General features: G+C 39.6%; 2 protein-coding genes and 1 long non-coding RNA gene across 4 annotated transcripts; 1 reads left to right on the plus strand and 2 right to left on the minus strand.

The window, feature by feature from the left end:
• Window positions 1-9,212: 9,212 nt before the first annotated feature.
• LOC111926913 (sulfotransferase 6B1-like) lies at window positions 9,213-16,487 on the minus strand. The gene is made up of 7 exons (XM_023923675.2): window positions 16,227-16,487; window positions 13,923-14,062; window positions 13,409-13,498; window positions 11,750-11,876; window positions 11,228-11,322; window positions 10,649-10,805; window positions 9,213-9,560 (listed from the first exon to the last, which is right to left on the minus strand). The coding sequence occupies exons 1-7, from the start codon at window positions 16,426-16,428 to the stop codon at window positions 9,430-9,432; spliced, it is 942 nt and encodes a 313-aa protein (XP_023779443.1). The 5' UTR covers window positions 16,429-16,487; the 3' UTR covers window positions 9,213-9,429.
• Window positions 16,488-19,486: 2,999 nt separating this feature from the next.
• LOC111926914 (sulfotransferase 6B1-like) lies at window positions 19,487-37,628 on the minus strand. 2 transcript variants are annotated; one of them, XM_023923676.2, is made up of 8 exons: window positions 37,216-37,628; window positions 27,093-27,485; window positions 25,534-25,673; window positions 24,782-24,871; window positions 23,985-24,111; window positions 23,152-23,246; window positions 22,484-22,640; window positions 19,487-20,895 (listed from the first exon to the last, which is right to left on the minus strand). In XM_023923676.2, exons 2-8 carry the CDS (start codon window positions 27,292-27,294, stop codon window positions 20,765-20,767), a joined length of 942 nt encoding a protein of 313 aa, XP_023779444.2. In that variant the 5' UTR covers window positions 27,295-27,485; window positions 37,216-37,628; the 3' UTR covers window positions 19,487-20,764. The 2 variants fall into 2 exon arrangements, with proteins under 2 accessions (XP_023779444.2, XP_086734006.1); XM_086877880.1 differs by lacking the exon at window positions 37,216-37,628 and adding an exon at window positions 30,588-30,684.
• LOC147654918 (uncharacterized) lies at window positions 37,406-43,862 on the plus strand. The gene is made up of 2 exons (XR_015283426.1): window positions 37,406-38,335; window positions 39,941-43,862. It is a non-coding gene; the product is annotated as an uncharacterized LOC147654918 (long non-coding RNA).
• The last annotated feature ends 27,819 nt before the right edge of the window (window positions 43,863-71,681 follow it).

Consider the following 71,681-nt stretch of genomic DNA (forward strand, 5'->3'; position numbering starts at 1 on the left):
CTTTAATAGAATACTCCTGAATAAGTGGTAAATAAATTGTGGTCTTTTTGGATGAGATTTCCTCAGAGGACAAATCAGTCTCAGGGAAGAGTACCCCCACGAGGTAAGACACAAAGACTGACATCTAGCAATAAATGAACTTTCTGCTGCAAGCACTTACCTCTCTCCATTAGGAAGATACCAGGATAAATAGCTTAGATACCCAACTTTTAGGTAACTGAGCCTAGGTAAGCTCAGTGATTCTTGGTACTATTCTGTTAGTGCATCCACATAATTTTCTATATAGCAGGAGCTATATAATTGTGAGATATTATTAGTACCAAGAACTGGAATAGATTTTTTTTCCTAATGCCTACAAAAAAGTATCAGCTCACCCTTTCTGAAAAAAATATTCCCAAATGTTTTTGTAGTTCTGAGGGTTTCTCTTTCCTAGCTTGGAAACTGGTCTTCTTAGCAGATGCTTCAATTTTTGCTAGTCAAGGAGACACAGGGAATTCAGCTACTTTTCTCATTCTCAGCATCTGATAGTGATTCAGAATTTATACAGAATTACATTTTAGCTGTACCTCTGGCAGTGTTCCAGCATTGTAACTATAGACTTCACAATTTTCTTTTAATGGGCTTGCTATGAAGAGGCTTTAGGTCCTGGCTCCACTGAGAAAATCTAAGTGGCAGAGTAAGAAGGGAAGCAGTGGGCAGAGGTTTCTCCTCGTGCAAGGCCATTTTGTTGGTACAAAATGACGTGAAAAACACTGTACTACCAATAACTTGTCAGGAAACTCTGGTAGAATTCATTGACATGGCTTATGATTCTGTATTTGAAAGAGTAAGTGTTCTGGGAAGATATAGGTTCATGAGCCAAAAGTGTGTTTCCCAGGGAACTGATCCAAAAGGACAGGGAGAGACTGAACTAAGGAAGCAGGATGTCTGATGGTGGGGTAGCATCCCCAGCACATCCATGTATTTCAGACTTTTTGAAGAAGACACTTAGAAGACATTTTTAATCTGTGGTAAGGCCTATAAAAGAGAACACATGCAAACAGTAGCTAAAACCTTTTGCTAAATGCATATTTCATGTTATGGCAATGCAGTTTTCAATTCCATCTGTAGGATCCATATTTTATAGTTAACTCTTCATTTCAGTCTTGTAATTTAAATTCCATGGCAATATATTGGATATTTTTAAAAAATAATGCCATATTGGGCAAAATTTCTTTCCAAAACACCTTTTGTATCTTTACATAAGATACATCACCTGGACCGATTTTAAGAGTTATTTCATGGTATCACCCTCTACTGATACCTATAAAATAGGTAGAAAATAAATGCTCTGTAATTTTGAAAATTATGTCACTGACAATTCATACATGGCCAGCATATTCCAAACAACTTAGGAAAGAAAGTGATCCTCTAAAAATTATCCTGATTCTGTCAGCAGACTGGGGATGTATAGACGCATACATTCTTGGGTGCCAAGAATCATAGAGAGCACTGGACACATGGTTTGTAATAAAAAGTGCTTTAATTTTTTAAACCCATCTTCTTTAGTATGTTCTTTGCTTAAAGTTGGTAAAATTGCTCCTTTGCCAAAGGATTTAATTAGAATTAGGTCATCTGAAACCCCAGTTTTTAGTGTTTCTAAAAGCCTTTCAATGTATATGTCAAGAGCTCCATCCAATATATTTACCAAGAAGAAAGGCTTTTTGACTGATAGAAATTTTATGCAAAATTTTTTTTTTTTTTTTCCCCAAAAATGTGGTTTAAAATTTCTGGTTTCAATAACAGCCTGTAACTGTATTGCATAAATATGCATTATTTTAATGTCACTTGCAGGAACAGCAATTTCCTGACCGTTTCTATTTTGAAGCATCATTGAACTAATCTTAATGGGTCATTATGACATGTAATACAGGGTTTCAGTAATACTCTGACCAAAAGTTGAAATATATTTTACTTTAAGTAGCATTAACCCCACCTCTTTTGATTCTTCATAGCTTCCTGACTATAGATATTCATCACTGAAATGCCTGTTTCACTCAACTGCACGGGCAAGCCAATTCCCAAGCCAGTGTTGGAGAGAAAAAAGTGTTCAGCATGAAAGCATAGATGGCTTAGGTAGAGGAGAAAGCGTTTCTTCTTCACTGCTACCTTCCTTTCATAACTTTAGATTTATGTTCAGCTGTGGGACGTGGACTATGAAGCAAGAGTTAAGAAACAGAAGAGCAATGAAGTATGATATCCAGAACTAGCTGGGATAAATAACTGAATTCTGACTTGTTCCCAGCTCCTGAGCTGTATTTAATTTTCTTCACAGTAAACTGTTTCTGGAGGAATAAGATGAAGGAAAGATTTTCTGTATTAGCAGGAGGATACTCAGAAGTGCTTTATTAGGTTTCAATCCTGGAAGAACCTTCTGAATGAATTCTTCAAATATTTTAACATGCATGTCTATGGTACAATTAAAATCATGTATTACTCTACATATACATCCTCTCGAACCTTTGATGTCTGTATTTTTGAACATGAGTTTTTTCATTCTACCAACATTTTTTACTTTACCAACATGTCAGGTTACATGTTAAACCCTTCTCCCCTCAAAAAAAATTGCCACTCAAAAATTTTACTGCTCCTTTTAATGCAGGTTGTAGTACTCGTGTTTTTCTTTGAAATATTTACGAAGAGCAACAACAAAGCTTCAAAAATAGGTAATTGATATTTTCTGCAAGCAAGGAGAATGAATTAAACTGTCCATACTGATACATACAGTCTTGGTGAAAATTTTTATTTTGATCCCAGGACTTTAATAAACTCTTAGAGAATCATACACAACAAGCATATTTTTATGGTTTTTGGTTTCTATTAATATATGCAAATCTTTGGGTAATAACATGGGTCTGATTGCTCTGATTTTGTGCTTTGCACAGTTTTAAACAATTAACATGTCTTCAAAAAAATAAGGCCTAGGAAATACTGTCCAACAAGTAATCTGAGGACTATATCCAATCTGTCCTGATGTTTCAGCCCATCCTTCCCTCTTTCTTAGGATTCCAGACAGAGAAGTTATCTAATAAATAAGCATTGCTCAGGCAGCCCAGACCTGCTTTTTATCAGCCATCAGAAAGTTGGAAGTAGGTAGGAAAGCATGCAGGAATCACTGAAGAGGGTACAATGGCTTCCCTCCACATTTCCCCTCATCACATTCCAGCTGCAGCAGGCAATGTGCATTAGCTGGGGAGAAGCCAAATGCACAAAACCAACCCCTGACTTTAAACTCTGGTTCAGTCTCTTGCTAAGAAATGTTCAATGCAGAACCACATCTGTGTCTTTGGAACCTCAAAAATAATATATGACAATTATTTCAAGAGTGGGGGAATTCAGGGCTAAGGTTTTTGAGTACTTTTGTGGTAGAAAGATCTACATAACACAGTGCCAGAAAATGCAGTTTCTGCCAAACACAAGTTCAAATTCTGTTTTTCTGTTCATTGACAAAAATCTAGGCACGCTTTGTCTACAACTATTGTTATGTGTATGTGCTGATAATCAGACTATCTTTCTAGAGAATGGGAACCTTTGCCATTCATGAAGATGTGAAGTACTTATCCTAGAGGACAAGTAAAAGTTGAAGTAAATGGGTTTATCTTTGATGTTCTGGATCTAATATGAAAAAATCCATAAGTATGCAACTGAGTGGCTTAGAAAAATATTTTACTCAGAAGATATACGTGTAAAACATTTTTTAAAATTATCAATATTGTTTTAAAAACTAGTGAATGCGTACCTTTCTTACTAAGCTGTTTCTGGACAGAAAGGATATAAATTCTATATTTTTCAAATAAGGAATGACTTTCTTGGTAAAACAACCAGAAGGAATGCAGTGAACCTGAAATGATCACCACAGAATTGAGACCCAAAGTTCTCCTTACAGAAAGAAGTCAAATAATTCCCCCCAGCCCAAAGACTGTGACTCCCAGCATATCTAGAACCACTGCTGGCCCTGTTTGGGTATGAGGGAGAGAGATGCTATATATCAGTGCATGCACAGAGTGCTGTGTCCTGTTCCCTTTCAATGGCCAGCCAGGAGGTTGCCCCTCTGCCTTGTGGTGCCTGCCCTGCCCTGGGTGAAGGAGAGCCCTGAGCTGGCAAAGTCTTCTGGAGCATGAGGGCATGACCCAGTGGGGAAGAAGCCTACAGCAAGGGCAGATATTAGCAGATGCTTGAAAGAAGCAGAAAATGACAAAAGCCAAGTCTTTGAAGCAAGAAATTCTTTCTTAGTGACCCAGAGACACCAAGGGTGAGGTTGTGCAAGACAGCTGGGTCAATCTGACAGCTTGCTGTCACCAAGAATGAGTGTTCTGTGCTGTTTCAGAAAGCTGGGGGTGTCTAACAAACAGAAGAACTCATGAAAAAAAAAGAAGCAGACAACTGCAGTCAGAAGAGGGAAGTAAGCCTAGCCTTTGGGGCAGCCATGAGCTCAGATTTCGCAGGAATATTCAGCCTGTGTGGAGCCTGCTGCAACCCAAAATGCCACAAAATGCTGCTGGACTGAGACAAAGAATGTGAGGAGAAAGGTCTGTTGTATTTTTATGTTCTCATTCGGAAGAAAATTTCTGTATTTGAAACATTGGCTCTCCTAGTTTAGCTATATGTTAATGTAGCCTTTAGAAATTTACAGTACTCTCAGTGATTATAGTTTGTCCACTGTAAAAAAAAAAAATCTAGTTAGGATCACCTCTAAGCTTTGGACAACTGAAGATCCTTTCACAGCTAATTTAAAGATATCCAAGTCTGGATTTCTTGGGATGAAAGAGGCCAGGGAGCAGCTCCATGAGGAAATTTGAATGAACATTTGTCTTCAGCAGGGATGAGTGAAGGCCACAGTAGCCACCACTTGTAAAGAATGTGTGTTCTTAGTCTTTGTAAATGTCACTTTTTTTACTAGGAAAAAGATAGTTCCATGAACTATAGGTGAAACTGAATAAAACAAAGGAAGAAGATTTAAAACTGCATGCCTTAGGAAGGGACTTTCATTATAGATAAGGTTTCCAGCTTTTACACTGTCATGGTTTTAAAGCAGTAACTAAAAAAAATTACTAGAAAACTTACTTATTTCTTGCTGTGAGATATGGATTAGAACAAGAGCAAAACAGGCTTAAAACTTAAAAGGAAAAAAGAAAGTTTACTAACAAAACTACAAGAATAAGAAAACCAGCATAAAACTTCCAGAAAACCCCCTTTCTCCCCCACTACCCACCATTCCCTTGTTCACATGACAACATAGAGACAAAAACACTTTGGAATTTTGGTGTTTAAAACAGTCCCAATTCCTGCTAGAGTCTTTTCATCAGCCTTTGTAGAGAAACAGGAGTCTACTTCTGTTAATCTATGGAGTTTCTCTCAAGAAAACTATTCCTGTTATAGCTTTCTATTTTTCTGATGCCAGCTGCCCGGAAATCTGCCATCAGTCCTCTCCTCTCATTTCACATCACTCTGAGGTGTGTATAGGTCAAATGAGTCTAGGGATGTCATTTTTAAGGATGAGTTATTCAAAGGCAAAAGTTCTCTTCATCTGTCTCTGTGAGCCTCCCTGGAAACAGAAGTTTTTTCTTTGCCTCTCACGGCCCCAAATCTTCAACTATTACTTCTTCCCCTCTGTTCCAGCACCTCACTGTACCACAACTAGTCTGCTTTTTGCTCAAAATCTACGCTTTGAACACTCCATTCCTCCCAATATACTCTGTCATGAATTAAAGGAGTTTTTTTCAGAACACTATTGTCCATTTCCATAGCTATAACAAAAAAATATTTCAGCTTAATTAAGGCATCTCCTTATTTTCTCTTCCCCATCTAAAACTTAACTCTTTTCTTCTCTGATGGTTTTTATGATGTCTTCTTCATGTTGATTGTCTCTGTCTCTCTGGGAAAAAGGAATAATCTTTAAGTCTCATCCAGGTAGTAAAAGAGTTAAAGTCTTGGAAAGCTGCAGATGTTCATGGTGTCAGGTTTCAGTCCAGCAGCAGAAACTACAAACCAAGCCAGGCCGGCCGGCTCCGTTTCTCCCCCTCCGCCCTCTGCGGCCTTGTCCGGCCTGGAGAGGGGGAGAAGCCTGAGACAGAGCCTTGCTACCTTTTCAGATGCCAGAAACCAAAAAGAACAAGAGAGCCCTGACTTTACATCTTAAGGTGGTGTTCACAAGTTGATCTCACTTCTGAATGGTTAAAACTGCCGCCAATTCTCAGAAATGACCGATAATTGGTCAGCAGAAAAGGCTCCCATCAGTCACCAGCAGCTTCAACTTACTTAGCTCCCAAAGCTATGTTAAGGTAAAGTCACCCCATGACATACACCCATAAGCATATGACTGAGGTCAGAAGAAGGAAATCCTTTAGGATACCATCAGATGAGAAACTATAAGATTTTACAAATCAGCAAAGACTGATGACTGTATTTCTAGAGCTAAATCCAAAACAGCCTAGAATGACAATTTTTGTCCAAAGGAAATACAATTGATCAATTTCTGAAAAGAATTTTTTTTCAATGGAGGGATAAGTCAAAAGTAACAGTCTTCACAGATTAAAATGATTTTGGTTCCAAAACTAGTTTTCAGAAGAGTTTCTGTGCAACCATTACCTTGTCTCCTAATAACCAAATCCAGTTTCAGCCTTTTAATCATCAAGAGAGTCTGAGCTCATCTCCCCAAGTCATATTGCAATGATTTCAGTGAAAAATGTTGTTTGAAAGTCTGAAATCCTTTCCCTCCGCAGACCTGAAAGTTTGGCTGCATCCCTCTCAGCTTACCCATAATTCACCACCACATGATCTAATTAACTGCATTGAATCTTGACAATATTATACTTAAAATAAGTCATAAGCATTTCCTAACACAGTTCTTTTAAGATTGGTTGGAAATTTGAGATGCTACAATTCAGACATCAAATTATCACTAAATTACCTATGATATTTACATAAGATAATTTTATAACTTTTCTGTCTGAGAAAAAAAAAGTGGAGAATTAAGGAGATGTAATTCAGATCAAATATCAACTCTTTTTTTTTTTTTTCTTTTTTTCCCTCAAATGTTCTGTTATTTCTCTAAGTGTTTTGGTAAAAATGTGAATGTAACCAGTAAACATATATGCTGGGACTGAAAGGCGTGGGAAGGGAGAGGAAAAGGGTCCAAGAATCTGGGTGGCAAGTGAGCCTGTAGCTCCACCCAGTACCAAGAAATTACCTACATTCTGCAATGAAGAAAGCCTGTGGAAGCACCTTCTGCCTTCCTCCAGGGAGCAACTCTTACTCCTGTGCCTCTACAGAAATCTGAAGTCATCATTAACCAGTCATGGGCATTATTGCTGTGTTATGTGCAGCCACACAATTCTGTACTGCAACAATGAATAATTCATCAAGCAAGAAAGACTCACCCATGTTAGGAAAGCTGGTGAGAATCACATCATCACTTCTGGTTTACAAGAACTTTGGAGTTTCCAAAGTTTCTGGGCTGCTAAGGGCCTTTAGGCTGCAAAAAATCTTTGCAGAAGAAAAAAACAAACCAACACATTGTAAGATGTCACCTCCCTATCTTAATAAAAGCCTTTTGAATATTTCAGTGATTGTTTTTCCATTTCTGGTCAGGCTTATTCCCTTGTTTAATTCCTTGTTCAACTCCTTACAGACACTGAGATTACACAGTGTTTTCTGTTGTCTAGACAGCTTTTGATATCACCATATAGTAAATCATATAGTCTGTGCTAGTAATGGGTAAAAATGTTGCCAATTTCAAAAATTAAAGGACATGGTCTCTTGCCTCTTTTCATCCATGGAAGCCCAGAATAAGTCCTACTCTTCTGAAAATGGAAACCTACAAACTCAGAATCATCAGGCTCAAACAAACATACCTCTCCACGCAGAGCTTTTTTACATATGCAGCTCTCGCACACACATTTAGAAAATTTGCCTGGGAAGCAGGCTTTGAGTGGCCCTTCAGAGCTGAATCTCCATCACTGTGCAGATTCACACAGTGATTATCCCTGTCACACAGACAGTGGACACAGGGCATGCTGGCCAGAGCACATCCTACTCTCCAGCCAGGTGCACAACAGCCAGGGGCACTTGGGCAGCCCCAGCCCAGGCATCGGACACTCTCCTGGCAAGTGATAGGCTGAGGATTGGCCAGGATGTGGGTCTGTGGATGGATCCAGCCTGGCAGGGCTAGTGGCCAGGCAGGGCAGACTGTGAGGAATTGAAGCCTGGCCCTGCTGTGGCATCACTGGAGCAGGGGCTGAGAGCCTGGAGCAGGGCTTGGCATGGAGTCCTGAGCCATGGGCAGGGTAGGGGAAGTCCCAAGGAGCTGTGCTGGGACAGTCAGCACTTTGACAAGGACTTAACAATTTCCCAGTTTTGTTAATTACATTTGTGGTTGCTGGTTGCTCAGTATTTAACCTTAGTTCAGCGTAAGAGTCCTGCTCATAAATCTATCTAGGAATATGGCAGAGGAATCCTTCTTCCAAGGAACCGAATTCTGTTTGCCAGACACCTCCTTGGTTTTTCTTGTTCCCCAGGAGACTGGTTGTGACAAGGAGTCATGCAACACATTCTGCACAGATGTAGCAAGGACATCGACATCAACAAGGAGGGTGTGGAAAACACACCTGTGTAGCATAAGTGTATTTATTTTCAAATAAATGCCACTCTCATAGTTTAGCTAGTTTAGCTTAGGGTCATCAAGGGGCTTCTTTCCTTCAGTCCTCCCATTTGAATGTTGTGGTTGTTCTTCCTACTAGCCACTTACCTTCCCAGGGAGTCCAACAGGAGCAAAAAACTCCAGAAAGCATATAGCAGTTCATTACTTAAGAGTTCATGGCTCCTTGAACTTGAGAAGTTCCACCCTTTGCCACACCAATGTATGAATGAAGTATGCCAAAGTGTCAAAGTCCTTTCTAGCCTGCCAACACCATGGTAGTTAGGATGGATCTAAACCCAGACCTGTATTCTACCTGTACACAGATATTTGGTGTTTCAGACCCATACCATATATCCATGTCAAGTCCACTCTGTGCCAGAGTAGAGGCTCTGTGTTGATCCCTCTGTCTCACCAAAAAGTCCTGCAGGGGCCTCATTCATCATTTCAGGCCAAGAAGCAGAGACAGGGATGCCTCCAGACTGGTGCTATGATGTCTGTGTACCATCTCCCTCCTGAAAGGATGCCAGCCATTCACTTGAGGTATACACACCTTTTATTTGGTTACATCAATCAAAGCACAAGCTCTAGACCCTGGACACAGCTAAGAATTACCTGCCAAATCCTTGGAGGTGCCAGGTAGTTCTCAGAGAGGTTTCTCTCTTGTCTCATGGGAAGGAAAAATGGGGACTATCCATCTTTGGAGAATCACCTTTGGAGCATGACTTGCTGTCATGCTATTCATCTGCTTATTTTCAGTCCTTGCAGTAGACATCATATTTTATCTTTGCTGCCATCTTTGTTCCTCCTAGGGAATCTTGAAATTTCCGGTACATTTCTTCATTCTGAGCTTTAGAGAAGACGTCTCTCCAGTTTCCAACAACCCCTGTGTACAAGTACCAAAAACCGAAATTAGATGGTCCTGAGAGAAAATACTATCTAGGCAGTAGTGGGGCAGAGTCACTGATTATGCAAGGTAGAAAGGTTCATATTTATTGCACTGAGAGGTCTCATTGCCTGGGAGAGGACAGGTATCAAAGATCAGAAGCAAAGGTTGTAGCCAGACAGCAGGGAGCATTGCTAGTTAGCTTCCTGCAAGTGCTCCCTCCCCAGAAGGAAATTTACAAGGTGACTTCATGAAGATTTTACACAGAAAAGAGGGGAATCTGGTTTTATCACAAGGGAAAGATCATTTTTTAATTACTTCCTCTGAAGGGGAAAATTTTGTGGTAGGTGGCAGAGACTGGCTAAATCCCTCTTCCTCCACAGAGTGGTGGAAGAAAAGGATTTTAAAAAGCCCATGCTCACAGTATTCAGAAACAAAAGATTCTTGAGGTTGTGAGGAGCAGGAAAGCTGCCAGAGCTCTGACCCTGGCTCCACATCTGTGAGAGACCATCTCTGGGACCACCACTGACATGTCCATTGAGAGGAGACATATAAAGTTCTTGCTGAGTAGGTAACAGGAAGATTCTTTGAGGCCAGCTGAGCAGTGAGCAGTGCATTCCCTTGAGGTTCAATAGAGTCTTGTCCCACTAGCACACCTCCTCCAAAAGGTGACTTTCATGAAGTGACATGTGCAGCCTCATCACATAATCACCTGAACAACAGGAGACAGCTGCACCACAACACTGAGTGACAGTTACACAGAGCCCAGGAAGGTTTGGTGCACAGCCACAACCTCACCAGCGCTGGCCCACACCTTTGCACCTCACTCACCTAAATAAGCAGGGCTGCTACAGAAAAAGGCAGCAACACAGAGGCAATGACTGAGGACTTTAAGACTGGCACTCTGGTAAGTTTCTCACATACAGCCCCCAAATCCTGTCAACAGCAGAAGCTCTTTGTACAAGTGACACCACAGGAGAGAACTCGCCCAGACAGTCCAATGAGTTCGCAGCTAAGTAAAGTAACATACTCAAAACTCCTTCTGAAGTTCTCCTTCAGAAGGTAGCTCTCCATTTGCAGAGACTTACCTTTCCGGAAGAGAGCATCCCCAAACTTTCCATGGGTTTCATTTGATTTCTCTTTCATAGCTTTGAAACTGGTCTTCTCGGCAATTCTGGAAAAATCTTCCTCACACAGAGAAAATCCAAAGAAAGAAGCAATCTTTTTCATCCCCAGTATTGGGTCCTGCCCAAAGGAACATAGCACAGAGGTGAAACTAAAAGATTTGACACTGTGGCATGGAGCCAGCACCCTGTGGGAAGCCCAGCAGGGGAAGCTGTCTCCTACAATGTCACCAAGGAATTCTAAGAGCTGTAACAGAAAATCCTTCAGGCCAGGAAACCTACACATGCTGGCCTCAGTTTCAAGGCCTTTTCTTCTTTCCCAAAATCTGTGCCTCTGTCAGATAAAACTCCTTTCACAAATAGGCAAAGTTATCCTCCTCCTAACCTCCATGGGCTTCCACCAAACATAAATGAGTAACTCAGGAAGGCACATCCTTCTAAAGGGGCAGACAGACTTGCCCCAAGAGTTTCTACTTCCCACAGCCATACAAAATATGGGGGGATGCACAGAAAATCCCTCAAGAGCTGGGTGAAATGCCACACCTCTTTGAGTTCCTCGTAGCTTATTGTCATGATGTTCTCATTGTCAATGTATTTGTTCCATTCCACTAGGTGGTCAAAGTAGGATCCCCAGGCCACTGCAAACAAAGAAGAGGCATAACAGTCTAGTGTAGTCCCCACTGCATGCCCGTAACCAAATCAGAGGAGTCAGCCCAGACAGCTTTCTAAGTGTGGCTTTAGAATGGTGAAGGGGTGACCAGCTCAACATATCTGTTCTTTCTCCTGAGATCAGTGCAGAGTGGCCCAGGCCTGGCCACTTGATACAGCAAACCACAAGCTCTCTTTCGGTAATAGAAAAGTCAGGCTAAAGCTTTCTCATGATCTCTCCATTCTAAGTGAGAGACAAAACTGATTCTATGGTAGTCCATTTCTGCCGTAACAGGGGCCTGTCTGACTGTTCTGGGAGTGCCTTGCTAAAGTATGTCACAGAAGGACTCCCATGCAAAGGGCCCTGTGTATGCCCCTCATGGTAGGAGAAATGCCAGAGGAGGTAGGACAAAGTACATTTTCCATTCATGAAGTCTGCAAAGTACTCATCCCAGGAGGCGATGGACGGCAGCAGTGGTAGGTTGTTGTAGAAATGGTAGTAGGAGACAGCCGTGTCCTTGGGGTTCCGAACTAGCACAAGGATCTAGAGGAGGAAAACACATAATTTGACTCACCAAAATGCCATCTTCTTGACATATCACATAGAATCATTGAATCACAGAAACGTTTAGGTCATCAAGTCCAACCATTAACAAAGAACTACCAAGTCCATCACTAAACCATCTACCAGATCTCCATATTTTTTAAATATCTCCAGGAACACTGACTCAAACGCTTCCCTGGCAACCAGTTCTAATGCTCAACAGCCTTTTCCATGAAGAAATTTTTTCTCATATCCAGATCTAAACCCCTCTCAGTGCAACTTGAGGCAACCTTTTGTCCTGTCAGCCATCACACAGAGAAGAGACCAAGCCCCACCTGGCTACACTCTCCCTTCAGGTGGTTGTACAGAGTGGCAAGGTTCCCCCTGAGCCTCCTTTTCTCCAGGATAAACACCCCCAGCTACCTCAGCTGCTTCTCCTAAGACTTTGCTCCAAACCCTCTACCAGCTCCATTGCCTTTCTCTGGACTCACTCCAGCACCTCAGTGTCCTAGTTGTAGTGAGAGGCCCAAAACTGGACACAGTACTCAAGGTGTGTCACTTACCAGTGCCAAGTGCAGGAAGACAATCACTGCCCTGGTCCTGATGACCACACTGTTATTGATCCAGGCCAGGATGCCACTGGCTTTCTTGTCCACTCAGGTACATTTCTGCTCATGTTCAGCCACTGTCAACCAGGACCCCCAGGTCCTTTTCCACTGGGCAGATTTCTAGCCACGCCGCCCCCAGCCTTTAGTGCTGCATGGGGTTGTTGTGACCCCCATTTTGTAGCACCCAGTACATACTTTATTTAACCTCATACAATTGGTCTCAGCCCATTATCTGTTCAAATCCCTCTGCAGAGCCTCCTATCCTCCAGCAAATTGACACTCCCACCCAACTTGTTGTCTGCAAGTTTACTTGTCCACTAAAATTCACCAGACCATACAATTCTGGTCTAATCCCTTTCATTGAGTAAGAAATTAGAGCTTTGGCAAATCACTTGTAGCTAATGTAAGCTTCAGGCTGAAAAATAATAAGCTTTTCAGTAATTTCCTCAAGACACTTCTGACCTAGTTCAAATTCAGAGAATTGAGTTCATGATCTACTGAACAAAAGAGCCACAAACAGTCTTTAGATGTACCCTAGCTTGTCTCTGCAGTTATTCCCATCTAAGACTATCTTAGCCCCAATCTGTGGTGGGCTTTCCACAGGTACCCTGGTTTTGAAGGCAAGTTAAACCAGTCAAATTATTCCTTGCCTTGCTCAGTTTTCTGCCACCAACCTGGAAGCATCTTTCTGAAGGAGATCTGAAAGGACAGTGACACTCAGCAACAAGCCCACCAATAATCAGCAAAGCAGCTGCTGGGAGAGGATGTTTGTTCACAGCCTTGGCACATAGACCTGTTATCTTCAAGCTTGAAAATGTGGCTGTGTATTGATCAGCTCAGGTGAAAATGCAGAAAAGACACCTCACACAGAAGAAAGCTAAATTACGGTGGAAAGCTTATGCAGTGTGATGCAAGAAGACTCACCTTAGCCTTGCTTTGGAAAATGGATGGAGGCAGGAGATCAGGTTTCAGATGAGTTACTATAATTCTTCTGGAAGGAAGCTGCTTCATCCTCTTTAAAGAAAGTGAGAAGAAATTTGACAAGACAGAAGTAGCTTATTCAGTGAGTTGTGCCTATTCATTACTTGTGGGTTATAGGAAAAGGTGAGACCAGAGAAGTACTTTATCCCTTGGAAAACCCACAGGGATGCACTGGTGGTGTAGGCTTCTGCCAACCTCTGCCACCAAGCACCATTTCATATGACACAGGCCTAAGAACAGGACACCCAAGAAAAAGGTCTTACGAATCAAACTCACTGGGCCTATGGCAGGAGAACCTTGTGCCTTCTCAGCCCTGTCTCCCATCTGAGGCCCCTGTGTTGGGACACCAGAGGCAGTAGCACATGCTACTTCACAGACCATTACCTCTGAGGCCATTCTCTTTCAGCTATCACTACCTGTAGGGAGAACAGTGACAGTATTTTCGGTTCCTGCTTACCTCATATATCCCGGGATCCCCAAATTCTAGACGCTGAAATGTCTCTAGCTTCTTTTCAGCATTTATTCTCTCTTTCATTTCCTCTTCTGTATATTTGGCATCTGCCAACTCCTTCACCATTTGTTCAAGCCAATTGGTTCCTAAAAGGGTAAAGGACATCCATTCAACTTCACTTTTTCATGTAAACGCAGCTGATGGTATCCTGTCAAATCGGTTTCAAGTGAACCGGTTTGGCTCAATGTTGTACTTTAAACAAGTGTGTGTGCTGGTTTTTACTGCAATGGAATTATTTTTCCCCGTCGTAGCTGGTATGGAGCTATGTGTTGAATTTGTGCTGAAAACAATGTTGATAACACAGTGATGTTTTAGTTATTGCTAGGAAGTAATCACAGTGTCAAGGCCTTCTCTGATTCTCACACTGACCTGCCAGAGAGTGGGTTGCTGGTGCACAAGAAATTAAAAGGGGACATAGATGGGACAGCTGATCCCAGCTGACCCGGACAGTATGCTATTCCATATGTAGCCATGCTCAGCAATAAAATTTGAGGAAAGAAGAAGGAAAGAGAGATGCTGAGAGCTATGGCACTTGTCTTACCATACCACTGTCATAGGTGATGGAGCCCTGAAGACAGCTGAACATTTGACTGCCAGTAGGATAGAATGAATTCCTTACATTGCTTTTTTTGCACACATAGCTCTTGCTTTACTTGTGTTTATTTCAACCCATGACTCCTCTGTTTCCATCCTGCATCTCATTGCAGGTGAAATAGAGTGTGGCCCTGTGGGGCCACTGAGTTGAGCCGTGAGTTTCCAGCTGAGCTTAAATCAGGGCCCTGTTTAATAATCGACAAGGGCATGCCTAAGGTCAATGGTGGAAGAGGTGTTAAGCAGATACTGTGAAGTGCTACCCTGCTTGCTTCAGAATCACATCATATCCCTCAGCAGAAGCAGAAACAGACCTCTACTGCTCTTTTCAACCCTGATACTTTTTGGTTACCTCACACTACTCCCTGTGGAAACTACTCAAAAGCTGTGTGGCTCCCAGCACTGGGCCAGCTGAGTCATCTCTTGGCTGCTTTTGCTTTTCTTCCACAGAGCTGTCTTTGGGAACTCTGTTCCCTCTTCCCAACCAGCTTCACTTTATGGTCTCTTAATTATTGACACAGTTTGGCCTCATTCACCATTCCCAGCTAGGCTTCTGTAACTGTCAGCAGAAGGATCACCAACAAAGCCACCAGACCATCACGCTTCTGACACCTTCTTTGCACCAGACTTAGTTGTCTTGGCCTCGACAGCCTGGGAGAACCGGTGGGTGAAGGATTGGGTTCCGTGAGCCAAATCTCAGTTTTCAACTATCACTTCCTTCAGTGTTTAGGTGGATCTTCACACATATAAACCATTTCTGCTTAGGTACAGCTCTAGAGGCTATACACAAAGGTGATGTGATAAGGATCAGCTTCCTCTTTTTCAGCAAATTACATATTAAAAGATTTCTGTAAAGTCAATAGGAAAAAAATTAAGGTGTCTGAAATGCTCACAATGAGAGAAAAAATGTGTAAAAATCCTTGTGGCATTTGTGTCTTTCCCTCCTTTTAGATACAAGGGAATCACCTGCATTCTGCAATGTAGTAAAAATATGGAAACAGCAGTTCTGCTTTGATTGGAAGCATATATTCCCTGTATTGCTTTTGCAGGGAGTAAGGTAACAACATACTTTATTTTATTAGCAAGTGTGGTCAAAATATCAAGAGATGTGATTATCCTGCTTTAGCTGGCACTCTTGAGTTCACCATTTGAATGCTGTGTGCCATTCCTAGGCTGAAGCACAAATGATTTTGAGAACTGGGAGAAAGTCTTGTTGGACTTCCATGAAACTACTGGGAACTGGAGCAAATGAACTGCATTGATTGGCTTGGTTTGCTAAGGCTGGATAAAGAGAAAAAAAAGGCATGGGAGACTCTCACCACAGTCTTCCACTACTGAAGGTAATAATGAAGACAGAGACTCTCTCACAACAAGGGCTGTCTAACTGCATTGATGTAAAAATAAAAGTTTCAAAACCCTTCTGGACTGCTAAACGTTTTAGCAACCAAACCTTACTTTGGAGGTTAGGTCTTTCCCCTGCTTTGAGCAGGGGGCTGTAGTATTTCAGCTCTAGATATGCCTTACAGCTTAAATTCATGATTCTTTGATGTCATCATAAGCTTTTCTCAGGAATTATTGCTGTATTAATTGATGGCATTGAATAATCAACTTCTGGATTGTAGCACTGTGTACTTATCTATTGATCAAGAAAATACTTACCTGATTTAGGATAGCCTACGAGAATCACATCATCACTTCTGGCTTCAAAGGATTCCAGAGCTTCCAAAGTCTCTGGGCTGCTAACTGTAATTGGGTATAAAATACCTCTGTAGGAAAACAGCATGTTTTCTGGGGCCATCTTGTCACTCTCTGAAAAATATTTGTCCATTACTTCAATGATCCTTTCGCTGTTTCTGGTCATGTCTGTATCCCTGTGTAAGTCTTCCCAAAGAGACACAGGCTGTCTTTCCACAATGCAGAAAAGCTATGAATAAATAAGACAGGGTGTTGACTCAGGGATGAAGGTGCAAGTCACTGATTAACTCTACACTGTTAACCCCTTTTGGCATTGCAAAACTCCATGGAGATCAATAGTAGTGAAAATATGGTCTTTGTTGCAATTGATACTAGGAACAGAAACTATTGGGACAACAACTAATAGGATTAAAAATGTTAAATTAAACCAGAAAAAGACCCGTAAAGGATATTTCCTGAAATATTTATAAGTGGTGACTAATGAAGTGCAATTTGGCAACTGGAAAAGTTGTCCATGTATGTAGTGGACACCTGGACAGTGGATCTCAACTTGGCTTGCTATTGACTCCACTAATCCCACATCCTTGTGTCTTTTTCATAAATGGATTTTAGACTCTCAGCAAACCTATACCTAAGATTAATAAAACATGAGAAAGTATCAAATCAAAATCATATGGTAAGACTTGGAAGATTGCTTAAAATTGCCTACAAAGAATAATTTAAAATTATATTCCTTTCTCCCAAAATGCAGAACCATCAAAATGGACCATTTTATTGGAAATATTTTCTCTGTCAGTGCTATTTTACTCTTATAAGTTGAAGACACTGTTCATATATTATGATTCCTGTAAGCTTTGTTTTAGTTATTATTTTCAGTTTTTTGTCCATGTGTTAACTCTGAATTACAAAGGCAAATTTCCTCCTGTTTTCCAGTACTAAAGTTACAGGCATCAAGAAATTAACACTTGTTTTCTCAGGCCAGCTGCCTGAGAAATATTCTTTGGAACCAGCTGCCTTTAACCTGAGAGACCTATAATGTCTATATAATCCTGTCCTATAATCCTGGATCACTATAATACCTCAGCAGGGTATTTAGCAACCTGTCACCTGAGCCACTGGGGACACAGGTGCCTCCAGGTCCTTTAACCCTTAGTCTCCGCTCTCTGCTCATGAGCAAGGTCTTCAGTACTGTCACATCATATGTCAGTCTGCTCAGGAGCTGCAGATGTGGGGGTCAGAGCAGCCCTGTCTCTCTAGATCAGCTCAGGGCAACCAAGGATCCTGAGTATGCCAGCAATCCATGTCCCAGTCCCAGCACTGTCTGTCCAGCAGCCAAATTGTCTTGGGGTATGCGGGTTAGCGAATGTGGAACAGCTCCTCTGTTCCCCAGGGAAAACTCTTGAGTTGTTCAGTTAGCCACAGGAAAATCTGGCTTGGATGGAAATGCTGCTATCAGGAGCATTTGAAGTAGAACATAAAGAGAAGATGCACCTTAATGGAAGACTAACCCTAAATTTGCTGTGGAAATGGACTGGGGAAAGGACATGAGGTGGAAGATGGGTTAATATAATTTTTCTGGTTTGCTCTCTTTAAAGCAAACAGACAAAAATATGATATAAACATCCTTGTTAGCAGAAATGTATCTTTTTAGGCATCCTGGGCAACAAAATAGACTGGACAAAAAAAGAAAGATACTTTCATTTTTTTGACAATTGGTAAGATCCTGGAAGTAATAAATTTTGAGAACCACTGCTATTGTGTCAGTCAATTATGTTTTACCTTCAAAAAAGATTCCCAAGATTTTCTGAATTGATTCTCACACTTACTGACTCCATCTCTGCTTACTTTTCACTGTCTCAAAATGTTCCTCCTCCATCAAGTTTTCTTGCCTACATTAATTTTTTTGTCATGGCAGCTTGCCTTTTCCACTCTCCCTTCTTCCACCTCCTTACCCACTGAATGCAAGGGCCCACATAGTATCTCTAATGGAGCAAAAGCACATGCGGTGTTACTGCTCTGAATAGCTCTGTCCTTCAGAGGGAGATTGTTACGGACACAAAGGCACTGAAATCAAGCCTTGAGATGACACAGGAGAGGATAAAACTACAAAAACAGGTCACGGTCTGGTTTTCAATCAGATCAGCAAGACCAGAATAAGATCTGAGCCTTTTTTTTCCTAGCACTGTCATTATGTTAGCTCTTGCTGTGTGATTTCTCAGGTGTTTTTATGCCAACTGCTGCCTGACTGATTTACCCCCATCAAGTACCTGTTGCTTTGGCTTCCCTTTTCTAAATATAGAGTTTTACACTTACCTTTACTAAACTTTGTGTTCCCTAATCTTCTCAATTTGTTATGTTTCAAATTGTTTTGCCATATTTCCTAGTAGTTTCAGCCCTCTATTCTGATCCCCAGACTTAAAAGTTAGACATTTATGATACAGTATATTAGTCTGCCCACCAGTGTTGAAAACAATATTGAATATGGCCAGGATTCATCACTAAAGGATATTGCTTTAATTGCCCTCCCAATTTTGCTGTCAACCAGTATATGCAGTGTGACCATAAGCATACTATTGCAACCAAGTTCATAATATCCATGGAAACAAGTGGTTATTCCTGAAAGCATTGCTGCTGCTGACAGTGTTTCTGAATACCTTTTATTGCTGTTGTATGAATTTCTAAGAACATAAGCCTACTTTTAGTACTTTCATTTCTATAACCACATTTGTAGATTGCCATCTTTAAATAAAATTATGTCTCTTTAGTCACATAATTTCAAGCCCTCCCCAATGCTGTCACCCCTTGTATTTTCTGTCAGCGGCTTATTCAATACATAAGTTATCTTAAGGAGGATCACAGACTTCTTTAACATTATTTATATTTGCTATTTCATTATCTTCAAAATGTTCCATGATCAGTTGCATTGTCATTTCTGCTACTACATTTCTATGTCTCAAGGCGACTGTTCTATTCTGATTGTTCCTTCTCAAGTTTTTAAACACTGCTATTATGTATATTCTCTTCCAGGAATCTGGTACCTTTCTGGTTGCTTACAGATAACTTGTAATTGCTCAAAGATGTCTTGCCACAGGACATTCTGAACCCATTAATTTCTTTCTAAATATTCTACGTATTACTTCTAGCATTCCTATTTCTTTGCAAAACTCTGCATGTCCACTTATGCCCAGGTAGAACCAACCAGCTTTAGAAGAATGAAACAAAAAGTCTTTTAATATTTTATTCTTTCCAACTGTTTCTTTTATTTTTACATCTTATCTGCTTAGGTGATGGATCAATAAATTGGGTGGGGTTTTTCCAATTTTTAATTCAACTATAATTACAGAACCTTATTTTGCCTTTTTTTCCAGAACAGGTCCCTGGACAAATACTGAAATACGGTGTCTAAAGAGTCAAATGCCAATGGCAGTACAGGAGAGCTGGGTATAGCAATGTCTCACACATTCACACACACACATCACACACATCACTCTTGACAACCCCACTATCTCAATAGAGGCATTTTCAAGAAAGACACAGACAAACCAGAAGGGTTCCAAGGGAGAACAACAAAGTTGAGAAGGCTCAGAGATAACCTCATCACAATTTCCAGTACTTAAAGGGCAGCTACAAAGAGGATAAAGTCTTCCTATTCACATATGGAGAAGAAAACAGGCAGTGGGTTCAAGCTGCAACAGGAGAGGTTTGATCTTGATAAATGGAGTAAATTCTTTCCATCATGAACAATCATTTGATGAAACAATGCCTCCAGGAACATGGTAAAATCCTCATCACTGGAGGGTTTCAAGATCAGATATCTAGATAGAATTTCCTCCAGACTCCCTTTCTCATGAAAGGTTGTACCATATGATTTTTCAATGTGTCTTCCAACCTGGGCTTCTCTGTGATCCTGTCAAAAGCAGTGCCTCTGAGTGAATCTTGCCTGTTAACATCAGCCCATCATCTGAAATCCATCTTGATATTTTACATTCAGAGGGATGAAGAGTCTTAAGAATACTGATCCATATTCCCCTTCTTTTTCCTTCCTCTAGCTTTGATTTAGTTTGTGCTGAATTCATGGAAGTTCTCTGTCATTAGGCTTCTGTCATATATTTTTGCTAGTGATATTTTCTGTGAAGATGTTACCTGCTTTGAAACAATTTTGAACAAAAAAATAATCTACATACTAAATAATTATAAATAGTCTAGAAAGATAGCATTTGGCTAGAAAGAAAAGGGACGTTTCCTTCCAGGTGACAGCTGGAACAGGGCTGTTGAGGTTTTTTTAAGTATGATTAGTCAACATCTTCCTTAGCAAATAGCCAAAGACCTCACCGTAAAACGAAAGGCCATTACTCATCACTGTCACTATAAATGCTGCTGCAATGATTCTTACAGTAATTCTAAGATGACTGGATTGTTTGATCTAGATTTCCAGTGTATAACATTCAGATGATCTAAGCCTGCCTTGCAAAATTCTTATTCTAACCATATTTCATTACTCTTCAGGCTTTGCAGTACAAGTCATACTTCAACTTTTTTCCGATTTTAGTTCCTCCTAAAAGTTCTTCAAATACTTTATCCATTTTCTTATTCTGATCTTCACTGAAAAGATTCTTCCAGTCACTTACACCACCTTCAAAGAAGAAAAGAAACTCTTGAAAACAAATAAATTTTATTTCTTTTTATATAGATCTGTCCTTTTTATTGCATTGTACACTAAATAGTGTTGATCCATTTTCCAGATTAAACATTTTTTCTACACCAATATATTTTTGTGAAATCAGTGGAGTTACATATATAATCTTCTGCTAAATGAAAAATAATATATTCCTCTTCAGATGACTGTGTTCAAAAAGGCAGCCTGAAGTCCTGTTTCCCTACATCTCTCTCCTCTAGTCAGTTATGACTCACAAAGTGGAAGATCATGAAGACTTGATAAGGAATCATCTGCCAGGAGGCAGACCTGGGTTTCTGCTCCTTTGGCAGCTTGAGTTTTTAGCCTTTGTCTTGGGTTGCAGTGCAAGCTGTAACCAGAAGTATGTATTCTATTACCAGCTGTTAAAACCAGGTGTGGCTGTGTTCTTTATCTCTTCCACAACCCATCCTCCCTCCAGGGGGATATCTTCTGTTAATGGGCCATTGAGTCTCACTGCATGACTGATAAATTCCATCATCCCATTGTCAGATGCTCCACCCAGGGGGAGGAGCCAAGCATTCCTACCTGGATATAATCTGAGACTTGGAACACCTTTCAGTCAGCCTTTCTCCACTGGATTTCCAGAGGAAGACTGGGCCCATGGATCCACCACCACTGGATCTTCAGAGGAAAATGACACCCTTCTACTGGATCACGGCTTCAACAGAACCACATCTGTCACTCCAGCAGCCACCATTTAATTGGACCGCTACCAACAGCCTGACCAACCCCTGTCAGGTTGTATTCTGACTCTGACAGTGGCTGGGTTTATTTTGTACTACTGAATTTTTATTTCACTTTTCCTAGTAGAGAACTGTTATTCCTATTCCCATATCTTTGCCTGAGAGCACCTTGATTTCAAGATCAGAATAATTTGGAGCGCCAGGAGAGGTGGGGTTTACATTTTTCCATTTCTAGGGCGGTTCCTGCCTTCCTTAGCAGACACCTGTCTTTTCAAACCAAAACATCAAGTTACTTCTTCAATGTAAAATGCAGAAATAGATTCTGACAACCAGGTTGCCCTTCTCATGTCTGTACATTGCAAAACTTGTTCCCTTTTGTTTCCTCTCCTGTGTGTAACTGGATTCTTTCTTGCTTGTCTTAGTTGTAATGTGTAGGACTGAATAGGCGTTTATAAGTGTCCATTACAGAAGATTCTTATACTCTCCTAAAAAATGTGGTCACACCACTCATGCTGACTTTGGCCCAGAGCTGCCTGCTCAGGTAAGCCTCTAATGGCTGGGCAATTGGTGTTCCAGGCACAGAGGTGGAGAGGAATTCAGACACATGACAGTTCCTCCTTCCTGCCAGCCATCTGTGAGCCTCTAAAAGTGGTCTGCTGTGAGAGCCTTACTGGATATCTTCCTCACCAGTTCTCCTTGAATAGTCTTCTCAAACAAAGCAGTGATAACCTACTTGATACTAACTTGTAATGCTAATATGAGAGCGAGAAAAAGAACCAAAGGATGTCAAATGTTCTTGAGAGTGTGACATTTCTACCTCTGAGTCACCTGAAGCTTCCTACCTTTTCGAAAGAAAATATTGCCCATTGGCCCATGGGTCTTCTCTGAGTTTTTCTTCATAGACTGGAAGCTGCTCCTCTCTACCACAAGCTGGAGCTCTTCCTCAGTCAGAGGAATTCCAAAGAAAGCAGCTATGTTTTTCACAGACAGGGCACGATTCTGGAAAAAGGAATGTAACATATGACATGACTTTCAAACAAATTATGCTGCTTTCCAAGGTGTTTACACTTCCCTATATCTCTGTGCTGGCTGCATACATAGGATATTCATAGAGTTCACTAGGATTAGAGTGGTCCATGGTGTTTCCCTTCTCCATAGTTATTTTGAAGGAGACATGAGCTGCCTTCCTGTGGATTACAAAACATTATATATGATTTACAGGTGACCAAAATCTACACTGCTGAAAACATAAAAGCTCCTCCCCCAAAAAATCACTGGAGATATTGATGTACAATTATTTGGGCTTATATCACAGATAAACAAAAAACAAGAATCATTTTCACAAGCAAAATTTCAAGAAGGTTTTTAAGTTTGAATTTCACCCTTTTTTCCCTTAAAACAAGAATCTATTTCATGCACTTTAGATACCCTGCATGCATATAATGCTGAATTGGTTCAGGAAAAAATGTCCCTTGAAATATAAAGTATTTGTAACTATTGGTAACCTTACCTCTTTTACCTCTTCATAGGTTACTGTCATAATATTTTCTTTGTCAATGTATTTGTTCCATTCAGAAAGGTATTCTAAGTAGCATCCCCAGGGAACTAAATAAAACAAAAGAATTCTAAGATGAAGCATAAATTAAGATTTTACAAGTTTTACTCATTAAGTTGTCTCAGACAAGGGCTTTATTAATCATGTCTGTGGAAGAGTTTACACACTTCTGTGGGAATTATAGGTTTTGCTTCAGGCTCAGGCATATGATACCATTTGTAAGTCAGAAAAACAAAACTTGTTAGTATTTCAAGACAGCTGTGAGTCCACCAAAAAGCTATCATCTTGCAGACCATTTTGTAAGACTCCCTTAATCCAGCCATGTGCTAATCCAAACTCATAACTTCAAACTAGAGCTATTACTTTTTTCTCTTTTTTAACACATTAGATTTAGTGCACTCTTTAATGTACTAGACTTAGTCCAAATAATTTCTTTCACCCAGCTTTGCATGTAGGTGATTATATATCTCCATGGACACAAGATGATGGACATGGTTAGAGTAGGGACAAAGGGTACCCAAGATAGATATAAGGAAGAACTGCTTCTTGCAGGAAAAAAAAACATTTTATACAAGTTTAAAAAGTCTGTGGAAGTGCAATTTTGACCAATATATATCCTCAAGCAGTAAGGTAAGTATGGTAAACTTCAGATTTCTAATTCTCTGTCTTTAATCTCTGCTTTTGTGCTGTAAACCAAAAAATCCCAGTGAAGCTGATATACCAAAGTACAAGGGTTTTTAGACAAAGATAAATCATTGGATAATTGACAAAGAAAAAATATACTGTACCTTTCTTTGTCGTGAAATTTGTGAAGAAATCATCCCAGGTCTCATAGGAGGGAAGACTAGCCATGCTATTGGAAAAATGGTAAGAAGATGTAGCTACATCTTTTGGATTACGAATCAACAACAGTATCTAGAAAAAAAAAAAATAATTATTAATAGAGAAAGATATAGCAGACTATAGCATTATAAAATAAATAATAATAATATACTTTATAACTGCAGTTGGGGATTTCTAATACCTCGTGTGCTACTTGCAGAAGTAGCAATTTCATTTCCAGTTCAGAAGGTGCAGAATTTAACTTTACTTTGGTACCATGAGAAGATGGTTGCCTATAAATACTATATTCTACAGATTAACCAAATAATTTAAGCAGAATCTAAGTATGTTTTGCTCAATACAAGCATAGTTCATCATTTAAGTAGCAGGGAAAATTCACAAAAATATAAATTCCCCCTTAAATTTGATGTATTGAAGCCCTCACTTGCAACAATGTCATAAAATTCCTCCCACAGGAAATCATGTCAAAATACATTTTGCCTCTGGAGGACTTGTTCAAGCCCTGCAACTCTCCTGTGGAAACTGTAACAAAGGACCCAATAAGGGCAAATTGAGGTTAAGTGAGATGAAGGGCAGTACTTAAATGGTCATGTAGAAATGGCCAGGCTAAACACATATAAGAGAGTGTAAGAATCTAAAAACTGTCAAAAAAGTACTATATTGGCTTAAAAAAAAAAAAAAAACCAAACAAACAAAAAACTGTTTAAGTGTTTGCTTTTCATACATAAAAATCAGCACTCACCTTGACTTTGTTTTTGAAGATAGACTTGGGGAGATTTTCAGGACGGAGATGAGTAACTATAAATCTCGGAGAAGGTAATTTGGTCATTCGCTTTAAGAATTGGAAGGAGGAAAGTGGATAGTAGAGTTAGTAAAAGTATTTTTTTTTATTAACCTATGCTAAAATATTGCCTTGATAAACTTATCAACAATTACTGGTTGATAGAAGCAGTTTTTGGAGTTTTTTGTGAGTGTTGCCCTGGGATATTAGTGGGCTGCTCTGTGTAGCTCTAATCTTCAAAAGCACATGAACAATTGGAAAGAGACTATCCACTGTTAGTTCTCTTCAGTGATAATTCTCTTCAGTTCTGTTAGACAAGGGATCAAATCTAGAGGTAGGGTAAAGATTAGTTATATGTGAAAGCCGAAGCATCGCAAGGACTGAGAGAGGGGATGAGGAGGAAGAGCTGGTAAAAGAGGCAAAAGCTAATATTTCATTATTTGATACTCCATGAAGCTCTTCTTAAATACAAAAGATGCTATGTTGAATTTCTGAAGTTCTTATGTATCTCATGGGTATGTGTTCCTCTCATGCCCACTTAAGTGTTCATTCATCCCTCAGTATTTGACAGTCCAGGTGAGATTAATCCTGATCATATGCCAAATAAAGAGAAGTGGTAATGTTCTTCTCAAACAATGGAACAGTTAATACATTATATATTCAGTATTTGAAGCACATAATTTTGATAATTTCCATACATATTCTGTTCCCACCTCATATTTCTCAGCATCTCCAACTTCGAGGTAGGGGAATTCTGCTAGTTCTTTGGCATTTGCACTGCCTTCCCTACCCGGTGTTTTCTTTTGAGATATGTCTATCAGGTCATTTAAGATTTGACTTAGCCAGTTTGTGCCTGAAAGAAGAAAAATACAGAATTTCTTTTAAAACTTTTAGAACGTACAGAAATGGATTTACCAGGGAAGTCAAGGGCTGGTAGTGCTACCAGCTGAGTTACTCTGCCTCCTTGCATGTGATACAATCACAGCTGACTATCTGGTCAATCACCTCCCAGGGTCCTCCTACTTCTGCTCCTCATAAGGACATATTTCTCCAACTTGAACACTTCAGTACACCATAAATTAACTTGTATACTGTAAACTAACTAATAAAGGAGAAGAACCACTACGATTCTATTAGGAAAGCCTGCATTAATATAATAAATTTTATTGAGACAAATATAAGGGATACTTGGGTGGTAAACCTGTACTTTAAAATCTAATGTATTATGCTGTATTATTTTAGGAAGAAAGATGGGTCACAGTACTTCAACACAGGAGCACAACTAGATCTGAAAATTGTATATTCATTTTATTTAACAACAGGAAAAAACTCAATGAAGTGACATTTCCTATACACATTTATTATCTTTTTACTCAAAAGATAACAAAGAGCCTGCATCAATTGCCCATCTCTAATTTACCATTTCCTGACTTCTGGACCCTGAGTGCCTACATCTTTCTCACTGCAGTCTTAACAACTACATTCAAGTGCATAACATATCTTTGGAAAGAAAATACAATAAAGAATCAAAAACTTCACAATCCTGTCAGCTGTGACTATCTCCTGTAAGGCAGTGTGAACCAATTGCTGGAAGAGAGAAACAGCTAGAATAAAATGTACATGAGGCACATCTAATCCAAGCCTTTGGCTTTCATGTGGACCAGTGCTTTCAGGCACAAGGAGAAAATATGTAGCATATTTCCCTGGCAGAGATCTCCTCTTGATTTCCCAATAATTAAAGAACAGTGTAATCACTTCAAGGACTACAAAAATATTTTTGATAGCTATTTCCTGATATCTATGTGAAAGAAACAAAAGAATATTCAGCATCTGAAAGTACCAAAGTCTCCATTCTGTGTAAAAACATAAAGATCTTAACTTTACAAACAAAAATGTGAGAGCAGACCATATAATATCAAGAGATCTAGTTATCTCTGGTGTAAACAACTGTATTTTGATTCCAATTTGTGCATTTAGCGTCATAACTATGGAAAGTAAAGATAACAAAAACCTTTATATGCTGTAGAAAAGAAAATCAGATTGTTTTTCTCAGTCTTTAGGAAAATTTCCCATATAAAATATTCATAATTAATTTGTTGTGCTTTTTAGAAATGAAATCAGTTCTACAAAATTCTGTGAACATTCTAAATACTATTATTTGTCATAATATATAATATTATGTATCATGTAATATATATTGCATATATTTAGTATCAACCTTGTTACTTGCTATTACAGAACTTTATTTATGAAAAAATCAAAATATATTCACCGGATTTAGGGTATCCTGCCAAAATTACATCATCACTTCTGGCTTCAAAGGACTCCAAGGCTTTAAATACTTCAGGACTGCAAAAAGTGGTAGGGTAGGGAATTCCATTGTACAAAAAAAGCAGTTGATCATGAGACAATGAGCTGGCAGATGCTGCTGCATTCTCTAGGAGATCAGTAAACACTTTCCTGGACTTGTCCATTCTTCTCTCTCTCACACACACAGGCTCTGTCACAGTGTGAAATGCTAAGTAGATGGAGAAGCCCACAGGTTGTCCTTTAATAGGTGCTTGGTTTGTTATTTGGGTTTTTTTCCTTGACCCCTTGAATAATAATTAACCTCCTTCTTTTTTTTTCCTTGACCCCTTGAATAATAATTAACCTCCTTCTGAACCTGTGAAAAAATATGCAACTCCAGTTGAAGACCTTAAGATGAACCTTTGAAATCAATAGAAGTTGAACATAAACAAACAAGCAGCCAAATGCAATTGCATTCTAGGATAATGGGCATAGATAATTTCAGAATAAATAATCAGAAATTTCATGCCAAGTCTGCAATTACGACACTGAATTTATAAAAGAAATATAACAAAATAGAATTACATGAATTGCAGAGTGAAATTTAAATGTCATGATCAAAATCCTCAAGGCAGTTCATCTCTTTCCAGTACTCACTGATGGGATTTTCTTTTTTTTCTTTATTATATCACTCATCATTCTCATCAAAGTAAGATAAAATGTAATGGGATTTGGAAAGAAAATGTTCAGTGCACTGGAGACTGAGCTGTGGACAGTCCTGGGAGTGTGGCTGACTGTTCCCTCTGGCTGGTGCCCAGGAGGGCATAGGGGCACATGCACTCTTTAGCCACTCATCATACTGCACTACAGAGATTTGTTTTTCTGGTGGTTACATGAAAATTACTAATTTATACATTTCTTTAATGGGCTCAATCATTGTTTAACAACGGTTCAGTCCTTAGGGAGTTGATAATAATATATCTTCAGCTGCAGTGATTAGTAGTTTAGTAGTTTATCATGCACTTCAGCTGCTGACTGCACTGACCCAAGTAGAAGAGCTGGCTTTAGGCTCAGGTTCAATATTTAAGTCTCTGGCAAAAGGGCAGATGGGTCACAAAAACCAAGAAAATAGTTCCCCTCCAAAACCTCCAGGAATTTACATGCCATCCTTTCTTCTCTATCTTTTGAATGCTGCCTGTTTGCACTGGAAGAAAGAGGACAACAACTACATACTTGCACACTTTTGACACTTGCATTCCCTGAGGGATTCAAGCCTGGTCCCTGAGGCATAATGCAGTGCTCATGGGGTGATCTAGCCCTACATTTTTACATCTATTTTTCCAGTTCATACCAAATCTTTTGCTTATCCCTTCATCTCCCTTCTTTCTGTAAAAAACATAGAAAGACTACTTATATGCAGGCATAATCTGAAACAAGTGGGTATCATATGGCCTGACCCATCCAGTGAATGACATCTGTGCCAAAGGGCAGACAGTTGGCACCACTTGCATCATCTCACTGACATCAGCTAAAAACTGTTGTCCTATGAAATAGAACTTTTTCTGGTTCTTGGTGAGAAACTAGCCACCCTAGCAAAACAAAAGGCAATTGAATTCATTTTTCTTCCTTATTTTCCCTTGGCACTAAACTGTCATGGACTGAAGATAAGAAAACGTGTTTAATTGGTATTTTTGCCTGCTGGTGAAAAAATTAGTTGGGACAGTCCTCCCTAAAGGTGAGAAAAGAGAAAAAATTGCCTGTAAATTATTAGTGTATTTCATGCATACTGTTGGAGTAGGGTTTCCAAAATTAAAAAAATATATTCCAGAGAAAATTCCAGAGGATTTCCAGTGTATTTTTGCAAGAAAGGGCAGTCAGGCAAATTATTCCTGATTAATTTATCCTTATGAACCAGAAAAAAAAAGCCTGTTATCAAAGCCTTCCAACAGAGCCCAAGGTGGTACTGTAATACATAGCATAAATAAATTCATCCTAAATTATAATCTTGTCTGATGAGAATCCTAGCATATTTCCAGGAAACCTTCTCTGATGAGATTATAGTGATATGCAGCAAGGCCAACATGAACATGCATCTGCAAGGAGCATATTTCCAAGAAACCTCCATCTGATAAGATTATAACTCATGAATATTTGTCTGCAGGAAGTGTATTTCCAAGAAACCAGACACAATTACAACATATGCACCCAAAACATCATGAATATTTGTCTGCAAGAAGTGTATTCCAAGAGATCCCTGAAAAGCCTGAAAACATATAAAAAGCACCTTGAGACAGTCGCAGTTCGTGAAGCATGGTGAAGCGGTGCTAGCAAGCCCCTCCCTGCCTCACCCAATGCTGTTCGCCCGGTACAGCGTCAAACTGATTTTTGCTTGTGGCTTTTTACAATTGTATTTTTTTAATAAATTCTTTTTATTAATCAAATTAGCTACTCATTTATAACAGTAGGTTTCTTTGGTTATGCAGCAAAAGCCGTCTGTACACCCACAAAGGAGCACAGCAAAGAAATGAAGGAGTACCTTGCCCAGATACTCCTATGAAATCAGCTCATCAAAGGCCTGTCTCCACAAGCTCAGAGGAGCTCATGCAGAGAGGAACGCAAGTTAAAGACTCTCAAAAATGAACTGGACCCTGTCCAAGAGCCTTCTATGGCTGTTCCAGGAAAGTTTCAGACCCAGTGTCCTGGTGTGAAGATGACCCATCAAAATGATCAGTGCAGGAGAATGTTTTGCAGACTGGCAGGTGCTGCTGTCTGGGGTTATAGGCACATGGAGAAATGCAGAGGAACAGCCTTTCATGGTTGCACATGACTTATTATGTCAGGATTACAGCAACAACTACCACTAAACAAATTATGCACCAGCTTGCATGATACTACTAATGTTGACTTTACAATATAGAAAGTACTGAAACAGAGATGAAAAATAACTAATCCTCAGCACAAGATCAGGGTTGATTTTCCTGACTTCTCTAAAAGACTCTTTAGGCCAGAGAACTAATCCATTTTAAAATTTTCTAGGATCCTCCTACATCTTTTCTTTCCCTCTTAAATAGTAGAGCCTTTTTCACGATGGTCACCTTCCCTGACCAGATCAAAGCTTGTCACAACATCAGATTAGTCCAATATAGATTGTGCATAGAAGCATATCCCTGCTCTGTCTTTCTTCTACCCAAAATTTCCCACATCTCTCTTAAACTTTCATCTCAACAGCTTTTTTATGGGCTTAGCTTTGCTCTCTCTGGAAAGGTTCCATTTTTGTAATCCCCTCTATGGAACAAGGTAGGAAATAAGAAATTTTCCACAACTTTCATCATCTCTATTAATGTATTGGCTAGTTGCCAAAGTTGCAATGGCTAGCTCTCCCACCTGTTAATACTAAACAAAATAATATGAAAGAACAAGCCAGTAAATACAGAGAATGTCTTGACACACAATGATGGAGAAATAATCTTATACTAACCTAAAGATGTCAGATGTATGTTAACAAACTCCCCAAACCATCATCTGGTGTCAGTGGGTACAGAGTTAATTTTCTTCCCAGTAGCTGGTAGAGTGCTGTGTTTTGGATTCAGAATGAGAATAATGTTGATAAGACACAGATGTTTTATTTGTTGCTGTTAGTGCTTATCCCAAGTCGAGGACTTTTCAGTCTCCCATGCTCAGCCAGCCAGCAGGCGCACAAGGAGCTGAGAGGAAGCACAGCCAGGACAGCTGACCCAAACTGGCCTAAGGGATATTCCATAGCCCATAGAGTGTCATGCCCAGTAAATGAACTGGGGACAGCTGCTGAGGAGAGGCCGATCACTGGTCAGAGATGGAATGGGCATTGGTCATGGGTGGTGAGAAATTGTGCTGTGCAGCACTTCTTTCTCATAGGCTTTATTCTCTTTTTATTTTCAGAATAATTACTAGTTATTATGAATAATATTATTTTGGTTTTATTTAAATTATTAAATTGCTCTTTTCTCAACACATAGGTTTAACCTCTATCTGATTCTCCTCCCCATGCCACCAGTGAAAGGGAAGGGTGAGGAACTGAGTGAGAGTTGCATGGTACTTAGTTGCTGGCTGGGGCTTAACCCTGACACACCAAAAGAACTTTATTTCCTTGCTTGTTTGTTTTATCTGAACTTTCCCAACTATACTGGTAAAATTGATTTTAAAAGTTGAAAGTCTGTGGCTAGAACATCATTAATAAATGTGAGGAGCCAAGACAGTGACGTCAAGAAATCATCTGTTACCTCACTGTATATCTATACAACTTGACATTAAAAGGGGAAGGGGAGGAAGGAGCAAAGAAGAATGTAATAAAACTCTCACTGATGTTATGGAAGACTTTCTGATTAACCTTATTAAGGTCCTGTTAACCTTTGAACTTATTATTAATCCCATTCTGGTCCATGCCCCTCAAATAATCAAAACTATGGAGCCTTTAGTACCAGAAGTAATTATATCATTCAAAGTGTGCTGTGGTAATACAAATGAGGCTGAATATAAAATGCAAATGTAAAGTAGGCCAAATTAAGCTGATTAAAGAGGCATTTGAAACAGGTCATCCAGATGCATTAAAATAATTAGTCCTGTCACATTCTTTGCAAAGTGATAAAGGCATCTTAATTTTCAGTATATGAATCTGAATGCACTAATCAGGATTATCAATGCAACTTTTTCAGTAGAGCACATGAGACATCAGTGGGTATATTCTTGCAGCTCGGGTCTTAAGCATAAGGTGAAAACTAAGTATGCTCACAGAGAGAAGATAATTTAATTCCTTTTCTGAAGACATTATTCACACTGGGGTTTTTTCCACTTGAATTATCAAAGACATCTTGTTTTATTCAAATATAATGGTATTATGACCAGAAAATCCTGCAAAAAGAACTACTAAGACTTTTTCTCTGATTTTTCTCAACACATGTTTCTCAGTGGCTTTTATTGAGTTCCAGTCATGGCACTGTTAAATAATCCTTTAATAAGTTTAAAGAATAATTGACAGCTAATGGCCTATGGGCTAATTCAAATACTAGTTGCTTAGCTACCTGGAAGACCTGGGCATGACCAATAACAACCTATGATCTTGGCCCATGATCTACCAATTCCTTCACCTTCTGCTGCCCTCTGAAGCACCAAGGGATCCAACTGAGCTCCTCATGGTGTATAGAGAAAGACAAGCTGGAAGCAAAGCTGGGAGAAGGATAGAGCTTGGCATCTGTTCCCTCCCACCCTTATAGGATATGGAGAGGAGGGAACAGGACACCTGAGCTGATGTAAAGGAACAGAGAGGGAAACAAGACTTTGAGTATCTCTTCTTTTGAAATACCTGCTTAACCACTCTCTGGTATCACCACTGTGTGATAACTGCTTTTCTGCTGCCTCCAGGGTAAACTTAGCACAGCTCTCTTGGTAGCATCACCTCTAACAATCCCATGCTCACTCCAGTGTTTGTGCAGCACTGAGCCTTAGCAAACAACTTTTTCTAGGAGGATCATATGGAGACCGCAATGCAAAAACACCTGACTATTTCCTCAGGGCCAAAGCTGATGCCAAGCAGGCAATTCAAGCCCTGTAAGACAGGCTAAAAAAGCCACTGCATCAGTATCTGGCTTCCCAATATGTTTTCTGGTAGCCATATAATCAGATTTTTCAAGTCCAAATGCAGGTATGTCACAAATGTCCATCTCCCCAGCTTCATGCAGCGTTCTCATCATAAACAAATGCAAGATTCCTGCACTTTAGTTTCTTCCTGAGGAAACCCATTACTAATGAATACATAAGATTATTTCAGACTAGCTGAAATTCCTCTGCAGTGCCCAGGCAGAACCAGCAGTGAGTCCATTTGTGTGTCTGCTTGGATCTTGGCCTGTCTCCCAGGAGTGCTCTGCTGAAGGACTCTGCTCAGGTGCATTTACCATGGGCCAAATGTCAAGTGTTCACCATAAAGTTTAAAAAAAATTTAAAACCCATTTTTTTCTTTTTTTTTTTATTTAATCTCCTCATGATTTTCTCTTCTTTTTTCATATGGTCAGAAAGTTTGATTCATTTCATCAATTAATGAGTTTGTGAAACTTTTTGGCTGTTTGAATACTATACCTCTCGAAACAGATTTCTCGGTCTCTTCCGAGCTGAGCTCCTTTGGAATACTACTCCATGGGGAGTTCCATTTATCTCAGTTCTCTGGGTCAGGAAGAAAACTCTAAAGCTTGTTAGAATCTTGTTCCTTGTGTTTATTAGGATGTTATCACAAAACTTGGCAGGCTTCCCAGACTTTCTGCGTAAGTCCAGTTCACCATCACCTGGCTCACTTTGCCTCTGAAGGCACAAAATGGCCCCAAACTACACAGCTGTTTCATCTTTATATCCATTTTTACCCAATTAACAATAGACACGTATATTGTTTTTATATATTAACAAATAAGTTTTCTATATCTATTTACATAATCAAAACTGTGACAAATTTTCAACCACTCTTTGTGCTCCTAAAAACTGCAGAATCATGGAGAAGAAGGAAGAAGGAAAGCTAAGAACCACACCTTTTTCCCTCCATCTTTATTCCATGTATTAAACACTCTAAAATCTGTATTTTTTTACTTCAGTGACATACTAAGCATTATACTACTTTCTACTTAATTTTTTATAAATCTTGGTTTACTCAGGGATATTTGGAAGCCTTTCTGTCAGTGACAGACAAGATTACTACCTTTTTGGAGAATAAGACAGAGAAATGTTTCTCCATTTCTGGATTCTTACAAGTTTGAGCTCCAGCAGGATTGCTTGGCTCTCATTTTTTCTAATCAGATTCCATTCAATACCTCCAGATTAATTCCTAGAGGGGAAAGGAGTGTTCATATTCCACTTGATGTACCTGATACTGGACAACTGTCTCTTCAAATGGCCAACCTGAGGAACTTTTATAGCTTGGAGTTATCCAAAATACACAGTACCCTTTGATCTCAGGAAAAACACAGACATAAAAACCATGAAACTTTCTCCCTTCTTTCTATTTCACATTACTTCTTTCTTAGTTTCAAGACTCCCTCATCTGAACCATTCACCTTTTTGATCCTAACATGATCTTTCATCTCTCTTTCCATATTCCCTAAGTCCATTCCCTATATGAAGATTTGCTTCACTGTATAAAGTTGAAGGGATTTTACAATCGAAACAAGACAAAAATAGCCAGCAGTAGCACAGCTCACTAGATGCACTTATCTGTTCATGAAATAAATTTCCATGCATAGTTTAGAAAAGACAAGATTTATGTCTCTTTTCAAGTGAGCAATTTATCTCGTTTAAGTAATTTTCTGCCAGCATTTATGGCTCTTTTGCTTCATAGTAATCCCACAGTTGCTGTCTTTGAAGAACAAATGCAGATATTTAATGAGAAAACTCCTAAATACTCACAGCTTCTACCATCCTGTTTTACAGTATTCTTAAACTGATGTTATTTTCCTTGATGTACCAGGGATAGTTTTTGAAGCTCAGTCCTGCAGGCCTTTCTCTTCCAACCAATAATGGAAGAGTGCTTTAGGACAGTAAGATTGCACAGACACCTGGGGCCAGTCCAGTTTCAAATTGGTGTCTCCACATGCCTTGAAAACTGTGTTTCCCATTTTATATAGCAATTTTATAACAGCTGTAGGTGCAGACTGCATCAAAATTGCTTAGATCCAAAAGTCAGTGCAACAAGACAACAAAAATGTTCCTGCTAGTGTAGATTACCAAGCTAGTGTATTATTTTTCACTCCTCATTAATTCCAGTGCTGTTCCCACGCTTAGTCTCTCCATCTCATGACCAGCAGCAGAAGCTGCTTGGTAACTTGGGGCCTTCAAAGACTCAGGAAGGAATGAGGCCACTGACCAGAGGCCATCAAGACTAGCTTTGCTGGATCACCCTCTTCTTCAATGAATAGATGAAGTTCATATTTAAAGTACAACGTTATGAATGGATTTTACCTGAAAAAGACACAGATAAAATGAGTACTATATCATACAAAGAATTTCAGGTTAAATAGCACAACTCCTTAATGAAGGCCTTATTATACACAGACCAGATTGTATGTGGGAAAATGTTTCACTAATTAGGTCTTAACTGCCACACTTCCCAGCTGAGTTCTCACTAACCTTTAGTAGCTGTTGACTTGGGTAAAAGTAGAGTGATCTCCAGCTACTAGAGTGACACATACCAAGTACAAGCAAACTGTGGAAGAAATACAAAAAAAAAATATCCTTTTCCCTAAACTTGAATACTATCAGGTTGGAGAATTGCAGGTGAGGGAGAAATGAAAAATGTAACTTTGAAGAGAAGGAAAAGAGCTGCTCTGAAGAAATGCCCCTATCAGAGAGGCAACAGATTTTATATATTAAAGTGCTCTTGTATTAAAAATCATATGTATTTTTATGAGTACAGACTCTTTAATTAATTGATTTGTGAATTTTATTTACTCCACAGAAATACTGATGCTACACCTGAAAAGAGCAGGTAGCAAAACCTGTCATCTGTTATGTGGGGAACTAATTATTGCAGAAGAATATTTGCATAAACACATAGCAGGTTTCTTGGAAGCACTCTCTCCTTGTCTGGAGGGAGCCAACAGGACAAAAGTATTTGTGGGACCACAGGGAATACAGAGCTTCTGTAATCAGGTTCAGAGCCATGCCTATCTTTGTCTGCAGCAGCCAGTAACAGGGAAAAAAAATTGTCACAGAACCTTTAATCCTGGTCTGGAGGAATATGATGCTGTTCAGTCACTGCATGAGTATTATAGATCGGTAACATGATGGATTGGCTCTCGCACTTAAGGGATGAATATTATGTATGTGATAAGCAAGTTTTATCCGTGTATAGTTATATCATCGTAGACTTGTTGTTTAGACATCCTCTGTTGTCCCCATAGTCCCCTTCCCCCGTCTCTGTTGTTGCCACCAGCCAGCCTTGGTTGTAAAAGACTTGTGGAGGGAGGGCATGCACATGTGCATGGGGCAGTTAAAAATAGGGAAGGCTTGTGGCTAAGGAGGTGTGGAATAACAACACCTGACCTGCCTGCAATCAAGTTGCAAGAAAGCAGTCTCCACTGATGGATGGCGAAGGAGAGTTGACTGGCAGACTTTGGGAGGAGCCAGGGTTGGCTGCAACCCCCAAGGGTATAAAAGGCTGAGCAGCCATTTCATAGATGAACACATGGTGGCTGGTCACGCGCTCCCAGCGTTTTTTACCTATTCAGTCCTGTGTTGTATCTGTTACGGTTTAATCAAACTTTGAAAATTTTAGAGTGGTCATTTCATACAATGAGCATTGTCCATGCTGAGTTCTGTCAGGTTCCTAAGGCTGCAGAGTATGATGGCTTTTAGCTCTAGCTAAAATCACCAGGGTACTTTACTCATTTCTTGCTGTGAGATATGGATTAGGAGAAGGAAAAAACAGGCTTAAAACTTAGAAGGAATAAAGAAACTTTATTAACAGGACTATAAGAATGAGAAACCAGAATAAAACCTCCGGAAAACTTTTCTCCCTCCACTGAACCTTTTTCATTTCCCAACTGACAACATAGAGACAAAACCTGGGATGTTAAAGCAGTACCAACTATACAACAGTCTTTTCATGAGTTTTTTGTAGGGAGAGGAATTTTCTCTTGTCATGCCATGGAGAGTTCTCCATAAGAAACAGTTTTCTCATGGCTTTTCATTTCTATGACTGGCAGCTGCCTGGGCACAAATTCTGCCATCTCCTCCCATTTTTACAGCCCTTCTAAAGCTGTGTCCGTGGGCCATGAACTCAAGGGGTATTATTTTAAGGATGAGTTCAAAGGCAAAGGTTCTCTGGGCAAAAGGCCTTCATCAGCTCCCTCTCTCTCTTTCTGTTCAAGCACCTCATGGGATCACAGTTACTCTACCATCTGCTTAGTTCACCAATGGATACCTTTGCTCAGATCTACAGCTTGAATACTTCATTCCCCCAATACTCTTTCATGAATTAAAGGAGTTATTTTTAGAACATTATTGTCTATGGCCCTAGCAAAAGAAAAATTCAGCTTATTAGAGCATCTCCTCATTCTCCTTCCATCTGAAGCTTGACTCCTTCTTTTATTGACCTTGATGTTTCATGTTGTCTCTCTATGTGTCCCTCCTTTTCTTTCCCTGGAGAGAGGGACAAGGCCTGCAGGTCTCATTTGTGTAGTGAAAGGGTTAAATCTTGCCGAGGTCATGCAGACAGTCATAGCATCGGATTTCCAGCTGCACTGCTGCCTCTCTCAGCCCGGAGAGGACCGTCCTCCTGTCCTCAGTCTGGAGCTGTCTGTGCGGGCCGGAGGGAGGGACAGAGGTGTCAGCAAGTGTCAGCAACCATGGCTCCGCCCAACCTGGGGCCAGAGGCCTCCCTGGGAAGGGTTTTAGCTGGAATGGGACCCAGAGGGCTTCCCGGGAGAAGGCAGCACCGCAACAGAGCCTGGCCCGCCCTGGGGGACTCCCCGCAGCCTCCATCCCCTGCCCGGGAGCCGCTGCAGTCTGTCCCAGCCCCCGCCAGGCCGCACAGGCCGCAGGGGAGCGGGGCCAGCCTCACCAGAGCCCCGGTACCTTTCAAGGCCGGAAACAAAGAGAAAGAAGTTCGCGGGGCTGGGTTTTTCAAAGATGGTATTCACAAAGTGAAATTACTCTTCAGTGGTGCAAAATGCTGTCAGTTCTCAGAACTGGATAGCTATTGGCCTGATCTCAAGCAGAGAAGAAACTCCCAGCAGCCTCTCAGAGAAATCACCGTGTTTCCTACTTCTTTCCCTAAATGCCAAACTACCACACAGAGACACTCCCAGGGAAGGCAGAGATGTCCTTTAGGCCAGCACACCGACCTCATAGCATCAGCTGCTGTTAGAAGCCTTTCTGTGCTTGGGCAGGGTGTGATTGCGGAAGAACAGATGAAGGCTATCAGGGAAGTTTCTTCTGAGCTCCTATGAAAGCCCCAGAGGCCAATACCCTGAGAAGACCTCAACAGTCTGCCTGACCAAAGTTTGAGCAAAGACACATCCCTCCCACAGAAAACCTCTGCCTACCATACATATGGCACAGCAAGTTGTGTTGATCAACAGATCAAGTGAAAGTCTCAGAAATCTGGGACCAGTGCTTGATTTTTCACTTCAGAGCAGACTCGAGAGGTGGGCAAAAGTAGCCAAGACCAAAGTCCAGGGCAGGAATATCTACCAATCACTCTTCCACAGTCAGGTAAGTACCTGTGCAGTGTGTTCCTTACAGTAGTGTTTCAATGTGTAAAGCAAACTGGTGGTTACAAAATATTCCAAACATTATCAAAAAAAGCTGTTAACCTGTAGGTGACTAGATGATACCACTCAGTAATGAAAACATCAAAATTATGGCTAAGGGTCCACCTAGTGCTGCCAGGAACAAAACTTGTAGCAAGGCAGCTCTGGGGTATGTTAGAAATCCATGAAACAAAAGCAAAGCAACAGTAAACTGTGGCTTTACTGTGTAGTGATGAAGCCAACAACAGAAGCAGCATCTACAAATGACACGCACAAACATAATCTGTTTGTTTTATGGCAACCATTTTTATTAGGCAAAAAAATAAACCAGGAGTCTCAAGCTGACATGCTATGCATGATACTTGAGTAAGATTCAGATTTCTGCTGATGCAGACTTGCAAAGAAGCACATGGCCTGGCAGAGAATTTACTGAGCAACTCTTGCTTCTAGATATGTATCAGTATTACCCAAAGCTGTGAAGACAGAGGTAGACATTCTGCCTTTAAGAAGATAACTATACTTTAAATAGATTGAGCTACTAGTGTGTTATGAGCTTCATTCTTAGCAGTTTTTAATGCAGATTTAATTCAGATTTCAATTAAGTCAATACAAAATTTCAAATTATTTGAAGCATAATTGTATGAAAACTTAACTGTGGCAGAAATCTTTTTTGCCAAAAAGCGACCTGAGTTGATAGTTTTTCTGTCTAGATGGAAGATAGACTTCACTGCTGTAGAAAGACTGATGAATTCATTAATAAAAGCAGGAATTGAATATTCCATTAGGAAGGCATAAAGAGAAGCAGTGCTGTTAGATTTCTCCATATGTGGTTAGTTATAATATTGTTCAATAAATTAACAACTTCTCAATATGCCAAAGGTCTTACATATAGCATTAACATCTCATATACACTGTAGATAATATAAATGCAGCTGTAGTTCAAATATTACTACACTTATCTGGACATTGACTTTTGTCCTATGTATAATGATTAGAGCTCAAGAAACAATTGCTTTAACAGCTCTGGTTTACTTCTCAAGTTTAACAACACACATATTTTAACATGGAGTGCTTGCTACCAAGTGCCCCTTTTACACTTCCTCCATTTCCAGACTATGCTTTTCCTCAAAAAGCTTCCTCCAGTCACTAACACCAAAGAATCCTTACTGACACTGTAAGATTTAATGTAATAAAGAATCTTTATTCACATCACTCTATGTAGGATATAGTTAATAGGAAAAGTCTACAACATACAGTAATACACAAGAAAATAAATCAGACAGCTTTACACCAAAATTTATGGTGTATTTTTTTTTTTTAATTTGCAAGTAACAATATCACTATCCTTTCTCATTCATCTCAAATAAAACATGAAAGATTTCATACTTGTAAGTGCAACATCGTAATTACATTATTAGTAGTAATTACTATTATTATGATTTTTTTAATTACTGTTGTTACTGTTATTGCTACTATAATACCTATTCTGATTATCAGCATTATTATGTGCCGCAAGAAAATATATCTAATTTAGGAAAGCTTGCTAGGATAACATCATCTCTTACAGCTTCAGAGGACCTCATACCTTTGAATACTTCAGAGGTGCATGGCATTGTAGGATAGGCAGTTCCCTCATAGGTAAAAACCAGGTCTGTGATTTTTTAACACACCAACTAAAACTGTTTCCAACTCTTCTGTTCCTTTTTCTTCCCTTTTGCTTTCCATAATTCTCCACTGACTTTAACAATCATGGGCAGCAGAGGAAGGCACAGGTTACTATTTATGGGTTATTTCTTGGAGGGGCCTTCTCAAGTAAGGGAAAGGGAAGGCCTTCACAGTCTTTCACAGAAAATAATCCTAAATGAGCTGCAACTGAATCACTTAAAACTGTCTCACTGACAGTGGTGTCTCACTGACACCACTCCACTTAGAAACCCATAGACTCCAGAAGAAATATAAAGGAATCTGTTTTTATTGACTGCTCAAAGGGCAGCTAACATGCATCATATATCATCCAGTAGTTATTCCAATTTCACCATAGTTAACATGGCCTTTGACATATGAACATGAGATAAATAAGGGAAATTAGGCTTCATACTTTGCCTAGAAGTGAATATGATAACATGGCTAACTAACCTTGGAAGAAAGTGTTTTTCCATACACACTGAGGGAGGCGATTCAGAATACCCATACATGACAAACAGTGTAAGACTCTTCACTGATGGTCTTTTCAATCTACTTCAGCAACACCAGAGCTTTGGCCTGGATATGCAGATCAAGAAAGAGAGGGTCCAGAAGAACGGGCAAGGCAGCAGAAATAGCAGCATGCTGACAGGGTCCTGAAAAGAGATTTGATGACTGATAAAATGGACACACATTGCAGTGTCATTGAGGGTCAGATCTCTGGGTCAGTGTGATAAAGGAAGCAGATTAAGAGACTCTAATGAAAGTGCTCCTTGTGCTTTTTCAGACATCTGCCTTGTCCTAAAAAGTATGAGTAGCTGGAATAACTTGGGAGTTAGACTAGATGATCTTTAAAGTCCCTTTCCAACCCAAACCATCATATGAACTAGTAAGCATTTAATTGCCATTTTAGGCAAATAAAATAGTCCTGGTTGGCATGGAATGGGGATGGCAGGTCCAATATACAAAGATGGGCAAGTGCATCAGCTGTACTTTTTTCTCAGAAGTAAACTAAAATGTTTATATTCTGTGAACAATGATCCATACATAAGTGTTTTAAATGGTGAACTAAAAATTTGAACTGGTATTTTATCATTAGAAGCATTACATAAATGAAGAGCTGCCATGATAAAAATCAGAAAAGTCATAGCTTTTGATACATTCTACAACTGTGTAACCAGTTCAAGCAAAACCCCACTGCAGGACACTGCCTTAAAGTTAAGAAGCTTTCAAAGAGTAGCAACAGCCTCATGGAAGATAAATTCTCAGAGGGCTATGAAATACAAGAATTTACAGTTTCAAGATGTCTTTAGATGACAGGTTAGAGACTAGGAAACAATTTCGAGTAATTATCACTAAATTCTGGATATTCTGTTGTCCACACTTGTACCTAGGACACATAGCTAAATGCTACTTTGGTCTGTTCTATGATCCATATTCTTTAAAGACTTTGTTTTAACTTGGCCTCATGTCACAGCAGTCTAGCCAGAATCAATATTTATCCTGTAACGCATAAATAAAATAACAAATCTAAAATATCGCTTAAGCTTCAATGTATGCTCTATTACACAGTGTTTGTTTAAAGTACACAGTTAAGCTCATTCTCAGGTTACAATTGGTGAAAAGATCAGTTTTCAGGCTTTTAGTTCACTCTTCTGTTTGCTTAGCTGACAGTTATAATTAAAAATAGAGAGGTTTATCCTGCTCTAGGTTGATGTACTTATAGGGCCTGTGAGCACTGTTTCATATTATTTTATGAAGAATGGATCATGTCAATTCTGTCAATCATTCCAAAGTCTTTCAGGCTAAGAATTTGACATGTTGCCAGGGGCTATATTTTTTATGAGAATTTTAGTGAAAATGATCTTACCACTTCCAAATATGTGAAAAAATGGTTGGGGAAATAGTTTCTTCCCTCCTTTTTATGGCCATTATGATTAGTATTTAATTAATGAAGTCATGATTGAAGCCTTGACTTAGTTAGAGCTTTAGTAGTCATAATTAATATGAGTTTTATTCAGTTTCATTTTTTTCTGCATGCTCAAAAGAGTTAGATAACAAAATTTTTTAAGCCTTACCCTAGTTAGAGCTTTAATGAGCATAGTATAAAGCTCGTGAGTTTTTTCCAGTTTTATTTTCTTCTCCACCCTTAAAAGAGTAAAATAACATAAAAATTTTCCTCTACAAGAAATGTTCTCATTATTTATTATCTAAATTACACAAATTTATCAGAATGTAACAACAGCTACCACCAGCTTGTTGTTGCCTTCCTTTCATAGGTAGCTGAGCTCAAATTTATCATTGGGCTAAGGGAGCAGAAATTTGACCTTGTTATTTATCATTCAACACAGAGGCCTGCATAAAAGCCCAGATCACTACAGGGCATGGGACAAGTGAAAGGAGCAGAAGAGCTGAGTCTTGGCTCCTGATAATGCTGGGTAGAGTTGCAATTCAACCAGAAATAACATCTCCAGTCATGTATTTGGTTCTTAGCAATGAAAAGGAAACCTTTGTTTAACACTTCAGCTGCTGAAATAGCCAGGGAGCAACAACATGGGACTCAGCCTTTTTTAATGACAGATATTTGAGCCAGTTTAATAGAAGATATTTTAGCCACTTTTGCCCACACTGTATCACAGAAACCTGGAGAAAGCCCAGGAGAACATTTAGTACAACTTCATTGCCAAAGGAGTTAAATTTGGTGACCTCGGCACGAGGCTGAGCAGGACTATGCCCAGTGGGCTTTGGAATCTGGCCAAGGACAGAGATTTCCCAGATCATGTCTTCACCATTTGATGGATATAGAGCATACTTGAAATATATGATGAACTCTACCTTGATGCTTAGGTAATCTTACTGCCGTGAATCACAGCAAAATTATTCCATGTTTATAGGCAATAAAGAATGCCTAAAGCACACTGTGGAATACACATACACTGAATGTATATCTATTTTGTTTATGAGAACCTAGTCTGGAATGTAGAAAAAATTGGAATTAAGCTAGTGATATGGTTTTGGTAATTTTTTTACGTAAAGATACAGAGGAAACACTATTATATAACTCTGGAGACTTCTGGAGTACTTTCTGATCAAACTTTTTTTCATCAGAAAACTTCCATCAGCTGTACTGCTAACACCTAAAAGGAAAAGTCAGATTACAGACGACACATGGAATGAATCTTGTGTTCTGAGAGGGCAGATCTACCTGCTGTTCTTCACACTGAAGACTGTGAAGTCTGAGAAAGATTCAGGCACTTTAATTTTTAAAAGAAGATGTAAATAGGACTGAGAATAATTCTTGGTCCCAAAGATAAAAATCCTAATGAATGTATTTTTATGGGAAATGAATAATTTTACGAGACACTGCTGATAAAATTAGGCTTAGATTCTTTTTTTTACTGCACTTACTGGAAACCAGTCTAGTTGAATGATTTGTTTGAGCCCATTATCACTCTGAAGCAGATACTGAGAAAAAACAAAGACACAAGGATAAAATATGTATGAAAAACATAACCGTTTCAGCATTAAGAAAATAAATTATTTTATCTTCTTTGCTTCATTAATTTCAATCATTTTTGCCCTGAGACCAAAAGTTTTTTCTAGTTTATATAGTAATCCAATACAAGACCTCCTCCTGACAAATATTCTTTATCTGTATATGATATATAAAGAAGGCCATAATAACAAGAGTGCTACCAGACTTCTCAAAATCCTTCATCTACTAATAAATACCATCCCAAAAACTTTGATGTCAATAATATCATCACAGTTTTGGTCACAGTTCAAAGGGACATTTTCCTGCTATGTGTAGACAGTTGTATCTGTGATAATTTCTCTTTGCAGAACGGAGAATATTCTCTGTGGCATTTCCTGACATTTTTTCCAAAAACCAGAATTTACTATTTTCAACAATGATTTGAACACCCTTCCTTGTTATTAAGATCTGAAGAAAAAAAATTATATATTTTGGTTTTTTTATTCCAAAATCTGGTTCTGAAAAGAAATAGTTGATATTCTGCAAGTTACTGACACTGAAGATTTTTTTTATTGGTCTTTGAACAAACTTGATACCAGAGAAGTGTTTAACAGAGCTGTGGGAAATTCAGTTAGATTTTCCAAAACATTTTCCAGTAGTTTGAATCTTCTTATTTGATATCCCTGCTCTTTTAACTGTGAAAACAGAGGATCTAAGATATTAACCAGACCAGCTCAGATGTGTGAAGCTCTCCATGTTTGTTTACTTCAATGGAAATGACAAAGTGCCAGCACAGTTCTCACAGACTTTCTCATGTGTCTTTCAGGAATTTTCAAAGCTTATCCCATTTTACCCCTACCTCTTCAGGAAAAAAAACCAAGGCTTTCCAACAATGGAGAAAGCACAGAAGAAATTCACATTGGACAAACAGGGAAACTTCAGTCCTCTCTTTCTTCCAATAATTAAAAGATTGCCTGCCTTGCTTTTTTTTCTAATTTTCTGGTATCATCTAAATTGGAAGTGGGAAAGGGATAACCTGGGATGGTCTAAGAGTTGAGAGGGTGCAGGCAATAACTGCATCTGTGAAACTGAACTCAAGAATCAAGGTAAGGAGGAGAATAGGTGACACTAGCAAAAGAGGCAGAGATGCTGGATTTTCATGACCTGGGAAAAAACAGACCCATAGAGGGAGTTGTGCTGCTCCCACTCTCAAGCCCATGAGTTTCCATAGCAACATCACATGCCCAGGGGATGCTTGGAAGATGCTCGGGAGATGACATCGCCTGCTGCCTGCTCTCTACATCAGAGCAGATCCCGGGCAGTGATTCCTAGTACCGGGACTGGTCTAGGTAGATCTAGCACAGCAAATTCAACAGAATCGGACAGCTCTCAATCAGCTAGCTCTTCCAAAGAGGAAGATGAGACCACAGCTGCCCTGAATAGGCAAAGGAGGGGAAAGATAGCCAGAAGAGCCATAAGGAAACATAGTCCAACAGCCAAATGTACTAGGTCAAAAAGGGAAAAAAGGGAAGAACCAGTTCTGCAAGCCCCATTATGTCAAGCAGTCAGCAATCAGGGGCCAACATATATAAATCCCTTGTCAAGTTAGAGCAGTGGAAAACCACTGTGGGAAAATATAAAGAAAATCCAGATAAAGAAGCAAATTTAGTAGAAAGGGCAATTAATACACAAAACCCTGACTGGGCTGATTTGAAGTCTATGTTGGACACATCGCTTGATACCTCTGAAAGACTAATGGTTAATAAAGCTATTACAACTTCTGCAGAGGCACAGATAGCTGGTGGATTAATCCAAGGTACAGTTGCAGAGGTATTTCTCTTAGACAATCTTGGGTGGGACCCTAATTTGCCAGGACAGATGGCAAGGTTAAAATGATATCAGAATTTCATAGTGTGTGGATCACAGTGTCTCTAAAGCTCTAAATTGGTGAAAGCTTTACAAAGTAAAGCAAAATTATGATGAATCATCCACTGATTTTTTTAAATAGGTTAAGAGAAACTGCCATCAAATATACAGACCTAGATGCTGAATCAGCTGATCGGAAAGCACATCTGGTTCCCTTAATTATGGGCCAAGCTACAAATTATATAAGAAAGCTGCAAAAGCTAGACAGGGTTCAAGATATAGATAAATTGCTAGAAGTGGCCTGGAAGATATGTCGGGACAAGGCCCAAGTGACAGAGTTAGACACCAAGCTAGTAAGTAGGTGATTCAGGGGAAGTCATCCAAGAAATCTTCCCCTAGAGACAATGATCAGTGTGCCTATTGTAAAAAATGGGGACATTGGAAAACTCACTGTTCAATGTTGAAGCAAAAATCCTCAGTTTCCCAACTCACATCAGGACAAGACTCACGCTCAGAATGATGGGGACTGAAGGTTTCTCCTCCAGCACAGCCTTCAGTTTATATGGTACTCCTGTACAAGACCTTCTCCTGACAAATATTCTGTATATATGAAGAAGGCCATAATTAGAAGACTGCTACCAGTCTTCTCAAAATTCAGTTATAGCTAAGCTGGAGAAAGACATCATCAGATGTCTTGGCAGATACCAGAGCAGCATATTCTGTATTAAATACTTTAGAAGGAAAACTGAGTCAAGATACTTGTATGTTGTTGGGGTGGCAAGGGTAAGTGAAACAAGACCTTTCTTCTTCCTTTAAAATTCAAATTGGGGAAGCACTGGGTAACCCATCAATTCCTTTATATGCCTAACTCCCCCAAACCATTGCTGGGGAGAGATTTTCTATAGAAATTGGAAGAAGAGATTAAATTTAAAAAGGAAAGAGGTGTATGAGTTGTAATTCATGAATCTAAATTTGTCAAAGTTGCTGTACTTTTTATACAGGACAAATGTGGTGAAATCCCCATTGAAGCTGAAAATGCTGTAAACCAAATAGTGTAGGCCAGTGATATTCCAGGAAAATCCAAATGGGCAGAACCAGTGAGTATTGCACTCAAACCAGGACCCACAATGGTAAGGCAAAAACAATACTCTTTGAAATTAGACAGTTACAAGAGATTGGCATCTGTAATTGAAAAATTCCTCCAACATGAGTAATTAGCGCAATGTGAGTCTAAATACAAAAACTCTGTACTTGCCATTAAGAAAGCAGATGGTAAGAGTTATCAATTAGTACAAGATTTAATTAACAAAATTACAGAGGACATCCACCCAGTGGTAGCCAATCCCTACACCCTTTTGATCACACTGACAGACAAATTAGGGTGGTTTACTGCTGTAGACCTGACGGACAGCCAAGAGCTCTTTGCTTTTGAGTGGGAGAATCCCGAGACAGGAAGGAAAAGTCAACTTACTTGGACAGTTCTACCCCAAGCTTTCAAGAATAGCCTAACAATGTTTGGAAACCAGCTAGCAAAAGAATTGGAAGATTGAGGAGACAAGAGCCAGGAGGGTCATTCTTCAATATGTGATGACATCCTGATTGCAGCTAGAACCAGAGATGACTGCATACAATTTCCCATAAGTTTATTAAACTTCTTGGGACTGAGTGGGTTCAGAATTTCTAAAGACAAGCCACAGATTGCCAAAGAAGCAGTAGTTTACTTGGGGCTTGAGATCTCTAGTGGACACCGACAGCTCAGCAAAGAACTGAAAGAAGCCTCTGCTGACTCCCAGAGCCCCACACCATAGGAGCTTTCCTGGGGATTGTAGGTTGGTGTCGTTTGTGGATAGCAAATTATGGACTGCTGATAAAACCCCTATACGGAGCATTAAAAGCAGCCAGAAAAGGAATTATCATATTGACAGAAAACTCTAGAGTAGCTTTTAAACAGCTGAAACACTCTCTAATGTCAGGTCTAGCAGTGAGACTGCCAGATTTAACTACACCTTTTGAACTTTTTACGTGAGAGATTGAATGTGGCTTTGTGGGTAGCAGCGCAGCACCTCAGGAACCGACGGAGGGCTGTGGCCTACTTTTCTAAACAGCTAGACATTGTTGCCCAAGGGTGGCCAGAGTGCCTGGAGGCTGTGGCAGCCACTGTCATCTTAATCCAGGAGGCCTGAAAACTCACCCTTGGGCAACACATTGTGTAGTGTATGTACCTCATGCAACAGCAGCTGTACTTGAACAAAAAGAGGGGACATTGGCTATCCGGCAACTGGGTGCAAAAATACCAATCACTGTTATTAGAACAGGATGATGCTACCTTGAAAACATCTTCTGTTGTTAACCCTGCCGCGTTTCTGTCCACCTTAATTGATGATATGCCTGAGCTTGACTATTTGCAGACAATTGAAGAAGTCTATTCCAGCCAACCTGACCTGAAGGACGTGTCCCTAGAAAATCCAGATTTGGGGCTTTTTACAGATGGGAGCAGCTTCCTGAGAAATAGTAAAAGGATGATAGGCTATGCAGTGACCGCACAGGAGAAGGTGATAGAGGTAAAGGCCCTGCCAGCAGATGTGTCATCACAGAAAGCTGAACCAATTGCACTGATGAGGGCCCTGGACCTGAGCGAAGGAAGAAACACATGAACTGACTCTAAATGTGCATTTAGTGTTGTCCACACCAATGGAGCCATCTGGAAGGAGAGAGGACTTCTGAATACTCAAGTTAATCAAATCAAACCTGCTGAACAAATACTCCGCTTCTTAGATTTACATTAAAAAAACCAACAGAAATAGCTGTCATGCATTGTAAAGATCACCAAAAAGGGAAAATCACTCCAGAACTGGGAAACTGCTTTGCTGATAAAGCAGCAAGAAGAATTGCAGAAAAAGATATTCCCGCAATAATTCAATAAAAAGATATTGATTTGTCAAGGTTGATCCCAAAGATCAATCAGACCACAAGCTAATTAACTTTCTTAAAGGTGAGATCACAGAAAGTGGATGGGCTGTTACACCAGCAAATCAGGTTGTAGTCCCACCCTTGATCCTTCAGGAGCAAGCTCAGAGACAACATGAAAACACACATTTCAGGGCTGAAAATCTTTTGAAATATCTGAAAAAGGTAGTAATAAGGAAGGGAATGACTGATATTTTACAAGTAGTGAGAAAATGTGAAATCTGCTGTAAAAACAGCCCTGATATGAGGAAAAGAGTTCTGTTAGGAGTAACAAATGCAGGGGATCTTCGTGGAGATTACTGGCAAATAGGCTTTGCAGAGTAACCACACAAAGAGGGATACAGGTACATACTGGTATTAGTTGACACCTTCAGTGGATGGCCAGAAACTTATCCCTGTTGCACAAATACAGCCAAGGAAGTGGTGAAAGTTTTGTTCAAGCATATAATCCTGAAGTTCAGGGTTCCCTTGGGGATGTCATCTGATAGGGGACCACACTTTGTTGCAACAGCGGTTAAAGAAGTTAGTCGGATTTTGGGAATTACTTGGGATCTGCATACACCTTATCGACCCCCAAGTGAGTGGTAAAGTTGAATGTATGAACAGAACCCTTAAAACACAGATTAGTAAAATTTCATGTTAGGAAACATCCATGACATGGGCTCAAGCCTTACTGAGAATCCACATACAACCAAGGTGGAGGGATAACATCAGTCCCTACAAAACACTGTATGGCAGACCATAACAGATTCCTCATAGTCCAGGTGAAATTCACATGAAGAGGAAACTTGATTTACAGAGATATCTAATAACTTCAAGTTCCACTTTGCAGAACCTCCAGAATTACATTGTGATATCCAGACCCATAGGACTGGACACACCTGCATATCCATTCCAACCTGGAGACTGGATCTTTGTTAAGCAGTGGGACAATGATCCTCTACAAGCCAAGTGGAGAGGACCATTCCATCTCCTGCTGGATGCACTACTCCAGAGTTAAGAAGGCTTCTGCTCCTGAAGCAACTGCGAAAACAGAGACTGATATAGACAAAAACATGTTTTAAATGATTTCTCTTCTGTGCCTAAACAACTGTTCATAATAATCATCATTCTTCTTTGCATGATGGCTGACTGTACAAAACATTACTACTGTTAGATATTTATTATTGTTAAATATTTACTGTTGTTAGATATTTACTGTTATTAGATATTTATCTATTAATAAATACCTATTGTTAATAGATATTTAGAATAGAGACTCAACAAGGTAGAGGCCTTGTCAAGCCTCTAAAGGGTGACTTGGGTTTTGGCTTCCATGTCTTCCAGATTCTGTGCATTGGTATGTAACTGAACCTCGTGTGGGTTGTTTGTGGGTCCTCTTTGCAGTTTTGTAGGGTGGAGCAGTCCTTTTCCAGCCTGGGGGCTGGGGATGTCGTGTGGCTTCAGGCCCAGAGGGTGTAGATGGTGGCAAATTGGGGGGAGCAATCTGGAAGGATGGGACTTCATATCCTGTAAGAGACACTTTCGGAGTGTGGACTGTCCAGGACACGGAGAGACCTCTATAGTTGAGTTAGATGTTAGTAGTTTATTTCAGGGCATGGGGGAGAGACAGAGCCTGCTTGGAGCCAGCAGATGAAGCTCAAAGCAGGCTCAGAGGGAACAATACAAAAGGGGGTAAAATATGAATACATGAGTTCAAGACTTAAGATTCTAGGAAAGAGAGTAACAGAACAGAAGTGAGAGAGCTGAGAAAAGGGGATAGAGAGGAGCAGGAAAGAGCAGGAAAAAGAGCGTAGAAAAAGCAAGGCAAGAGAGACAAGAGAGCGTAGCAAGAGAGCGAGCTCTCCTTTACAATTACTTATGTAACCTATACATTTGAATATTCTATTCCTTTACTAACCAATCTTTCTAAGTATACTAATACAGTAACATTTGTTTGCGACCTATAGAAATTGCTGCTTTTGCATATTTTTAGTTATCTCAGGGTCCTTCAGACCTTTCCTTATAAGGCTGGGAAGAGGGGTCTTGGCTTGGTTTTATTGGGGGAAAGAATGTGTTCTGGCATACCAGACCGCTTTCTTTGAATTATTCAAACCATGCTTTCATTTGTATTTCTTCCTTAGCCTTTCTGGCTAAAGAGTCATATTTATAATTTCTTTCTAATTCTACCTTTACAACAATGTCCCAGAGATGTTGTTGGGTGGTTGGCCCCAGTGTGTAAATGGACCAAAACTTGTATGAGTCTGGGGGTTTGTGGCCCAGCGTCCATCTTGGGTGGAGCCACAGCCGGGCTCTTATACTGCCCAAGGTGTATCCTTTGAACACCTTTTAATAAATACTTTATTCCTTTAAAACTGTCTAGTCTCTGTTCTAGGAAGCCTCTCAAAGCATCGAGGCTTCAGAAAACAGCAAAGCCCAGAGCTCCAGGAACGCCAAAGGTGTGAAAGGCATGCCAAGGTGTGCATGGCAGTGCCCCAACCTTGTTCCCTCCATACTTTTCTTCTTGGCATAATCCATATCCTGGGAACCTTAGGAAAAATCTGCTTTGACTAATGCTCTTAGGGTTAATCTTGGGAAAGCACCACAGCCCAGAGATCCAGGGACACCACAAATACAAAAGGCATGCCAAGGACAGCACGGTACTGCCTCAATATTGCTCCCTTTACACATTGCTCCTTGCCACCACACCATTCCAGTTTATGGTTTTTACTTCACTTCAGAATTATCATTTGGGTTATTTTTAGCATTTCCTTTAATCTATTTTGTCTTCTATCCTTTTCCTTTTGTTCCCTGATTTTAAGATTTCACTGAGTATAATTTTCAACAAGGTTTGATTCTTTTCACTGCACTTCCTCTGATCCCGCTACATTTTATTTTTTTCATTTAATTTCAGAATTTTCAGTTTGTATTCTCAGCATTTCATCATGTTTCTTCTCGTGTCTATTCAGTACAATTTAGTCCCTGATTTTGAGATTTCAGTGGGTATAATCTTCTGCAAGTTTCAGTCATTTTCACTGTACCTTATTTCATTCCAATCTATTACTGTGTATTCACTCCATTTCCAAATTTTCCTTTTCTTTTTCATTTGCATTTTGATTTCCTCATATGTCCTTTCCAATGTGTTTGTTTCAATTTGTTCACTGTTTTCAAGATTTTATTTCCTTTCATGAAACTGAATTTTTTATTTCATGAAAGGAAATGAAATCTTGCAATTTTATTGAGTATCATTTCATGAAGTTTTGGGTAATTTCACTGCATTCCATTCCTTTTCAAGAATTTAACTTGTCCTAAGAATTTTGTTTCTTTTCAATTTCATTTCTTTATATTTCCTTTCATGTCTTTTCATTTCACTTCATTTCTTGATTTTTCATTGCATTTATTTTCATAGAAAATTCTTAATTTCCATGAAAGGAAATGAAATCTTGAGATTTTAGTGACTATCATTTCATGAAGTTTTGGGTAATTTCATTCCATTCAATTTCTCTTTTTTTTTTTTTTTTTTTTTCTTAATTTCTTAATTTTTGTGTTCTTCAATATCATTTAATATCAGAATATTTTATATTTTAAGTACACAATACTACATTCTGTAGGCCTGTATTTATGAGTAGATAAGCTAGATAACTGTCATTCTTTAAAATCTTCTCCATGACTGCATTTAGTGTTGCCCTGGCTTCAGTTTCATCCCAAACCTTCCACTGCCATAGCCAGACTCATTCTTCCTTGTTCCCTAGCAAGAATATTTATTGTATGAAGACTCCCTGTTACCCACCCATCTTCTGCTGAAAGCATTTCCACAATCACTCTACTTCCATCAGTGCTCAAAATACAGATTTCTTTTGAAGTCCAAAAGGAACAATTAACTATCTGGTCTAATCACTTGTACAAAATGTGAAATTTTAGCCCTTTTCCTTTGTTAAGACAACTCACTTTGAACTGAATTTCCAGCAGTGGTTGCCTTTTTCTTATTTTATTTCACCAAAGTGCAGTTTTCAAGACTGCTTTCTGGACTTCACTTCATTGGACTTTACTTACTCTCCTCCTTTATTCAGCAGTTCTGTGCCACTGCTTGAGAGGCAGCTATCGCTGATTCCCTGGGGATGAATGTACTTGTAATTAAAATGCAAGCAATTCTGTCTTCTTCCCATTTTTTAACTATAGCAGCTATTGGCTGCAAACAGCCAAATTATTCACATTTCCTTCTGACTGCTTCAGAAAAACCAAACAAAATCATGCCATTCCAATGAAAAAAAGTAATTACAACTGGGAGAAAAATCCTTTACTGAAAGAAATATGTCGAAGACCCTTGTAGCTTTCTCATTTGAATCTACATTTGGCAGATACTTTTCACCCCTTTTCCTCCCCTTTGCCTGAGCCCCCATGAGCAGCTGAGGAGGTTCTGGATATATATATATATGTATTCCAGTAAAGAACTGTTATTACTTCTCCCATATTTTTGCCTGGAAGCTGCATAATTTTGAAGTTATAATAATTTGGGGGGAGGGGTCACTTTCCAGGAAGGTTCCTGCCTTCCTTGGCAGACACCTGTCTTTTAAACCATGACAACATCTCAGTGTCTTCCATTCACAGTCTACAGCAGTTACCTGACCTGTCCATCACTGTCCCAGATCCCCCTGCCCAAGAAATTGATATGAAGGAAAGATGAACAGATCCAGCAGTCACAGAAAACACTTCCTGACATGGCCCTGGCACATGACTGGGAGGCCAGTCCAAGACTGTTTTGGGCACATTAACGTTTTATTGATTATTTTCTTGTTTGTGCTATCTTACTTATGTATTAAAGAAAATATATTTTCAAAACTCACATACATAATTTCAATGCACTTACTTATTAGCATTCACTTAGTAGCAGATTATTTTTTTTTAAATTTCATTTTTTATTCCACTCCTTTCCATTCAATTGCATTTCAAATGCTTCCCAATCACTTCATAATACTTTCACTTCAGGCTGAGAAAAATTATTCACCAGATTTAGCGTATTCTGTTAATAACCCATCATCATTCCTGACTTCAAAGGTTTAAAGAGCTTTAAAAATTTCTGGCTGCTTATCACAACAGGATACAAAACTTCCTGGAAAGATAACATCAGCTTCTCTGGGGACAGATTAGCAGGGGCAGTTATTACCTTATCTATATGTCTACGAACTTCCGGTTGGCCTTTTTTATGAAATCGTATGCAGGCTATGATATAAAGGGGCACCTGGATTATTTGTTTCTCAGCAATTAAATAAAACTTGCATGTTTATAAAGATAACATTAACAAACTGTGGATAGTTTTGATTACTTGCAACAAATTAATGTGATTTTGACCCCTTTATCAGGAGTATGTGCAACAGTACAAATTCTCTTATCCTTATACTGTTTGCATGTGGCCATGCAAGAAGCTGTCAGCAAATGCTGAGCAAGACATCTATCTCTCTTAACGGACTCCCTGACCAGCTGTATAAGCAGGAAAAACAAAAATTTATCACCTCAGATATGATCCTGCACTAATGATTTTGGCTACAGTCTTTGCCCAGCACCACACTATCAGGTGGATGCAGTATAGCTTGGGTTAGAATAGCAGGGCTGTCCAACAGCCACAAGTTCTGGAAGCTTTGGTTTACCACCAGGTGGGCTAGAAAGAAAACACCTGCATTTTACCAGAAGCTTGTTGAAAGAAACACATTATTATAAAATGCTTCCACTGGAAAGTTTGTTGGTTTTCAAACAAAAACTTATTTCAACAAACAATCTCTGATTGCTTCTGACAGTTACCCAGCTCCTCTGTCAATGCACTGGGCAGACACTTTCTTCTTCAAAGAATGTCTGTCTGCAGCCCTGGGTATTCACTATCCTTAAAGCTCATTTCCCTACTCCCTGCTAGTTCCTGATAAACAGACACAGTCTTTACAATTTCTGGTCTCTTTTTGGTTGTCCCTTTTTAAGTTTCCACCACCTTAAAATGCACTCCCTGTTCAGCATGCAAGCAACATCCCTAGCACACCTAGCCATCCTTCCATAACTACTATTAACTGCCAAGATTGCACCTTCCTCTGTAAGGAATCTGTCTTTACAGCTCTTTACAGCCATACTCACATCTGATTCCTACCTTGGCTCAATTCTGAACACTCCAAAATCTCTTCAGATGCCTTTTCTGGGAGAACTTCCATCCATCTCTGAGGCTGTGCCTACTCTTAGCTTTCCATAGTAGACATCTTACCAAAGTCTTTCCTCTCCACCTTGTCCAGCCAAGCTGGCCTACTGATTTCCTTCTTGGCTTTGTTCCTGATTTCCAGGAAACCAGTCACCATGACCATATCTGCCCCTTCATTTTGTCCTTCCTGCACTCCAGAAAAGCCCTTTACATAGTAAACTGCTACTCCCCTGCAGCACACTGAAAGTCTCCTACCTCAGAGCAGTAACATGAGCAGCTGTTGCCATCTCTTCAGAGTAGAGGATGATAAGTGATTTCAGAATATTAAGAAGTGCTAGGATCAATTTTGGGGGAATGTTTTCATCTAAAGCAGAAAATGTTTAATTCTTTTCGTTTGAGTTGTTTTCCTCTTCCAGCCACACAAAGGTGAGAGATCATTTGGGGAGTCTGGAGAGTCCTTCAGACTGACTTATGTGTAAGGCTGTGAGATGGCAGCAGCTGTGTGGAGAGCTACAGATATGCCAAAAATAACTGGCAAACTCACCAGCTCCATATACTTGATGAGTAGGTCGTGTGTGACTTCCACTTACCCCCAAGACCAGAATCTAGAGACAGGGGGTGGGTCAGAGCTGGAGTGCTGACTCCCATCTCCCTAAAAAGGAGGGGAATGCCACATTGCTCTGAAAGTTGTCAGAGGTGGTTTTGTCAGGAATGCTTGGTCATCATCACTTCTTATAGGGATTCACTTGCTCCAGCAAAACATACCTAATTTTTTTTTTAAGGTGAAGTTTCTCAGCTCCAGAATTAAATTTTTAACAGGGAGAGACAGAAACAGACTAGCCCACCCCAAACAGAATAATAACCAGGACATCCAAGGTACAGGGGACAATATGGGATATACATAGAGAGAATATAGAATAAGGATTTAGGGGAGATCAGAAAGAAAGGAATTAAACATGCCTTTCCTATGACCAGGGTGTGAGGAAGCACTGCATAGCAATGTATTAATTATCTTGGAAACCTCTCAAGGCAGAGGGGGAAAGTTCAAACTTGAAGGAAGCAATAGAACACAGTGGAAAAAGCTACAAACCCTACCTACACAGGTGGGTTTGTAGTGTTTGTTATATTTGTAAAACACTGTAATCAAAGTATTTTAGTAGATGGCATTTGCGGAAAATTCACTGTAAAGCTGCTATAAATTTAGAAATTTAGTCTGCATTTCTTTAATTTCCTTTCACACATTAGGATCCTTTTCTTCTTGGCATGCTCACCCTAAAGTCTTCTGGAATTTGATCCCTAACCTAGACCTGAAAACACAGGAGGTTATCTGACATCTTTGTGCCACCTACAGATCTTATCAGTCAACTTGCATCTTATTTGTTTTATTGCACAGAGCACTGACTAGATGTTTTCATAGAAAAATTGATTATGATTGTATTGTCTTGTTTATGAGAAGTAATAGTGGCTCAGAGTCCAAACTCACTCTTTTCCTTTTTTTCTCCCTACTATTTTCACAGACTGACCTCCAACATTTATTCAGGATTTCTCTAAATTATTTCCAACCCTTTAACAAGTCACCTCCTTTTGGTTTTAAAATGTTCCAATACTTAATTACACCAGCTTCAAAAAAGTGTATCTTGTTTCTGATTACTTTATCCCCAAATGTAGTTTCTTCCTCTGAGATGGAGAGGGATTTTTTTAGAAGCCAGCACAATGGCAAGATAACATTCTTTGCCTTTCCACAGAGAGCCTACAGAGTAGTTTGTGAATTCCCAGGCTACTTCCTGGATGCAAAACTACATATAATTAAACACCTTCCTCAGAGACAAAGAAAGGACTAGAGTCTAAAAATTCACCTCCCACAGCTGGATACCTTTGTATCTTTGAGCTGATACCTCTGGAGCTGGAAACTCTTTGTGAGAGAAAAGCTCCTTGCCTGAAGGCCGGAGATGTTCAGCTGAAAGTTTCTTTGCAGAGCAATCAATAACCAGTAAAAGGAAGCTTGAGGGTACCCAAAACATTACTTTTCCAGACATGGCAATTTAATAACTATCTAAGATACTGGATATTAGGTTAAGGTGACATGGTCGCAACAGTAACTAATTTACCTTTAAAATTACAGTGCACTCATACTTTAATTAAGATAAAGAAATTCTTTCCCAGTCTGAGTTCATACACAAAAAAGGAAAAAAAGGAAAAATTATTACTGGGCTTTCATGTAAAGGAAATCAGCCATTAGTACAGCCATAGGGGAGAGAGCAGAAGTGCAGCTAGAGAAATACATTTCAAACAGTAACTAATACTGGATGGTAAGGGAAATAATTTATGTAATAGCACAGTCAGACAGCATTCCTTTCTCCTCTTTATACACCCATTCTTTAACAACCAGCACCTGTGAGTTCTTGAGCTGATAGATGCACACCAACTACATTTAACAGTCCCCAGTGGACCAATCCTTCATGGTTTTTCCAGACTATCTTTTGTCTAGACATGTGAACTTCAGTTTCCACAGAATCCTGTAGCAGTAAGTTCCACAAGTGAGTTCAGTATTGTGCAAAAAGGATTTTTCTTATAATGAAAATACAATGATAATATATATCACTTTATAAGGACTTTTAAGCAAAAAGGTAACTAGAAACTCTATTTCCTAGTGTAAAACCAGCAAAGAAAATAATCCTTTGAAACAAATGCATATATGCCTTTTAGAAACCTCTTTTTAAAGAGAAAAAAATAATTCCTTTTTTCTTGATAAATTATACTTACCATGATTTTACAAGGCTAAAGGATCACAGGAAGAAACCTACTTTCTCCCTGGGTTCACCATGTGCTGCTCAGCCTCAAAGTCAGAACTAATAGTTATTCACATGTCTTAAGTGCAAGTAACCATTGTTTCGCTTTGTGAATTCATACTAGGGATGAAAAACCTACCTAAAAACTATACATGTGCTAATGTGTTTTGGGCACTAACACTCTTTAAGTGTACTAAGTACAACCTACTAACTGCATTTTACACCAATACATACACATATATAAATATATGGTTAAAATGCAGTTAGGTTTTTCCTTTTAATTTGGCAATTCCAAAACTAATTTAAATGGAATATCATTCAATGTCCATTACTTCAAATAAAACAGCATCATTTTAAGGTAAACAGGGAAACAGCTATTTTCCTAAAAAGTTGTCTTCAATAATGTCAAAGGTTTTCTTGCTATGTTTTTCTATTATATGGGATGACATATTTTGTATGTTGGCCTCTTACACTCGAACACAACAAATAAAGTATTTTTTTGCAACATTAATTAATGGTGCCTTTATTGGTACCTAAAAGGCACAGGACAGATTTCTGATCTAAAACTTGCACAGTTCAAAAAATGATGTCACAACACATTAGTAGATGAAAATATTTTATGGAACTTATTTTATTAGAATATGGTATTTCTTCCAAAACGATTTTGTTGAATCTTGTAGTTTTTTAATAGAGGGAGATGTATATGAAAGGGGTGCATCACATCAAACTCAAAATAGAATATTTGGGATTGATTCCTTTCTGGAACATTGTTCTGATTTTCTCCTTTAATACTGTTTAGACTTACTGATAGTTCATTAACCTAATACATTATGTGAATTATTTTACATTTTAAGAAGCAGCTTAACTCTACCACTTCCTACCTTTAGACTATTTCCCAGCTTTATTCAGATAATAGATATCAAATATGGATACAAGTAGTGTTTAGTTTAATACAGTTTAATTTATATATGGGTTTTCACCCCTGACCTGTCAGATGATAAATATTTGTCGATCCTTTTTGTCCACTTAGTTCTCCCCAGACTAGGTGCAGTCTGGTGCCGTGCCATTAGATGTCACTATGGACCACACAAAAAGAAGCCCAAAGCATGAACTAGCATCTTCCCATCTGCAAATAATAACCCTAGTTTCAGAACAGGTATGCATCTTCAAAGACTGCACCATAGCCGTGTGCCCTCTCCCATATTTACCCCTTGGCCTCCACCACCACGTTCCTCTGCAGCTGCTGTTCTGACACAACAGCACACAGTGAAAAGCAGGTCAGGCACCATACAGCAAAAACCTGCTCCTATCCTCCTTTCATTTCATCAAAGAACAATTTACAGGATCTGTAGCACCATGAAAAACACAGCTGTGGGGTGCCTCCTGGAGGGCCAAAAGATCATGCTGAACATGGTATATGAGTTTAGAGCAAATAAGCCACCAAATGAGATGTATGGTGGATTGAATCTGAAGCCAAATGACTAACATTCTGTTGCTGCACTGGATTTTTATGGCCTCTACTTCCTTTAGGCTTCTTCATTGTTTGGTTGGCTTGCAGTTTTTTCCTGAGTTGTTCCCAGTGAAGAATTACATCGTGTTGCAACTACCCCAGGAGAAGCGGGGAGTGGTGGTGACCTTGATCTCTGGGGAAGCACTAGCAATGGCAAAGTGAGGTGAGGTGTTCCCACATCTATCAGGTGGATTCTGCTGATGCTGAAATTTTTGGAGGGAAAAAACCCACTTATTGGCTTCTTGTGGTAGCAGGATCACAGTTCAACTGCAATTATGGTGTTTTTTACATTCACAGCCTTCCAGGCTTGGACATCACGGTATTTTATGCATGAACTGCAGGGAGTAAAGCTGCCATGTCATAACAGGAAAAATTTTTAAGGTCCCCAGTCTTCCTGCTGACATGACTGTATTGCACATACTAACACAAGCTATGGAGTTTTGGGCACATCCTGGGATTTCAGCCAAAGGGAAAGTACGGCTTGGGGTAAGAATTTTGCCCATTGCCACATAGTTCCACTATTTCTAAGCAGCTCACAAAAGGCCAAAGGCGGGGCGTCTTTGAAGTTCCTTGTAATCTAATCATATTTATGTCTTTTTGGGCAGAGCACCTCATATGTTGCAGCAAGACAGGGTTGGATTAATTTAAAAGGAAATTAAAGAAGGGATTATAAAACCATAGAGGTTATTAAAGTTTCCTCTTTCTGATGGCAAAGCCATTATTCCCTCTTAAAAACCACACTGCATACACACGCAGGTGGAAAGCCAAAGGAAGAGGGGTTGTGCTTATAAGATTTGATAGTCATGTAAGTAAAATTAACTTTGAACCCAGTGAGAAGCATTGCACTGTCAGGCCTAGAGCTCATATACAAGAAATTGCAGTCCTCATTGGAGAACTCAGCCCAGAAACTAGCTGCATAGAGAAGAAACTCTTTGCCATGCTCCAGAAATGAGGACGCAGAGCACAAGCTCCTGGGATCATATCACATGGCTGTGCTGTTTGAGGGGCTTCCCTCAGACAAACAAAGTGACAAGCCTGAACTCAAACACCAAGGATGCAAAAGAGCCGCAAAAATTATCGGAGAGTTCCAAGTCCAAATTGGTGTGTAAATATTGGTATCAGCATCAGATGGGGAGTGTGCTTTGGGTAGGAGTAAAGCATTTCAAACTGAGGTGGCAGGAAACCAATGCTTTTTATCTTCTGACTGTCACCATAACCTTCGCCATTACAGAGGACAAGTTGCTGCTCTGAATGAAAATGAAATGAAAATGAAATGAAAAGAGGACTGCTAAATCTGAAAAGCAACTGTTCTCCAGAAGACCTCCTGTAGAATTCACATGCTGTTCTTGAAGGCTCAGAGGGTTTGTCTAAACAGTTGCTTCTCAACCTGCAAGACAGCAAAGTGTCTTTTTGTCCCACCTTCATTCTCTTCAGCAATGTGAGAAAGGGAAGTGAGCATTTTCTCCTTCATTACATCTTCTCGAGTCTCAACTTCTTTTCTCATTTTCCCACATTCATCAGGGACAATCAGAAACACATCCCGAATCTTGTCATAGGATAACAAAGCCTGCCATCTTCTCTGCACTGCACCTTATGTGGTGGAGAGGTGCCATTCATTTCAAATTGCTTCCAAATTACATTTCACATTGCTTCCAAAGGACTAAAAATATGAAGATTTCCTGTTGCTGCCATAATCTGATGTCCTGAGAGGGCTGGATTGCTGTCCTCTAGCCAGGGTAGATTGGCAACAGAATATGCTGATTGGCAAACAAAAAATTTACACAAAGCATATCTAGATTTCTGAATTCTCTCTAGGAAAAGCTTTGTAGTATTTGCACAATAATTTGCTTGCAGTAAAAGATATTTGAGTATATAATTTAAATATTCTGTTCTGTGAAGATGAAATATTTCTTTGGGTGCCCACACATGTGGAGATGCTTTGGTTCTTTGCAAGTGTTTCTTCTTAATCTGTAATACAGCTGGTGCATCAGTGTTATTTTACAGGTATTAAAAATATTCAGCAGGGTAGCTGTTAGCTAAGGTTTCAGACTCTAGATAACAGATGGCAGATGTTTTCCTTTGTAGCAATGAGGATAGCAGCTGCCCCTGTTTCAGGAGAGAGAATGAAGAACTTGATCCACACTAGTGTTTGGAGAGAGCTGATCTTAGTGTTTCTGTCATACCTAGCAAGGTTTAAAAATGACCACTAATGTCTCACTTAAGGTCAGAAGAAGATAGAAAAAAATATCTACCTTGCTGCTAATATGGGTCTGGACACTTTTTCAAGGAAAATCTCAGGGTAAGGATTTCTGCCATGTATCTACACTCTGCTGAGAAACAGCTATTAAAGATCTACATGTACACAGAAGAGAGAGGAAATTTATTAGTTCAGCAGGGAAGAGGGATCTGGAAAGCAGGACTGGAAACAACTTGATGGATAATTTCAGCTCAGTAAAAGAAAAGAGACAAGAGTTTGTGCTACTTGATTCTACTTAAGCTGCTGCAGAAGGCATGGATGTGAGAGAGCACTGGTGTCTCTCAGGCAGGCTTGCACAAGGCTCCCAGGGGACGCTCAAGCCGTGGCGTGAAGCCATGAGCTAGCACTGCAATTACAGACTGGCTGTGCCACAGCAGCACTGAGGCACAAAGGAGTGCTCAGGGACTCCAACACAAGGACAGCCTCACAGCTCTGCTAGGACCTCAAAGAGTACCTCTGGACACACATTGCACTAATGTAGCAGCTCACCCAGATCACCAAAACAGCGTAGTGCTCCCCTGGTTAGTGAGAACAGAAACAGCAGCAGCTTCCTTAGAGTGAAGAATGTCAGCTCTGAGAGATGAAGAGCAAAAGTGCAAATAGGAGGACGAGCTACCAAATCCAAACTTGAGCTGAATAATTTTTGGAGGCTCAGTTAATCACTTAAGTGACTTCAGATTTCCATTCTTTCTCTCCATTTCAGGATTCCTGACAGTGTTACTGATATTTTTTCTACAATCATTGATAAATATCTAGCTTTGGAAACACTTTCAAATAGACACTGCAACTGCAAACCCCTTCTCCAAGATCCAGATTAAATTAATGTAGTAGGCAGGCAGTCAAAGCTTTGACTGAGCTCTAGAAATGCCTGTCCCTTGCTGACCTAAAAGTCATGGCTGCCTTCTAGCAGTGCTATATTTTTCTGCTTCTCACACCAATGTGTGTGGCAGTAACCGTGTACCAGTGCACCACGGCCTGCAGTGTTTTATAAACATAGCAATAACCAAAAATCTCTTGTGAGGAGTAAATGCTCCTCTGAAATTCTTTTCCCAGCTCTTTGGCGCTGGTATTTGAGGGAGCACATATGCCAACAGCACCAAAGCACACTTGCCACAGCCAGTGGAAAAAAGAGCACTACAAATTCCCGCAGTTGTGCTGCACCCATTCCCAATGGCAGCATGTCTGTTATCCAGGGGACTTATTACCAGGTGTACTGGATTTACATGGCAAGATTTTGGAGGCTGGGGCAGGGAGGGAGCTATAGGAGTGGCTTCTCCAAGAAAATTCAATCTTCCCCTATATCTGACATATGCAGTCCCAGATGGATCCAAGACAGATGCATTGCTGCCCAAAGCTGAGACAATCAGAAATGGTAATTAATGCCTCTGTAGGAATATATTTAAGAAGGGGAGAAAATGTATCTGCAGCCAGAGAAGAGAGGAGTAAAAAAATGTGAAACAAGTCTGCAGACATCTAAGTCAGTGCAGAAGGAAGGAGAGGAGGTGCTTCAGGCACAGAAATAGATACTCTCATGCAGCCCATGGTGCAGATCACAATGAGGCAGCCGTGCCCTGCAGCCCATGGAGGACCACAGGGCAGCAAAGATCTACCTGCAGATATGAAAGAGCCCAAAAGAAGGCTGTGACCCCTTGGGTATCTCACACTGCAGGGTCCTGGTAAGATTTGTGACACCATGGGGTGTCATGCTGGAGGAGCCTGTGTCTGAAGGACCGCATCCTTTATAAAGAGACCCACACTGAAGCAGTTTGGGAAGAACTGCAGCCTGTGGGAAGGACATACTTTGGGGATCTTCATAGAGGACTGTCTCCATGTGAGACGCTGGAGCAGGAGGAAGATGCCTCTTCCTAAGGAGGAAGCAGTGGCAGAAACAATATGTAATGAACTGATCATAACTCCTATTCCCATCTCCCTGAGCTGCTGGAAGGGACAAGACAGAGAAACAGGAATAAAGCTAAGCCTGGGAATGAGGGGGGATCAGGGGAAGGTATTTTTAAGATTTGCTGTACTTCTGATTATCCTAACCTGATTTTGATTGATTGTAAATGTATTTCCTCAATTCGAGGCTGTTTTGACTGTAAGTGGTGAGTGATGTCTCACTGTCCTTACTCCAACTCAGGAGCCTTCCACTGTATTTTCTCTCCCCTGTCCATCTGAGAAGCGGAGAGAAGCTTTGACATACACAGGGTCAAACCTACACAGCAGGAGACTGTTTTATATGTTATAGGTCAAGCTCAGACTAAACTTAATTTTTCACACTGGATTCAGGTATGCTTAAAGTGGATCTGTCTCAATAACTTTAACATTCAGGGAGTAGAGTCATTGCCATGTGAAATTTTCTAGTAGTGCTATAACTGAATTATGCTTCTCCAGGAATTAGGGAATCTCTCTTCTGTTTCAGCCTTGATGCAGCTTTAACCCAACACACTCTTGACATAAGCCACTGTCAATTCTGTAAGATCGACTACTCTTGTCCATTGAAGCAAATTCTGTACAATACCTTCAGAGGGTGAGTGTAAGAATATTCAGCAGGAGATGAGACTCCAGACACTTATTTTATAGCTGACACAGGTGGGAAGAGTAACTTGTATCACTGCAAGCCAAGAAGAACAGCAAGACAAGAGAGGTCTTGTATGTTCACAATCTTATATCAGAAAAACATATGGAAACAGAATGAGGCTGTGTGAGTTTCCTGTGGTGATGAATAAGATGTTACACATAGTAGTATGTAGAAAACATAGTAGTATGCATTTCACACAATACCAAAACCTCTCATGCCCAGTTAACTCTGTTATATGTCTTTTTGCAATCAAATTATGATTAAGGATTACTTGGGCATGGGCTGCTTATATTAATTTATAATACTTTGAGTGATTTTAAGAACCCAGTATTTGATAAAAAATTCTAGTTACAATTTCCTGGTCCCTATCTTTCCCAGGTGTTCACATGGCAACATACTTTGCAATCAAATTAGTATGATAAAAAAGTACAATTAAGAATGTAACCAAGGAATCTTCATAGGCATCTGACAAAATTGCTGAAGAGGAGTAAATTTTAAAGATGGTGACATGTCAAAGTCAGCCATAGATAATGTATACGTGTGTTTGCATGTGTTTGTTCACAGCCTATTCACGTTTTTTTTAAAAAGTGAACAGAAATGTTAAACAAAGCACGAACTCCACAGCCTCTGTGGCTGAGGAACTAGAGACCAGCTATGCATCTCCCATTCATCTTCCCCATCCTGGAATGTGCAATATGTGCTTTAGCCCATCCCATTGCTGAGCACACAGCCAGCGTCTCAGTGTGCTTATACGTTTTCCATTTGTTTTTCCACAGCTCGCTAATGACTTGTAACTGCCCTGTCACCACCCTGCTGCAAAGGCGATGATGAATTCAGCAGACCCAACATGCAAATGGAAAAGCATGGAAAATATTAACTGTTGGTACTGATATGGAGTTTTGCAAACCTGCTGGTGTTGCATAACATGGTGAAAATATAGTCTCAGAAAATAAGCACCATCTTCCTGCCAGCACAGCTCTTCTGCAATATGCCTAAGAGCAAAGAATCATTGTAAAGTAATTAAATTTTATTCAGTAGCTAGCTTAGTTAACCGTTACAGGAAAGAAGGAAGTGAAAAGGAAATAAATATCACTATTTTAATTTGCCACTGCTCTTTTTAGACATGACAGAATGAAGCAAAGGCTTTACTGATGAGAGAAGTTTGATATCACTTTGCTCCACAGATGCGTTTAGCAATACTGCAGTGTTGTGACGTACACCAGTAATTTTTGCCAATTTATAATGCTGCACCAATCTCTGCTATGGTTTTCTTAATGACCTAGCTATGGGGCCAAGATAGGCACCAGCTTTAGGAAATGGAGACATAAGGATAGCTCTGTGAATAATTCTTTGAGGGTACACTCAGCAGGAATGGCTGAGTCAATTCTGAAGGCATATTTTGCATATATCTGCTCCTTCTTATAAACAGGAGCAAAGCTATGATGGAAACACAGGATTCAGTATATGGGTTTTCATATACATCCATCATAATGAAAGGAAAAGGATTTAACATTACCAAAATGAAACAATAATTTGATAAGGTTTCTTCTCCCATCTCAGATCTTGCTGACCCTGACGTGCTTTTGTGGGGAAAAGCACATCTGCACTTTCCCAAACAAGTCGTTTAAGGGAAAACATTTTCCAGTGTTGTGTGATTTTTATACACCATCATATAAATATTCTTAGCTCACAAAGCTCACAAAAATATTCCCCCTAACCATTCAGGTAAGTGGTCAAAACTGGATCAGCCCCATTTTATCTTTCCTAGAAAAGAGACTGCATTTTAAAGCATGCCAAATAAAATCACAGTCTTTGTAAACCAGCATGTTTTTGGCTTGCTTTTTCATGCTTTTTAGTGAAAGAATGCAAAAGGAACATGTATATGAGCGTCCAGGAAGTTAAGGGTGCATTCAATGCCTGTTAGCCAATAAAAGTACATTACCATGCCATCCTCTGCATTGCAGTCTAACCCTCACTACCTGCACAGATCTCCAATGCAAATAAACACAAACACTAGCTAAATCAGCATGCTGTAAAAACCTAAGAAGAATTCCTCTTTCTTTCTTTTTTCTCCTGGCTATCCTTTAGCTAACTTTTCTTATTAGAAGATGTTTAGTTCTGAATGCCCTGTTGACCCAGAAATTAGAGGTATATTTGGCAAGATTAAAATTAGTAGGTTTTTAGGCTTCACTTTAGCAAGATATTAAAGCCTGTGTCAAAGTTTAAACATAGAAATAGTGCTTTTGACTTCAGTGGGACCACTCACCTATTTAGAGTTAGGTGAGTGTTTACACATCTCGATGAATAGGTGCCTTGGGGCCCTCTAACCTTATGTCCTGAAAACTTTTGCCATCCTTAACTAAGCTTGTTACAGTGCCATGAAAGGACCCTTTTTTCTTCCTCCTTTTTTTTTTTCTGGCATTGTGTTTTGTTCTCATTGCAGAAAGACTCTTTGGGGTTTTTTGCGCTAACTAAATTTTAAGTTCCATCTATCCAGGAAAAAAGATAGTGCCCTTCTTTCATAAGGCCTCAGAGTTAATCAGTGGAATTTTGCATTAGGACAGGATTTATACTTTATACTCTGGTACTGCATATTGGCATGTAACTTTCTTTTGAAAAGACACTCCTTTTTTTTAAGAAGTAGACTCAGATCTCATACACACCAGGATTTGCTTATTTTTTAGAGAAGTATGTAATTTTGAAAACAGAAATATCAGAGAGTATTACACAAATGATGAAAAGACAAATCCTCATGTAAATGCTGGTTAAGAATCTGATGTGAAATGTACAGTGTGAAAAAAAGCAATGGAACAACAATTGTCTAATTGGTGTAACTAGGGCTTTGAAGGATTTATTTCTTCCTAATGCTGGGCAAGTGAAAGAAGGAAATTATGATCCCTTGGACTAGAGGGAAATAAAAATGATAAATGGTTAAATCAACCAAACAGCACTGTGATTCAAAATATTTTTAGAAGTCAGCTGTGCAATCCAAAAATATGTCCAATAATAGCAGAAAAGGCCACAAGTAAAAATAAACTGCATATGTAAGAATAAGAGCAGACCCTGGAATGAAGGATTACAAATCACTTGGTGTAACCTGGCATACAAATAGAAAAAGTGGCTGCTTAGATATGCAAACAGGATCAGCTATATTAAAAAGCTGTGGAAGAGGATGAAAAAAGCAATAATGAAGACCAAGAACCAAACAGGGAAGAGGGTCTTCAACTCTACTGCAACACTGATGGAATTCACATTTAATATTAACAATCAAGAAGAGGGTTTTAAACAAGATTATAATTAAATCTCTGCATGATGTGAACTTGCTAAGCATTATGAATTATAATGATGGCAGAAAAATATTGCTGCAGAGCCAACAGGAAATCAGGAGGATGGGAAAAAAGGGGGTTTTTCTGGGGGAAAAAATGCAAGCTGCAATTGGTGGGAAAGAACACAGAGAGCAGGGTGGCTGTGAGAGAGAATTAGGTACTGGTATCAGGATTGACTAGTAGGCAGTTCTGAATTTTCGTCAGTATGCCTATGAGTGAAACCCATAGGTGTTAAATAGGGCATCACTCAACACAGAGAAACAATCTTCTGACATAACAGTGTGAGGCAGACTGTGTCCCGGCTTTATGTGCCTGATTTGTGGCAAGCATTCACCTGCAAACTGCTCTTAGCAGGAGCTGAGATGAAAAAGGGCAATCAGCACCAAGTGAGCACAATCCAGTGCAAAGCTACAAGCCACCTCAGAGCAAGGTTGGACAAAGTAAGCCAAATCTACAAGGGCATCAGAATGGTCATGCCTGCATTTCCTCTTTGCCTGAACCCCAGCCCAATCAGCCAGCCTGGCTCCTTCCTTCTGAACTGGGAAGGGGTTTTGAAGTGATCAGGAGGGACTGTTGTGCCTCTTGGCAGCAAGTGGCAGAAGAACCCACCACTCAAATTTGGCATCTCATTCTTAGCAATACCAAAATTAAACAAAAAAAAAGTTTGTTTTATTTCCAAACAGTCTTACACCAACTTTGTGTCCCTGAACACATGGAGGTGCAGCAGCTCTCTGAGCACTGGCCTCAGGCCAACCATACCCAACCCATGTACCCCCCAGACACCTCTAGTTATGATCTACTGGAAACTTTGATCTTTCACCGTTCAAATTATTTCCTAGTGCTTCACCCTCTTCCCTGCTAATTAGGATGTCAAGCCTTTATAATCACACCAAATTGTATGACTTTTCTTTCTTCCCATTTTCTATTAGGCTTCCACATCCCCCTTTCTTTCTAAATAACTGATACCCTTGACCCTGTTTTCTGGCTTAACCCTTGGACTTCTGTCCCCAGACTCATTCTGACTACTGTGTGCCACTCTTTCTGCCTACCTGATTCCTTCTATTCTCCTGCATGTTCTGCGCTTCTCGAGGAACTCATCTGTTCACACTTGCTCATGTCCCTCCCCAGTTTGCCTATCTAGCCACCAATTTATGGATAAGCACAAATTTTTACATGATCCAAAATACAGATTTTTAGCTGCAAAGATTTCAGTTTGGAGGGCATCAACTGGAGAGAGATAAGAATAAGCACTTTCATGCTAAGCTTGTGACCGTCCTCAGCAACGCCTCCTCCCTCCTCCCTTCCCTGCAACCCCCACTGGTTTGCTGGGAGTGTCACAAGAGAATCAATCTGCAACCCCATGAAAAATAAACAGAAATAAGCACAAAAACAGATGGACATCACTTAATCTCTTGTAGCTGAAGACAGGATTTTAGTCATGTTTTTAGAAGATCCCTCCTTCTAAAGATTTCCATCAACTCAAATCTGGTTTTGTCGTAGAAGCTGTATCTATGAGAGCTACACTCTCACTTCCTTTTCCCTATCCATTAACACGTAAGCTATAGTTCAAAAAGTATTTTTTTTCAATTCAAAACAAATCCCCTGAATTCAACAAAGAGCCATTTACACCAGTGATTTGCTTCTTTCTAATTAAATAATCCTCAAGACATCAGACCTTAAGAAGAATGTTTTCAAAGGCAGCTGTTCTGCTAATTAGACAAAACGCCTGAATGCTGGCAATTTACTTAGAGCCACCTCACAGAGGGACTCACACACACTACCATGTATTCTCAGGGACAGAACTAACTCTACTGTGTGTATGCAACATAAGGGTTTACTACACTTTCAGGATATTCTTAATGATCGAATTTAACATTTCCAAAAACTGGCAGAAGGCTCCAGCCCACATTTTAACAGAACCCTGTACTGCTAAGCAAGACCTCAGTCTTTTTACATAAAAGGATATGCTCAGAACATGTCTTGGGCATACAATGAACAAGAGTGACAGGTACAAAAAATGCACTTTGCCTTATCTTGAGTAAGATAATGACTTGTGATAGACTTGCCTCAATCCATATCTGACTGTTCTGCATCCTCCAACTAACCTCCTAAATATCCACCAGATGTCAACAGCCCAGAAGACCCCCTTAAACAGGGGGATGAGATCCCACACAGGATCAATGACAAAAGTCTAACAGGGTAGAAAAACAGGACAACAAGAGGACAGAGAGGCTGGCTAGTAAAGTTAGGATGCTTGTTCATGCACTGAGTTTCTGTCATGTCAAGAAACAGTCCTAAACAAATAGATTCATACTCACCTACTGTCACACATGACAATGTCAATACAGTCTAAAAACACATCTGAAATACAGGGAATGAAGCCTATGCAGGGAGACTTTATACCCCTACATAAGAAAATGTTACTGAAAACACCCTCTGAATTATTTTTCACAGCAAAACATGAGCAAATATGGGAAGCAAATGGCAATTTAGCTCTTGAAGTTGTGTGGTACACCAAAGTATTTTGTGTACTTTGGACTTCATCCAAAGCAAACATTCAACTGCTTTTCTTTTAAACACATCTGGAGGTCAATAAATATTGTCCTTTCCCTAAAATTAGTCTCACATAAACTGGCTAATATGCATCCACAAAACAGGGAGTAATGTCTGTGGTCACATGAATTATCTGGCTTCAATTTCAATTCCTACCACAGATTTCCTGTTTGATCCTGTGTACAAGGGTTAACCTCTTTGCACATCTCCATCTGCCAAAGAGGGTAAATAACACCTGCCTCCTTTCTGGGAGTTTATGGGGCTCTGAGGGCATGTCTCTACCACAGGTGCAGGCACACCCAAGCTCTCTCCATATGAGGTGCATTAACTATATTTCTCATTTTCCTAGGGATTCAAATTGGAATGCCCAGTATTCAATTTACCAAAGTGCTGAGTGCTCAGAACTGGAAAAGAAGTTAAAGGGAGCTCTGTTTGAAACAATAAGATGGATACATGTTAACTGTATAATACTAAGTATGCTGAAAAAGAAGGCCAAAGGCATCTCCAGTGGGCACCCAAAATGAACGAACATTTCTGTAATGAAACTCAGTGCCCCAGGTCTTTCTTCCCTTATTAAACAAAAGCAGCTTTATACTTTTGGGATGGTGTAAAGACACCATTCATTCGTTTATACTGTGAGACTCTTAATAGCTAGAATGCTAAGTATAGTTTTAAAACACAAATATTTCTATTTGCAAAGCACAGTTTAAATGATCTGCAGTAAATAAGGCATAGTTTGGAGCATGAGGACAGAGAACATTGAGCAGTATCTTTTATTCTATACACTTACTGAGGAACACACCCATGGAACAACACTGTGTAATAATATCATACAAATCAGAACTTAAATAAGGTTGTGTAGACAAATTGCTTTATTTCCTACTGTTTTGGTATCTGATTTTGTAATCATATCATTCCTTCACTACAGCTTTTTCCACTAAATATCTCTACCTCAGGATCTGTGGGTGGAAAATAGAAATTTTATGCCAAGTCTTACATCAATCAAGAGAAATGTTCCTGAAACTAATGGAATTAATGTAAATGAAAAGTCAAACCTTTTGGTTCCTGAAAAGTATAAGTAAAATTTATATATTATAAATATATAAAAGTATATATTTGGATTCAGTGTGCTAAAGCTAGGCAGCAAAATAAGGTGTTACCTACAGACTGCTATTTTTTTTCAAGTAATTATTAAAGTCTAGTGAAACTTTACAGAATATCAATATTGAACATTCTTCTCCGTAAGTAATTAAGAATAGCAGAAATTTTCTAAGTCCCTACTATGAAACTTTCACTTTTGCCACAACCCTTTCCCCACATAATCACAGGGTTTTAAATCTGGGGGCGATTCACACCTTTTATTCTTTCCCCCAGAAATCTGATAACACAAGGTATTTGTAGAGTATTCTGAAAAGATTAAGTGAAATCATAAGGGTTCTATGGAAGAAAGTAATCAGCATAACAGAGGGGATAATAAGGAAGCTGATTAAAATAAAGATACTGCTGTGATATAGCCCATTTGGGATTTAATGTATGAAAAGATAAAAAGATGAAAGAAGAGGAAGAACAAAGGACCAGGGATAACAGTTCCTTGCAAGGGAAAGAAAGGGGAAAAAAAAAAAAAAAAAAAAGTATGACCTTATAATATCTAATTCTCCTAGCAAGTATATACTAAATGGTAGTTGTGTTGGTGACTCGGTTTTGGTCATGTTAGAACACGGTTTGAATAAAATAAGGAACCACGCTGTATGTCTGTTTTAACAAGTGCCAAGCCAAGTGATTTACAAATGCTTCACTCCTCATACCTGCAATGGCATTTTGCAGGATTCTTGCCACATGCCTCACAGTGATGGTTGTTTGGTTCTTCGCTCCCCTCCATCTGAGAGGTGATCTCTTTTGTCAGAACCTTCAAGAGCATCTCAGCACTGAACTCAGTTTTTCTTTCCACCTTGTAGATGAATAGTTCAGTCATCATGGCACTGAGGCATTTTTGTGCACAGGGGAGCCACGTGAGATGAATGGGTAAGGAAAAATAGCAAAAGTATTCATTAAAGAGAAAAAAAACCAAACCAAAACAACAACAACAAAAAATATGACTAAGGTGATGTCATACAAGTCAGACCACATACACACTTTAACTAAGCACTGGA

The sequence above is a fragment of the Cyanistes caeruleus genome, chromosome 2 (assembly GCF_971803275.1).
Source record: "Cyanistes caeruleus chromosome 2, bCyaCae1.hap1.1, whole genome shotgun sequence".
Classification (NCBI taxonomy): domain Eukaryota; kingdom Metazoa; phylum Chordata; class Aves; order Passeriformes; family Paridae; genus Cyanistes; species Cyanistes caeruleus.

Excerpts from the sequence above, each read along its gene's own strand:
- LOC111926913 (XM_023923675.2), bottom strand. The coding sequence starts at position 16,428 with ATGACCAGAAACAGCGAAAGGATCATTGAAGTAATGGACAAATATTTT. Across the intron at positions 14,063-16,226 it reads CGTAGGCTATCCTAAATCAG|GAACCAATTGGCTTGAACAA; the intron begins GTAAGTATTTTC and ends TTACCCTTTTAG. Across the intron at positions 9,561-10,648 it reads GGATGCTCTCTTCCGGAAAG|GGGTTGTTGGAAACTGGAGA; the intron begins GTAAGTCTCTGC and ends ACTTGTACACAG.
- LOC111926914 (XM_023923676.2), bottom strand. The coding sequence starts at position 27,294 with ATGGACAAGTCCAGGAAAGTGTTTACTGATCTCCTAGAGAATGCAGCA. Across the intron at positions 25,674-27,092 it reads GGCAGGATACCCTAAATCCG|GCACAAACTGGCTAAGTCAA; the intron begins GTGAATATATTT and ends TTCTTCTTTCAG. Across the intron at positions 20,896-22,483 it reads CAATATTTTCTTTCGAAAAG|GTGGTGTAAGTGACTGGAAG; the intron begins GTAGGAAGCTTC and ends TCTTCTTTGAAG.